Below are 72,089 nucleotides of genomic sequence, written 5' to 3'. Positions count from 1 at the left end.
ACTTAAGCTTTAGGACTTTCATAGGGGACACTGGGGCTAACATGCATGTAGTAGGGCTGGAGAAGAGCATTTTGAATTTACTGCCTGCAGCAAGCCCCTCTTATGGGGATTATCATGGGTGTACCGGGACTCCCTAAGTGTGGATTTGAATCAACTATTTCACTGATGAATAAAACGATCCATTGGATCAACACCAACCTGATTGGACCGAGCATTGACCCAAGCCTTATATTAATGGCAAGAAGGGTAGTCCAAAAACCCAAATGTATGTGGTTTCCTTCTCGGTTGCAACAATGGTTTGTTATTTGGTCAACTCTAATCTATCCAGAGGCCTAAAACCAAACAGCTACAGTCTCCATAGTAGGCTGGTCTCTCGGGATTTGTTTTACGGTTGTCCAGGGAGGGTGGCTGATTCAGGGAACCACTTGAGTAAATTTGCTAGGAGGAGGGAAGCACAGTTACCCCACGCACAGGGGCCTTTGTATCCACCTCTTCGCCACAGATTACCCTTGGGTTGGAGGTCCAACCCTAATTTAGAAAGATTGACCCCACAGAAGGGAGAGGCGCATACTATTGGGGTTGAGCTAGCTAATCGGTATGAGGCCCTAACCTCCTGTGAAGATCTGGACTGACTTACGGCTGACCAGCCCAGCCCAGTCGACTGGGAGCTTTGTGAGGGGGGGCGGGTCCTGAGATTGGGGGAGAGGGACACATGTTATCTAAAGCAGCCCCTTTGGTAGCTAGCTTGTTATCCTGGAATATAGCCAGGCCAGGCGAAAATTCAAAGGGGAAGCCACTGTGGAGATTTAGAAAACCCACAATTAGAAGACCCAAGAGTGGAACAGGGTACCCCGCGGGCTCCATCGTGGCCCAGAGGCGTTCCGCTGACCTTCGGAGGCGTACATAGCCCAGTGCCTGGAGGAGAAGTAAACCCCGAGAGCGGGACCCGACCACAGGAGAAAGAGAGTTCCCCCTGAACAGAGGCGAAGGTGCCCCCCATGCTTCGTTGGTGAGAGAGGCCTTCCCGGGGGACCACTTGGAGCCGTGGGGCAGAGAGAGGGCTTGGAACCAGCTTGTCACGGAGTGGGGAGACAGACGATGGGCGGTGGCCGGGGGGCCTCAAAGCACACGGGGGGCCTCGCAGCACACGGCCCAATGCTGCCTCGCCTGGGAAGGATCCAGAAGAAGAGGTGAGGAGGTTGCGGGGGGATGAGGAGGTCCAGAGGAAGCCAAATCACGAGACATGCCCCCCCACACCTGGCATATATAAATGCTCCGAGACACGCGGGTGGGAGCGGGGGCCCGAGAACTCTCCCAGACCCTCTTTTTCGGTGTGCACGGGCCCCAACTTTGGAGGGGAGGGCAGCTCGTGGATTCTGGGGGAATGGAGGGGGATAAAACAGCGGGCCTTGGGGGATTCCACATCGAACCCTGGGGTGCCAACAAACAGGACCCCAACCTGTTCCAGCGCAGAGCATGGGAACCCCTCTGGAGACTGAAGCAGGCTCAGAAAATAAGCAGGCAGCAGGTGCCCCGCCATCCCAGTCCTCGGTGGAGCTCCGAGCCACGCAATCCAGCCCACCCACGCCAGGGAGAGACAGAGAACACAGAGGAAGCCTAAGGCCAGAAGCAGAAGGCTCAACACGGGAGGCCCCACCAGAAACTGGGCCCCAGACCTCATCTGAGGAATCTCTAAAGAACTCTGGGCTTGCAGTGGGGCCCCTCCAGGGCAAAACCATATCTGGGCTCAAGACATACAACACAAAGGAGTCTGGAACGAGGTCCCAGGGGTACAGACAGGGAAGCCTGGAAGTCTGCACCAAACTATTGGAACCCAGGGGACCAGAAATCTGGAGCAATCATTGATAGGCACCCCTGAGCAACAAGCACTTACCCACGCAATCCTATCCCTCCAGCGTTTCCGTAGGCCTCAACCAACACTAGGAGCTGTGCCTGGTGACACGCACTACAATATGGCCACAGGAAGTGCCCCCCCGCACCACTTACCAGGGATGACCTCAAAGACATTCTGCAGGAAATCAAGGCCATAAGGACAGATACACAGGCCTCAATAGTGGCTCTTAAAGGGAGAGTTGACACTCTTGAAGAGAAAATGGAAGGTATGGAGAATAATCACCTCCAGACTGATCTGCTGGACATGAAATATGAAGCGAGGCTGACAAACCTGTAAATGAGAGAAGAGGACATGCTTTTGAAGATGGACAACCTTGAAAACAGGGAACTCAGATATAACCTGCGTATTCTAGGGGTGACGCAACAAAAGGGGGAGACAGTGGCAGAAGTTAGGAGGATAGTCCTAGGCTTAATAAAGCAACTCTTCACCCTGGAGTTGGGCAAGGAAGTCCAGCTGGAAAGAGCTCATAGGGGTGGTGGAGGTAGAGGGAAAGGCCCAAGATCCATCGTGGTGCGTTTCCTCCGCTACAGAGAAAAGATGGAGGTCCTAGAAAAGGCGAAGAGACTGGGGAGCTTCTCCTTTGAGGGAGACACAATCAGGATTTATCAAGATCTCTCCGCCCCCATACTTACCTGCAGAAGAGAATGCCGTCCCCTCACACAATGGCTCACTAACAGGATATACGATATAGATGGTACTACCCATTTGCCCTCGCATTTGAATGGAATGGAGTGGATTATCAAGTCAGGAGGCTTTATGAAGGGACCCTGATGCCCCAAGAGCATAGACGAGAACCACAGGGCCCCTGGGCCAAAAAGAAGAAGATGAAGGGCAAGAAAATAAATAAATAAATTAAAAAAAACAACACCCCGACACATGATCTAGAGGAGGATTAAAAGATTGGGCTGCATCAGAGGTGCAGGAGTCGGGAAAAGTTAAAGGACCCCAGCCGGGGGTGGCGAGGAGATAAGAAGGACAGCGAGGGACGGACGGACCTCTTCCCCGAGTGGCTTGCCAACTGGCAAGCATTGCAGACAAGGATGGGGGGGGGTCGAGGGTAGGAAAAGTGTTGGGAATGTATGGGGTCAGGCACAACATAGATCGGACTCGAGAAGTGAGCTGAGCAGCTTCCATATGGCCGGAAGAAAATGTCATTCGATGACAGACAATGGGAAAAGGGGCCGGGTCCAAACTTTAAGGCTAGGATCGCTTAATGTAAAGGGCCTTAACTCACCAACAAAGCGCTCACTCCTGTGGAGGGAAATGAAGAATGCCGGTCTGGGTGTACTCCTAGTACAAGAAACTAGAACAGTGAAAGGGGAAGAAAGGCGCATTCCAGGTTCACATGTGGGCTAGATAATCTGGGCATCGGGCCCACCAAAAAGGGAGGTGTTGGGATCCTACTCTGCAGAAACCTTAGGCTCACAGAGTCGTCAGTTTGGGGCAGAGCAGATGGAAGAGCGGTGGTGGTCTCGGGAAACCTGGTAAACTCCAGAATTACCATAGCAGCCATTTATGGCCCAAATATGGGTCAGATGCAATTCATCAAGGAGGTACTGAGGGAGGTATTGGATAGGGCAGAGGGGCTCATCATCTTGGCAGGCGATTTTAACATGTGGGCGGAACGGGGATTGGATCATAGTGGGAAGCCGATCCCCACAGGTAGTAGGGGGGCAGCCATACAGAGGGTTCTTGGACTTAATGTGGAACCACAGGTTGGTAGATCTTTGGAGGGAGACTCACCCAATTATGAAAGGCTATACATTTTTCTCCGCAGTCCATGGCTCCAGAACCAAGATTGATTATATATTTCTGGAACACCAGCATATGAGCAGAACTGATGCTTGTAACCATCTCCGGGTGAGCTGGTCAGATCATGACCTGGTTTGGGCAGACATTATTATATCGGGTTTAAAATTGAGGGAATCATTGTGGAGGTGCAACAACCTCCTATTGAGGGATGCGGTTTTTAGAGAGATGTTTTCAGGGTTCCATGTAATAATGTCCCCTCAAAAATATCAGCAATCAAAAATGTCGCCGAAAAATGCCCATTTTTTGTGGGGACATTATTGCATGGAACATGCGGGTGACACCCCCGCAACCCCCAAACACTTTTTAAAAAAACATTTTTTTTTTTTTGCTGCCCCTGTCCCTATATATATATATATATATATATATATATATATATATATATATATATATATATATATATATATATATATATATATATATATATATATATATATATGTATATATATATATATATATATGGTCACCCATATAATATCGCCACAACCTTTTCCCGGCGATATTATATACGGTGACCATATATATGGGGATAATATTACCTGATACCGTTTTCAGCCATTAGAGAGTATTTTGAGTTAAACAACACTGGTGAGGTTCACTTGGAGACAGTATGGGAGGCAGCTAAAGCTACATGGCAGGGTAGATTGATTAGGGAAGGGGCGGCCAAGAAGAGAACTAGAACGCTCTTGGCCCACAAACTAATATCTGAGATACGCCTATTGGAGAGAGTCGAGGGGAAGGAAGAGGAAGAGAAGTAGAGAGACCTGGGGATCACCAAAACCAAGAGACAGGAACTTAGAGAAATGGAGATGGGTAAAATTGTAGCAGGCCTCCAACACCTGAGACAGAAATATTACGAAAAACGGGATAAGGCGGGTGCCAGGCTGGTGGCGAAGCTCCGCGCCCAGCGGCCAGATGGATGGGTGGCAAAGATCAAGAATGGGAAAGAGGGGGAAAGATTGGACCCAGAGGCAATAGCGGGATAATTCGCCAGTTTCTATGAGATATTGTACGAGAAGAAAGGAGTTATAGGAGGGGAAACATTTTAATCCTATTTGCAGGGAGTGACCCTCCTGACTCTTAGACCTGGAGAAGTCTCCATCCTAGAGGCCCCAATAACAGATGAGGAAGTCCTCCGGGCAATATCAGGATTGAAGCTGGGGAAGGCCCCGGGAGAGGACAGATTCACGGTAGGCTTCTATAAGGCATTTGCAGGCCAACTGGCGATTCCTGGCGGATCTGTGCACAAATATTATGTCCACAGAGAGGGCCCCTCCGTCATTTGGGAAAGCATTAATCAAGGTCATCCCCAAAGAAGGAAAAGACCCTGCAGACTGCCAATCTTATAGACCAATCTCCCTCCTGAACGTGGATGCAAAGTTGTTCACCTGAATAATTGCAACAAGACTAGAGGGCCTTCTTCCGAGGCTCATCCATTCTGATCAGGTGGGCTTCATACAGGGGAGGCAGTGAGCAGACACCCTCAGGAAGACTCTCCGTTTTATGAGGGAGGCAGCACCCAGGGGGGGCAACCCAGTCTTGATGGCCATAGATGCCGAAAAGGCCTTTGACCGAGTCAACTGGGAGTTGCTACATGGGGTACTAGAGAAATTTGGTTTCGGTGAGTGTGCCCAACGAGCGATCAAAGCTCTGTACACAGAACCGTCAGCCAGAGTTACGGTAAATGGGTGGCTATCACATAGATTTAATCTTCAGCGAGGGACCAGACAGGGCTGCCCCCTCTTGCCCCTATTGTTTGCAATAACCATGGAGATTTTGGCAGAATATCTGAGGGGGTCCCCTGATGTGATGGGTATATCTGTGGGAGACAGAACCTTTAAACTTGGTCTTTATGCAGATGATATAATGCTCCACATGAGGCAGCCAGCCCAATCTGTCCCAGCCGCCTTGCGGGTGATAGAGGAGTTCGGGCATCTTCAGGATTGAAGGTGGGCACATTTGGTCCCCACCGGTGAGGGACGCGATCCCTGGCCACGAACATTATCAGTCCTGGTTTGATGTGGGGCTTTGCAGGGTGTGTCAGTTGGTGAAAGAAAATACATTTGTAAGCATCCAGGAACTGGAGGAAGCATTGGGCATTGGCAGGCTGTCCCCACTCCTCTATCTAAGATTGAAGGGGGTATTCATGGCAGGGAAGTGGAAGCAGCATATACAGAGGCCACGCACCCCAGTACAGAAGGTCTTGGACACGCATGTAGATATGAAAGGTCTCATCTCCCTCCTGTATACAGCGCTTTTGTCCCGCCGTGAAGGACCAATCAGGGTCTAAGAACGAGATGGGAGAGGGACTTGGGCTTGAAATTGGAGAAGGTTTATGGGTGAGACTCTGTAGTAGGGCATTTAAGACCTCTATTTCGTATCAATATAAGATGCACGCCATAAAACTGCTTCACAGGTGGAAATATGACCGGGTAGTACTCTCCAAGATGTTTCCAGTGGTGATTCCCTGTTGCTGGCATGGATGCGGGGAAAAAGCCAATTATTGGCATATGTGGTGGACATGTCACAAAGTGCGCACATATTGGACAGAAGTGTTGAGCTGGATCAAAGAGGCGGACGGAGGATCCCACCCACTAGACCCAATCTTAGTATAATTTGACTTGAAAGAAGGGATGAGCGGTTGGACAAGCTTCCACACCTGTCACATTCTTTACTTTTAGCGGTCAGAGCATGTCGAGCTAGAACTTGGAAAAGGACCTGCCTCCCCATGAAGAAAGAATGGGTGGCAGTGGCCAGGGATATGTATTTTATGGAAAAGATCACAGAAGCTATACAGGGATCCAGCGGTCTGATAGAGACTGAATGACTCTGGTTCTTTAGTGCTTTTAGTAACATGGAAAGTACTGGTTGAAATTCCCAGAGAACAGTGACTCGGCCCCACCAAATAGTTAACTTGGAAAACACAGACTTTAATTCAGAGGAATCGGCCCATTTCCGACGACCTAGTGCCCGGTCGGGACTGCAGACAATGGATTGAACAGTATAAGTGAAAGCAGCGATCAGAGACTGTGGCTTGAAAGGAGCTGGGGGGAGGTGGAAGGGGAGGGTGTATACGCCATGGAATTATCTAATTTTTGTTTTGTATAAGGTTAATAGGGACACAAGTCCTTTTTATGTTTGCTCCGAAGGTTCTCTGTTGTTTCATAAAACCAATAAAAATAAATAAAATTAAAAAAAAAAACACAATGTCATTCTCCTGCAAGAGACTTGGGCCTTGGAGACCACACTGTTAGATGGCTACACATCGTAGGGGATCTCAGCGAAAAAAATGCTAGAGTAAGATGTTATGGGGGTCTGGCGATTTTGATTAAAGCCTCCCTAACCTGTAGGTTTAGGGTAGTGGAGACTAACATGGACTACCTACAGGTGCTCCGTATTTTACCCTCTAGGTGGGACCCGTTAATCATTTTGAACCTCTATAACAGCCCCCATAAGGCTGAGGCAGTCAGGTTAGCCAAAGTCAAGGCGTTTATTGATGAGTTATTTCTAAACAGGAGGAATCGTAATGAGCAATGCTTATGGGAAGGAGATTTTAACCTCAAAATGGGTGTATGTTGGAGGGTGGTGTGGCCAGCAAGTGGGCCCTTCTGCAACGGGTCGCTGCACTATGGACCTGAACCGACGTGTGGTTCCCAGAGATACACGCTGTGAAATCCAGAAGCGGCTGACTGTGTATGCCAGACAAGGTGGCCGCTGGGACTGCGAGCTAAGAGGAAGGTGCCCATACGTTAAAGGCTCCACTGAACCAAGCACCCCGCGACAGCAACTTCCATCACATCGCTGAGGCCGAAATCAGGAAGACTAAACACTGATCCCGACCCCAAGCGCGCACATGAAAGCAGGCAGGCACTGGCATCCCCTGCTCCGATACGGGGTGGAGCAACCGTGCTTGAGGACGACATAGAGCACCAGCCAACTTTACGATCCTGATCACTGCAGCGACAAGGTGAGCCGCGCTATGGGTCCTCCCCCTGATGGGATCTCCAAGTGCCAGCGAGGCTAGGCTCCTACCTGCTGCCCCAGCGGTCGATGGGGCGGTCCCATCTGAGGCTGCTAGAAGCTGCTGTGGGCCCCTGGGAATGACGCGACCAGAGCTAGCAGGCGAACCGAGGAAGGCTGTCTGAAGGTCCTCCGGTTGCAGGAGAGCCAGGCCGACAGCGAAGCGAGTAGCGCCTGCGATAAGGAGTGAACGGGGGCAACCAAATCAAACATGTCTCCTATCCAGAGACGGTGCGAAAAAGCTAAACTGCCTACCAACAACGATATGCAGCAGAATCATCCCTGGACCCCAACCGCTCACAGTGGGACCCTGAAAGTGGAACGTGACACGTGGATTGTAACACACGTTCCACAAAGCAACCGAGAATGGAAGGTAAGCTGCCTACGCTGAGGGCATGGCTGTTATAAGGTGAATGAGAACTGCGCACTGAATCTACAACGCTCCGAGCTCCCAATGAAGTAGTGATGTGGCTGAGCGCTGAGTGTCCAAGGTGAACCCAATAAGACTAATATCCTGTGAATACATCACCTAGACGCCATAACGCGCAGCAATAAACGTGGTTTACACACTTAAAATCCCTTGTGAGCCCAGACCGTTATCAAAAGCGACCACCTGCTGGGAGGCGAGCTTTTACACAACCGGTGCGCCGCCCTGAGTGGTAGCACGCACTACAGAAGCTGAGAGAGCAAAACAACATTCTGATTTCACCGGCCCCGATCAAAGACTACTACTGAGGACAACTGAAATGAGCATGTCTCTGAGGAAAGGAGGCAACTGGAGTACTGGCCTGCTTGTCTGTGCCGTGAAGCGCAACAGGGCCCCTAATCCCACTGTATGAGTCTAAGACACACGTTTGACTGAGACTAATAGAAACACCTTCTTCCCGAAAGATAGGGTGCCAACCAAGCCAATCCTCAGGCCAACTAAACAAAGGAGGGAGAGGGCATAGGTGATAACCAGCAGACTTCTGGGAAGAAAACCACGAAGTGGACAGTGCATATAAACCGTAAGAGAAACCAAAAGGAGGGAAGAGGTGTTAGAGATTACAATGGCACCTCCCTAGCGAGATAGAAGCCAAGGCTAGTGGCTCTGCTGTCTCCAGAGTACCGCAGCCGGGTAGTCACGGACAGCACCATTTGGTAATAAACGCTGGACAGTGCACCTGCGAAGGCGGAACAAGTGTCTCTGGTGAACCACTTGACCAGTATCCACAAGATCCTGAACCAACAGCAACAACTGGATGGAGCCTTGCCGAATTGTTGCGCCCGAAGCGAGCACCCCACTGACCTAAACAGCTGCACAAATTTTGGCTGAGAGGGAAGGGAGCAACTGCAAATCAACACTGGCTTGACCACCATGGGGAAAGACAGGGCAAAGAACACAGCAACGCAGAGCAAAATGGAGCAGTACACAATCGCTACCCAAGTTCCCCCGCAGGAACAGGGCAACTCTGGCGATGCATTGGGACCGAAGGATGAAAATATATCCCTTAAAGACATCATGAATGCTATCACCAACTCAAGGACCTCCATGGGAAAAAAGATGGATAGCATAAGTACTGGGGTGTCGCTATTGCGCCATGACTGCAAAAATTCATGGCTCGTACCGGGGAAGCAGAGGACCGCATGTCAGAAACAGAGGACAGGCTGAGGACTGTAAATCACCAAATGACCGGAGCATTGGCACGCCTCAGGGCACTGGAAGAATGAGTGGAAGGGGGTGAGGGCAGAGCAAGACGGAACAACATCTGGATACTTGGATTGCCTGAAAACTACGAAGGCCCGAGCATGGAGCTATTCCTAGAGCAATGGCTTGCGGATCTATTCGCTCCCAAGACCCTATCAAAATTCTTCTCAGTTGAACGTGCTCACCAACGGGCAAACCAATACCCGGAGCTCCCCTGCGCACGGTAATAGCATATCTCCTGAACTATAGCATACTGCAGATGGCCAGAACTAAGGGCTCCGTAACATTTAATGGCTCCAGAATCGCCTTTTTCCCCAGACTTCACCAGGGAGGTTCAGAGGGCGAGGCAGTCCTTCGACCCACTCAAGAAACACCTTCAAGCTCTTCACATAAAATATGGACTTCTGTTCCCAGCACAACTGAAAATATACCACAACGGTACGACAGTACATTTCACGGATCCCAGAGACGCGTGGAGCTGGGCGGAAAGAAACCTAGAGGGCGACTGGAGGCTGAATCGGAGGCAAGACATCGACAGGAGTCACACACAACCAGAGAGAGCACCACCTGAGCTCCCACAACAGGAGATGGAAGCACTGCCAAATGAAGGCACTGACTTCTGGAAGCAATCTCATCCTTTTTTTTAAGGGGATACCAAATATTACAGCTAATATAGTGTTGTAATATTTGGTATCCCCTTGATTTTGAGGAGTAACATTTAACAACGCACTGCATTGGGGAGGGGAGTACATCATAGGCCTTCACCGTGACAGCTTCTGGAAGCCATCGCATCCTTTTTTTGAAGGGGATACCAAATATAATGGCTAATATAGGGTTGTAATATTTGATATCCCCTTGATGTTGAGGGGTAACATTAAACAAAGCACTGCTTCAACTATTGCTTGCATTGGGGAGGGGAGCACATCATAGGCCTTCAATGTGACAGCGTCTGGAAGCAAATCCCATCCTTTTTTTGAAGGGGATACCAAATATAATGGCTAATATAGGGTTGTAATATTTGGTATCCCCTTGATTTTGAGGGATAACATTTAACAACGCACTGCTTGAACTATCCCTTGCATTGGGGAGGGGAGCACATCATAAGCCTTCACTGTGACAGCTTCTGGAAGCCATCCCATCCTTTTTTTGAAGGGGATGTTAAGGTGTGAGTCACGTGAATGTTGCGTACCTGTATGTTTGGTTGATCTCGACGGGGCAGCCAGACTGACAAGAAGGATTGGTGACACGAGAAACTAGCCTCTCCTCCACCCAGAATGGATACTGGGTAAAAGATGGACCGATTCCCAACGTCACAAGATGCTCTCTCCTGATTTCCGTGACGTCGGGACTGTGCAAGCACAGGCAGGAGAGGTTGAAGGAACAAGTCTTTGAAGTGATGAAGCTCCAGAGTCCAAGGATGACACAGGCGATACCAAGAGAAGACGCTGATGCAGTGGTGCTCAAGAGTCCAAGAAAGACAAAGGCGTACTCCAGGAGAAGACACTGGATGCTGTGGTGCTCAAGAGTCCAAAGAAGACAAAGGCGTGCTCCAGGAGAAGACACTGGATACAGTGGTGCTCAAGAGTCCAAAAAATGGCCGGATATTCACCAGGGAGATGCTGAATACTGAGGAGCTCAAGAGTCCAAGATGGCTGAGGCGAATACCAGGAGAAGGCACTGGGAGAATGACCACAGAGCTCAGGCTGGCACAAAGTAGGAGAAAAGGGAAAATCAAGGCAGGGATCCCTAGCCAGACTAAAGGTGGGGGAACCTGGGAAGATGGGAGAACTGACGAGGACAAGGCTGGGAGAGGAGACCAGGAAGGCAGGGAACCCCAGCAAAGTAAATGGGAAACAAAGGGAAAATCCAGGGGAACCCGGGGAGAAGCAGGAAGCTGGCAAGGAGAGGACAAGGGAAGGAGATCCCAGAAGGGCTGAGCAGAGCAAGGCAGGTGCAGGAACAAAGGGCGAGCGAGTAACACGATCAGGAACAGAACGCGTTGAGACGCGATCTGCTCCCGGTCCTCACTCTCCCTTTATGGGCCGCCGGCGCCCGTGAGGCCTGGAACGCAAGCTGATTGTCTCTGGGCGCCGGCGGACCCAGAGCGAGGCTTGGACAGCAAGCCCCTCCAATCCCGGGTGACCAATCCACGGCGCATGCGCGGAACCGTGATCGCGGTTTCCCGCGCATGGGCCGAGGAGCCGCAGCCCTGGTCCCCGAAGCTCTCCCTCCGGCGCCTCCCCAAGCACGGAAGCGCGAATAGAGGTGCCAGGAAGGGAAAGAGCGTGTGACGAACCCCGGTCTCCCGGTAAGCGTGACACTATGCCCCCTCCCAGGAAGGCCCGGAGCCCCAGGTTTCCAAGGAAACCGACGATAGAACTCACGCACAAGACGTCGGGCGTGCACATGCCGGTAAGGTTCCCAAGTGCAATCACAGGCTGGGTACCCCTTCCAATCCACCAAAAAATGGAGCACCCCCCTGCGATAGCGGGCATCACATATCTCCTGAACCTCAAATTCGGGGACTCCCTGTACTAGAACAGGAGCCGGGCGAGGACTGGCACGACCATAGGGGTCAACAACATAGGGCTTCAAAAGGGAGACATGAAAAACAGGATGAATATGCCAGGAACGGGGCAGCTGAAGACGAAAAGCCACAGAGTACAGGCGCTTGGTGATCCTAAATGGGCCAAAATATTGGGGAGCCAACTTAACCGGTAAGTTGCGAGTGGCAGATTTCTAGAGGACAACCAAACCCTATCCCCAACCCGAAAATCAGGTTCCACTCTCCTCCTCCGGTCAGCCTGAGACTTCATATGGTCTTGGGCAGCCTCCAATGACTTGCGTGCCAACTCGTGCTGCTGTTGGATAGCCGAAATCAGGGCATCAGCGGAAGGAACCGTGCTGGACGGCACAGGATGGAAAGATATCAATTTCGGATGCTGACCCGTCGAACAATAGAAAGGACTGGTTCCGATGGAAGAATGGGTGGAATTGTTGTAGGACACCTCGGCCAGGTCCAGATATGCCATCCAATTGGTCTGCGTGGCATTTGCAAAACAACAGAGGTATGCTTCCAGCGTCTGATTTGTTCTCTCTGTGAGACCATTGGACTGTGGATGATAACCAGAGCTCAGGGCTCTGCGGATACCAAGATGGCCACACACCTTGCTCCAGAAAGAAGAGAGGAATTGAGCACCACGATCAGAAATGATCTTCTCAGGAAGGCCATGTAACCGATAAACTTCATGCAAAAAGGCCGTAGCCATCTGGGCAGCAGTAGGTAGCTTCTTGAAAGGAATGAAATGGGCGTACTTTGTAAAACTGTCCACAACGAACATTATACAAGTGTGCCCATCCGAGGGAGGCAGATCAACAATGAAGTCAGTGGCGATGGTGTGCCAAGGATATGGTGGCAACTCTGTAGGTAAAAGTAATCCCAAAGGTCGTTGTCTGGGAACCTTGGATTGAGCACAAACCGGACAGGTTTCCACATACTTTCGGACCTCACCAGCCCAGCCAGGCCACCAAAATTGTCGAGACAGCAGTTCTTGTGTTGCCCGAATCCCTCGGTGACCCCCAATGGGGGAATCATGGAAGCCATGCAATATGCCATCTCGAATCTCCCCCTCGGGAATGTACAGTCTTCTCCGGAAGAATAGAAGGCTATGATGTTCGGATATTGAAGGCTGTTGAAGTAGAGTAGACCTCCTAGAATCCATCCGGGTGGCATCTGATATCGACTGCAAGAGTGGTGATAAAGTCGATAAAAAATGATGAGAAGAGATCAGTGGTTGAGCCAGACTGGAGTGACCTTCTTCCTTCTCCATCTCCAAGGACCGAGACAAGGCATCAGCCCTTAGGTTCGAAGATCCGGGGATGTAAGTGACATGAAACACAAACAGAGAAAAGAAGAAGGCCCACCGGGCCTGTCGTGGTGTTCGACATTGCAAGGAGCGCAAGTACTGCAGATTGCGGTGATCAGTACGGACCTCAATAGAGAAGCGGGCTCCCAGCAGGTGATGTCTCCACTCCTCAAACACAGTCTTAATTGCCAATAGTTCCTTTTCAATGACAGCATAGTTGTTCTCACTAGGACTCAGTTTACGAGAGAAGTAGGCCCCTGGATGTTCAACCGAAGTAGCGGGATCCTTCTGCAAAAGAACAGCCCCTACAGCAAAATCCGAAGCATCCGCCTCGACAATGAATGGTAGTTCGTCCTGGGGATGACGTAGGATCGGAGCGGCCATAAAGGCTGACTTCAAGGTGTCAAATGCTCGCGTGGCAAGAGAGTCCCACAAGTAAGCAATCTTACTGCTAGTCAGTCTAGTGAGAGGTGCCGTGATCTGAGAGAAATGAGGAATAAATTGCCTGTAAAAGTTGGCGAATCCCAAAAAGCGTTGTAAGGACCTTACATCATGAGGCTGTTTCCACTCTTGAATAGCCTGGACCTTCTTGGGATCCATCTCGATACCAGCTTGACTAATCACAAATCCCAGGAACTCTATTCTCGATTGATGAAAGGATCACTTCTCTGACTTGGCGAACAGATGATTGAGAGATAAACGATGGAGGACCTCTCGTACATGGCTTATGTGTTCCTCCCTAGATCTGGAAAAGACTAGTATATCATCCAGATAAATCCAGACTGAAATTCCAATCAGGTCTCCGAAGATGTGATCCATGAGCCGTTGGAAAACCGCAGGGGCATTGCACAGACCAAAAGGCATCACCCTGTATTCAAAGTGCCCAAAAGGTGTCTTGAATGCGGTCTTCCATTCATCGCCACTCTTGATGCGAACCAGATGATAGGCCCCTCGTAAGTCAAGCTTTGTAAAGATCCGGGCCCAGTGCAGGGTTTCTAGAATACTACGAATCAAAGGTAGTGGGTACCGGTCCTTAGTAGTAATATCGTTCAACTGCCGGTAATCAACACAAGGTCTCAAAGTGCCTTCCTTCTTCTTTACGAAAAATAGGGGAAATCCTGCGGGTGATTTGAGTGGAGTGATGTATCCCTTACTCAAACAGTCCGACAAGTAATCCTGTAGCACTCGTTTCTCTTCCTGAGTTAAAGCATACAGTCTACCATGGGGAATCTCAACACCATTTGACAATTCTATGGCACAATCGAACGACCGATGAGGTGGCAGGGGTATGTTTCCTGGTTCAGCAAAGACCTGTTCAAAGTCGACATATTCTGGAGGAATCTGGAAAGTAGAACAAAGACTGACCCCCTTGCCACGAAATTCCAGGGCCGTCGAAGAAACCTGAGTCTGGAATGGCAGGCTGCATTTCTGGGTGCAAGAGGTGGAAGTGAAGGTCAAGGTATGAGTCCTCCAATTGATGACTGGATTGTGATGCTGGAGCCAAGGTAACCCCAAGACCAACTTGTAGGTGGGAGACTTGATAACATCTAGAGCAAGCTCTTCCACATGGTCGGCAATCCGAAGAGTTAACCCTACAGTGTGCAGACGAACCGGTCCTGAAGATAAAGGAGTACCATCGATAACTTCCACAGGTAGGGCAGAGTGTCTGGGTAGAAGGTGAATTTTATTGATGTTTGCGAATGTTTCATCGATGTAATTGCCAGACGCCCCACTATCCAACAGCCCAAAAACCTCTAGAGTCCGACCAGGCAATTGGATATGGACCTTCAGGGTTAGTAAGATAGCTGGTTGCATGGGATGAAGAATTGAACAAGAAGTGGAAAGGTCTGAAAAAGGGGTGAGACCTGCCGTTGCCTCTCCTCTACACGACAGGTCCTCTAGTTTCCCGTCTTCCTCTTCTGAGGTCGTAAAGGACACGTTCCCAGGTAGTGCCCAGCAGTGCCGCAGTAAAGACATAGGCGTAAAGTTCTTCTTCGCCTCCTTTCTTCATCAGATAAAGGCCCCCTCACAGCTCCCAACTGCATAGGTTCGGGTCCAGACTCCGCCGAACCAAAAGCTCCGGCGGGAAGACTGGCTGTTCTAGAACTGACTCTCTCAAACCGACGTCTCTCAGCCTTTCGTTCAGCTAATCTCTGATCAATTCGGAGCACCTGATTGATAAAGAGTTGGAGGGTCTCAGGTTCGGGGATGTGGAGCAACTCATCCTTGTATTCCTCCCTCAACCCCCGGCGGAACAGGGTCTTCTGCGTGATTTCAGGCCATTGAGAGTCAGTAGCCAGTAGGCGGAAGCGACTGATGTATGTTATTATGTCGGCACTTCCCTGCTTGATGTCCATCAACTGATTATGCGCAACGGCGGCCAGATTGGGCGTCTGAAAAACCTCCAGGAAAGTCTTCTCAAAAGCAGCAAAATCATTCAATATGGGACTGTTAGTAGCCACAAAAAGTGTTGCCCAGGCGAGAGCGTTCCCAGTTAAATTTCCCAAAATGTATCCGATCTTGGCTTTATCGTTATTGAAATGGGTCGACCTGAAGAGAAAATGGATACGACAGTGATTGCAAAATTCCGCTACTCGACGTGAGTCTCCATCAAACTTGATTGGGGTAGTATGAGCCAAAGAACTCTCAGCCTGCGGAGCACTCCCTGCCCCTTGAGTTACCATTTGACTTAAGACTTGGTTTTCCTGGTGTAAGGCAGTCATCTCTGCTCTGAGGGCTTGTAACTCATTCCGCAGGTCCTGTGTGTCTTCCATCTCCAAATCGGAAGGTAGGCGTCTCAATCTGTTAAGGTGTGAGTCACGAAAATGTTGCGTACCTGTATGTTTGGTTGATCTCAAGGGGGCAGCCAGACTGACAAGAAGGATTGGTGACACGGGAAACCAGCCTCTCCTCCACCCAGAATGGGTACTGGGTAAAAGATGGACCGATTCCCAACGTCACAAGCTGCTCTCTCCTGATTTCCGTGACATCGGGACTGTGCAAGCACAGGCAGGAGAGGTTGAAGGAACAAGTCTTTGAAGTGATTAAGCTCCAGAGTCCAAGGATGACAGAGGCGATACCAAGAGAAGACGCTGATCTAGTGGTGCTCAAGAATCCAAGGAAGAAAAAGGCGTACTCCAGGAGAAGACACTGGATGCTGTGGTGCTCAAGAGTCCAAAGAAGACAAAGGCATGCTCCAGGAGAAGACACTGGATGCTGTGGTGCTCAAGAGTCCAAAAAATGACCGGATATTCACCAGGGAGATGCTGAATACTGAGGAGCTCAAGAGTCCAAGGATGGCTGAGGCAAATACCAGGAGAAGGCACTGGGAGAATGACCACAGAGCTCAGGCTGGCACAAAGTAGGAGAAAAGGGAAAATCAAGGCAGGGATCCCTAGCCAGACTAAAGGTGGGGGAACCTGGGAAGATGGGAGAACTGACGAGGACCAGGCTGGGAGAGGAGACCAGGAAGGCAGAAAACCCCAGCAAAGTAAATGGGAAACAAAGGGAAAATCCAGGGGAATCCGGGGAGAAGCAGGAAGCTGGCAAGGGGAGGACAAGGGAAGGAGATCCCCAGAAGGGCTGAGCAGAGCAAGGCAGGCGCAGGAACAAAGGGCGAGCGAGTAAAACGATCAGGAACAGAACGTGTTGAGACGCGATCTGCTCCCGATCCTCACTCTCCCTTTAGGGGCCGCCGGCGCCCGCGAGGCCTGGAACGCAAGCTGATTGTCGCAGGGCGCCGGCGGACCCAGAGCGAGGCTTGGACAGCAAGCCTCTCCAATCCCGGGTGACCAATCCACAGCGCATGCGCGGAACCGTGATCGCGGTCTCCCGCGCATGCGCCGAGGAGCCGCAGCCCTGGTCCCCGAAGCTCTCCCTCCGGCGCCTCCCCAAGCGCGGAAGCGCGAATAGAGGCGCCAGGAAGGGAAAGAGCGTGTGACGAACCCCGGTCTCCCGGTAAGCGTGACAGGGGATACCACTTATTATAGCTAATATAGTGTTGTAATATTTGGTATCCCTTGATTTTGAGGGGTAACATTTAACAACGCACTGCTTGAACTATCCCTTGCATTGGGGAGGGGAGTTCACCATAAGCCTTCACTGTGACAGCTTCTGGAAGCCATCCATCCCTTTTTTTGAAGGGGATACCACTTATTACAGCTAATATAGGGTTGTAATATTTGGTATCCCTTGATTTTGAGGTGTAACATTTAACAACGCACTGCTTGACCTATCCATTGCATTGGGGAGGGAAGTACATCATACGCCTACACTGTGACAGCTTCTGGAAGCCATCTCATCGGTTTTTTGGAGGGGATACCAAATATTACAGTTAATATAGTGTTGTAATATTTGGTATCCCCTTGATTTTGAGGGGTAACATTTAACAACGCACTGCTTGAACTATCCCTTGCATTGGGGAGGGGAGTACATCATAAACCTACACTGTGACAGCTTCTGGAAGCCATCTCATTCTTTTTTTGAAGGGGATACCAAATATTACAGCTAATATTGTGTTGTAATATTTGGTATCCCCTTGATTTTGAGGGGTAACATTTAACAACGCACTGCTTGAACTATCCCTTGCATTGGAGAGGGGAGTACATAATTTCTGTGCACTGTGACTCTGGGCCAGCCCAACAGGTGCTCGGGGCCCCAACACAAAATTAATGTGGCAGGGATCACTCTGATTGTCGTGGTCACACAACAAGACCGCAGCTGCTGTGGGCTCCTGGACAAGCAGCTGCTCTGCGATCACACAGAGGGCCAGTGGCCTGGGGCACCCTGTTACACATGCTGGTCTGGGGCACCCAGACCACAACCAGACTAGCAGGGCCGTAGGCCTGTGACAACAAGGGGTAGGCCTGCAGGCCCTACACAGTGAGACACAGAGACAGAGTGCCACTACATTTAGTCTACCACCGTGGTAGTGCACGTGCATGCGGAGGCTCCTTCTTCCAGTCAGGTATGAGGCTGTCATGACACATCCTTAGAGGGTGTGAGAAAAATGGGGCGAGACCCTCTTTTTTGTGAGGGGGCCTGACTCTAGAGGGTGTAGAGAGGAATGTCAAGAGAGGATTAGAGTCAAAGGCCTAGAACAAGGGTAGACTTTGACTCTAATCGTCTCTTGACATCCTTAGAGGGGCAATACGTGTCCTTAAAAGGGAAACACCACAAATACTAGCACTATGCTATGAGATGTGTAATATATATATTGTCATGCTCATTTATTGTGTGATTTATCTGCGTTTCATATCAACCCTGTAAAATGAAATATTATTTGTATGTGTTTTACGTGCCTGCCATGATGACTGCACCGCTACACAACACCCTCTACAGTGAACCCATCTATTAGGTCAATTTCCCTAAGGAGGTAGTATTCCGGAGTATTTTTTCAATTTCCAAGCGTAGTTTGTGTACCTATTTCCATCACTGTTGGCAGCTGTGATTTATTCAGCTACTAATAACCAAATAACCCACCAAGTGTTGGCAGCTGTGATTTCTTAAAGCTACAAATAACCATATAACCAACTAAGTTTCATTTAACTCAATGCAGTTCAGCTGACTGATCAAGTAACAGTGGTGTACCGAGCCAGGGGTTGGGGGGTGGCACGCTGCCACCCCACAGGCTCTTTTTAGAGCCTAACCGGGACTTTCGTCAGTGGGCCACCCTTCCCGTTTGGCACCTCAATGAGGGTGCCCAACGAGAAAGGTGTCCCGCTGGAAGGACAATGTGTGCTAAGTAATTCCTTCTCAACACAGTAATTGTCCTGGCAGTAGGACACCTTACCCTTTCCGAAACCTCTGGCAGGACAATGTTCCAAGGAGCTCAGGGCAGCAGCAGAGGGGCTCGCAAGTTGCTCTGTGTCAACAGAGCATTTCAATGTGAGCCATTAGGCACTATCGAGAGGGAGGGGGTACTATTAGCAGGGACTTTTGTCCCTTTAGAAATGTGCATGGCAGGGAGTGATCAGGTGTTAGTAGGTTGCATAATGCTGCAGGCTTTATGAAATAATGACTATGGCTTTACCCAAGGGGGGTTTGTTAGGCTCACATTAATCTGCATGATGCTATTGTGACTTTGCATGCAGGGAGGGGAGAATAAAACCAAATCCATCCTCTTATTGCTCAACATATTTCTATAATGATGTATAGTGTAAAGTTAATAATGAAAGGGAAGTTTGTTATGTAATGTGCTTTGCTTACAAGGCATTGATATAAATTATTATTTCCGCACATGAAATGCAAAGGGAAACATTAATAAATATCTAAACAAACTAAAACTGTGAAGATGTGCTCAGTTGCTTAAAATGTCTCCATCCCGGTTTCACTATTAACCAAAGTGTGTGATCCTGGGCAGATCATGAAATCAGACTATGTCTTATCTGCAGCTCTGTAAGTGATTCACTTCAAAGCTTATGTGTTAATATATGATGATGTTATTTTTTTTTAAAAGCCTGACTTGCTCCATATATAACATTGCAATTTAGGTATTTTGCACCACAGAATTATTTGCCACTTGACTTACTTATGACAATGTATTCTAAAGTCACTTGCATTCAAGTATGAAAGACTGATGATGCTCCTTGTGATGTGCTTTCTGTGAAGTAATGTCTGTTGATGCAATCCATATGCAAATTAGTTGATGTGCATGTATTTTGCCCCAGAGTGCCTGGACAGATCTCTAATAGATGAGTTCCCTGCATTTGTAATGATTCTGCCGTTTTTTTTTGTGTTAAAATGCGAGATGCCACTAGTAATGTTTCTAAAAAAAATAGATTGGGGCAGGGGTGGGTGGTTTGTGGGCACGAATGAGACAACCTGGAATTGCGTGCACTGCATTTGAGGGGAAAGTAGCGGAGTATCACCGTGGTTGTCCCCCGAGGCTCTCTGGCAATGCTGAATACTCCCGACTGGAAAATATGGAACGCGTGCGTTATGACGGTGTTGTGCAACATTTGGTACCCCATACCGAGGCTTGGAACTCTCCTACTTTGGTCTGCAATCTACGAAGACAGCCGAGACAGGGGATACCGGATCGGTATGGGATACCAAATATTACAGAACAGCAGCCCTCTACAAAGATACGGAAAAAGACACAACACTTTAATGACAAGTTACGGTTACTCTCACGCTCTTTACAATCTGGCACGGATACGTAAGAAAGAAGCATAAGATCAAATCATCAATTTAAGAACAAATTAAGTGTGAAGATAGACATATATGATCCTCATAAACGGAAGTAAAAAGGTATATCACACGTTAACTTGAATGCGACTAATTCATTCTCGATTACATAAACGTGTCCGCACCTCCGTAAATGAGAAACATTTAAAAATGGCCGCCTCACATAACCTGATGTTGCCTTATCCATGTATGAGAAGGTCGGAGAGGCGGCTAGATCATGCCTACTTTAATTTCATTTTACATCCACATGCTGCCCTTTGTAAAGCCCGATCCTTGCCACTAAGATGTAACCTGCGTATCCTGGTCACCTATTCCGTGGCTAGCGAGTTGTGCTCGTTTTTATTATTTATTTTAAAAGCTGAAGTCAGGCAGATTGAAGGACAGCCTCGGGCTCAGTCATTGTAAGACGGGCGGGGTCCTCCAGAGTTCTCTTTCCGCCGGGCCTGCCATCTTCCAGGTAACGCGGCAGCATGGGGCCTGTCTAAAAGATTTGAATGTTTAAAGAATTGGTACCCCGCTCGAGTTCGGAATGTGGGTCTTGCAAAGATGAATGTTTTCTGAGGCTGCAGGGTTCTTTTTTTGGGAGTTGGGGTGTCAATCATCTCGGTAGACGATCTAGCGGGCTGGGTCCCGGTGATCTCCGTGTTGTTGACCGTCCAGCCGTTTCCCTGCTAATTATTGCACACAGGCCCCAGACAAGGGTGAAGTTTTCTGTTTTGCCCCATTTCATCTGACTTCGGTGATGAGTCATTTCTTTTTTTTGTTTTGGTGTGTGGCTGTTGTTGATCCAAAATACATGTTTATCTCCGTAATTTTCACCCGGTTACCAACCTGGCTCATACGCTGAATACGGATCGCTAACTTCGCTTTAGTGTGTAGCGTTTCGTAAGCCTTAGTGATTAGTTCGAAGTCGTGCCTCCGCGCCCCTTCCGTTGCGAAACCACCTGTTCCAATGTTGAGGGTTTATTTTTTGTATTCTGCGACACGAAAAAGACTTCCCAGAGCGCTGATATATTTGTAGATTTAAAGAACCGTGATGTCAAATTTTATAATGGCACGTTTACTGTAATGTATCTGTACAGGAGCACACAAAAGAAAACAAGAATTGAGTTTCGGGCGCGGGGGTGGGCAGGAAGGGGTAAGAAGGGGGTTAATAAAAACCGCCTGGCGTCAAGTGCTTGAAAGTAAAGTACTGAACAGATACGCAAAGCTAGATTATGAGGGAGTGATGGTGTGAGAGGCGTTGCCTGGGGATACCGCTTTGGGAAATAAGTGAAACTTAAGCAGAGCTTTGTAGAGTTCCACAGTTGGCTGGCTTTGATTGTCATGGGCAGCGGGTTCCAATGGCGTGGGGTGAGTAGCGATTAAGCTCGGTGAGTCAGGAGAAAGCGGAAGCAAAGGGTGTCAGTAGGGGAAATTGGACAATTAGGATGGGTGCAGACGAAAAACGGTGGGTATATGATGAAGAGACGACAGTCACATGGGTAATGAGGAGCTAAGACCACTGAGCCTTGTTAAAGGTATTTGTACTGCGCACTGTCACTCTGGCGGATCTGTAAATTATAAGGGGGGGATTGGTTAGTAGGGTGAAGAGGGAGTAAAATGGTGCGAGGAGTGGTGTTCTGTTGGCAGCTTCAACTCGGTGTACACCGGGTGCTGTGCTTTGATGCGGGTATTGGATCAGTGTCAGTCCGCGTGTGCTGTTGCTCCGGCTTATGTGTTGTTGCAGTGTTGTGAAGTGCTTGTGGCTTGTGCGAGGGATGGTTGAGTTTTTTGAGTGAGATAAGTATGCAGAGTTTGAGCTTATATTGGTTAGTGGGTTACATGACCTTTAGCATGTTAACATTGACAGTTTTGTTTAAGTGTGGCACTTGTTGGCCTTCACATGTGGGCATGCCTACATTCAGAGTCTTTCCTAGGTCTGGCGCAGGTTAGTGTTTAAAAGGTGTGGGCATGCTAACATTCCTAACTTAATGTGGATGCGGCGCAGGCTGGTGTTCACAGTTCTGAGTGTGGCACCTGCTATCATTCAAGTTTCATCTAGGCCTATGCATGTTATCCGTTAATCCTATCTAGATGCGACACAGGCCAATTGTCCACAATTCCAAGTGTGGCCTGTGCTAGTCTTCACGTTTAGCGTAGGTGCGGGCATACTAATATTTAGAGTCCCATCTAGATCCGTCGCAGGCCAACATTCACGAATCTAAGTGTGGGCATGTTCCCAATTCTCATGTAACATTCTGTTACACTAACTTGAATGGCTGGTGGCAGTGATTTCTTTTTTACTACGTTTTGTGCCATGTATCTGCAGGCTAATTTCTCAGCTGCAGTACAGCACAAAAGGGTGACCTTTTCGCCAACCCCTCCGCCCCCCAACCATCTTGTTTGCCATTTCTTGTCAATTAGTTCCTTCGGGGCTTTTACTCTGTTCGAATCCTTTGTATGTTTTGTCTTTGGCGGGCTTCAACCCTGAAGCCCGCCCAGGGTCCAGTGTGCCTGGAAAGACAGGAAGTGTAGAGAAAGGGGGTTGTGGCCTGAGTGAAGGAAGGAGGGTGGATGGTGTCTAAACCTGCAGGTTTAGTAAATTTCACATTTAAAAAAATCTGCTTGGATTTATATTATTCATTTTGGACATTAAAAAAAAGTGAAGGGACGGAGATCTACTGGTTTGGTGTCAACAAAGATTTTGTTTCAGCCACAGGGAAAGCCTTTCCTAAGCATAAGGTTCTTCTGAATTTAAGGTGGTTGGGTTATGGTTTTCATTCCTATTCAGCAGATTTCCAGAGAGCGGGACCTTAGTGATGGCATCTTCCTGACTTTTTCAGGTGTGAGGATAGTTCATGAGTTTGCTGAACTCTATTGCAGGGTTGTCAATGTAGAATATTACTTGATGAGGCTTGTAAGGCAGACAAGTTTCAGTTTCATACAGTTTTCCTAGTAATGCGTAGAGGTTGTCGCTGCTCATGTTCCTGAAGGCGTTTTTAGTGCTCTCATCACAAATTCTGATGCTAATGTTCATTTGTAAACGTGACTTTTTTTAAATTTTCAGTGAGACGTCAAAATGACAAACACAAGGGGAAAAAGGCGAGGAACCCGTTACATGTTCGCTAGACCATTCCGTAAACATGGTGAGTATTTGTTTATTTTCCATTTTCCTTAGTTTGTAATTGGTAGCCTGGTTTTTAATATTTACTAAAGTATGGTCTTTAGCTATTGTGGCATAGTATGAGGCACACTTAAGAAAAACAAAGATTAAAAGTTTGGTGAATTTGATAGGAAAAAGTGGTGATGGCTGCAGATAAATGGATGGCCTTCCAGTGTGTAGCCCACTGGTTAGTTTTGGTTAAGGGTCTCTCTAGCAGGAATTGCTGGGCTGACAAAATGCGTCTTTTTTTTTATTTTATTTTTTTTTTGGGATTCCCCTGAGATCTGAGTGCTTGAGTAATGGTCCTCTCTAGATCTACCTAAACCTCCCCTGCCCCCGATTTATATAAAAAATGGGTAACTGAGATTTTGGAAGCCCTGCCCAACACTCCATAAATATATTTGATGTGCATCCATTAATTTTGATGAACTAAAATATTAATGGTTTATGTACATATTTTACTTCCAATTTCTATTTTGATCACAAAAAATCGATCAAATGGTACTGGCAGAAATCGGTCAAATTGGTAATTCGAAGTACAATATGTACCCAATATGCCTAAAATACCTAACATGTGGAGCAAGGGGTCGGCAGAAGGCTTTTTGAGGGAGTGCCCAAGGGGGTGCTTGAGAAGGGAAAGATCCAGTGGTGAAAAGGTGATTGCAGAAATCAGCCAAGGGTGTCTGTGGATCTGGAGGAGCAGGGGAGCACCTGTTTGGATGACTTTCATTGATCAGGCTTGTCTAGAAGCATCGTCAAAGTGTTGACTGAAAAAGAGGAGAGGGAGAGGTCGTCCCGGGGGGGGAGGGGGGGGCAGAGAGAGGAGATGAAGGACAGGATGTTTCTGAGTTTTAGTGGTGAAGTGAGGGGACACAGCCATACAGAGAGCCTGGGAGGGAACTGGAGAGGTGGAGACTGCAGAAGGATTGGCCAGCTCCTTGACTATTTTAGAGTTCAGCCATGTTGTTGGAGGCCGCAGAGATGCAGTGTTCGATGTGGACTCGCTTCTTGGACAGGACAGTCTGTATTGCCTTTGGAGCAGGCGGCAGGCTAGTTTGTCAGAGGATGTGCCCATAGCCCTCCACTTCCTCTGTCACCCTGCACTTGTGTTTCAGGGCGGCGAGGTCGGAGTCATACCAAGAGTTTCACTTGGAGGTAGGCTTCAGACTGAGTCTCATGACCGGGGCGAGGATGTTCAGAGTGTTGGAGCTAGAAAGCTGCAGGTTGGAGAGGGCTGTGTTGTGTCAGCCGCAGTAGGAGCAGAGAACGTAGAGGTGAAGACATCCACTGAAACACGCTTCATGGGTCAAATGATCGAGAAGGTAGGGGGCAGGGCCGGGACTGCTTTGCCTGTGGGACAGTTTCAGGTCAGAGGAAAGCAGAAAGTGGTCAGTCCGAGAGGAGTGGTGAGGGGGATGTCTGAGGATATAATATCCAAGGTGTCTGGCAGAGTACGTTGAAGCGGAGGGTAGAATCGAGAGGGTGTCGCAGAGGTTGTAGAATGGGCCAGAGGAGGGATTAGAAGCATCCAGGTGGATGTTGAGGTCTCCAAGGAGGGGTAGAGGCAAGGAATGAAGGCGAGAGCTCAGCCCACTCAGAGAGGAAGAGGGCGGGGTGGCCTGTAGATGGTGCCCACAGTCGGAGGCCAGGAGAGAGAACCTGCAAATCGGACATTAAAAGGAGGAGTAGACATGTGTGGGAATGACCGAAGTAGGGGCCCACTCGGGAAAGATCAGAGGTACTCCACCTCCAGGACGGTTGGTTCTGGGCTTGGTGAGGATCTTGTAGCCATCGGGGAGGAGAGTTTCAATACTCATAACAGAGCTGGCTGAACCATGTCTTGGTGAGATGGAGGATATCCAGGTGGGCTTCCGAGAAGGTGGCAGATGTCAGAGTGTTTGACAGCGAGAGTTGAGAGTAGTGACGTGGAGCAGGTTGCCACATTTGAAAGAGTTCTGTGGTGTAGTAAATGTTTCGCCCTGCGGAAGTGGTAGAGGTGGTAGGAGGAGTTGGCATGGTAGCCCGAGGTGGCGGAGGAGCCAAAGAGGTGCTAAAGGGAGTAGCGGGAGAAGGAAGTTGATGAGACGCCTGTTTTGTTTGTAATGCGCACCAGACCCAAAGGTAACCGGGCGCAACAGTTAAAGAATATGCAAAGTTTACAATGTTAAAGACTGTAGTATACAAAGTTACAATGGTGCATAAATGTACACTTTATATATTTACACTGATACAGTGTGGGCAGATGGTTGAAAGCATATGCAGTTAATATACAGGATGCCATCTATGTTGAAGTTGTATACAAATATAGGACGATTTCTAATACATATATACAGTCCCTTTGGCTAAGGAATCGGCGGGATCAAGAGTGGTAACTACAGATTGTTAGAGTTGATGTGTTTGGTAACGTTTCTTCTGAAGTGAGAAAATGGTTGGGCAACTCTCAGGTTGTGAGGCAAAGCATTCCACCGTTTGGCCGCTATCACAGGGAAGCTGATACCGCCAATTTTGGCAAGTTTAAATTTTGGTACCACCAGACAGTTGGAATTGACACTTCTTGTCGGTCTGCTAGATACTTTTCTCTTTATTTTGTCTGACGGGTAGCTAGGAGCTGCATTGTTTAGAGCCTTGTGGGTCAAGGAGATCATTTTTAGATGGATTTTGTCGTCAGTAGAAAGTCATTTATAATGGCGTCTGGTGGAGGAGATTATTATTTTGTAGGGTTTGAAGCCTTTGGCTAATGGCTGTTAGTCCCACTGTACAGGGCATTACAGTAGTCGAGTCGGGAGAGTATTAAGGCTCTTGCCTAGATCATACAACTGTCATTAGATAGAAAAGGTTTACCTGCTCTCATTAATTTACAGGTATACGCTGTGGTTGATGCTAAGGAGTTTACCTGTTTAGTAAATGACATGGTAGAATCAAGGTAAAAACCAAGATTTTTAACTTCCCTAGAGACCTTGATGGCGTTGCCGTCTATATTGAACGCCGCATAGTCGGGCTTAATTTATTGCTATTGGTCTGTGATCCCAAAATGATTAGCTCTGTCTTATCATTTAGGCATAAACCATGAGATGCCATCCATGCCCGAATGATGAGATGCACTCTATTCACCAACTACATGTCCGTACCGTGATCCCCAGAAAGTGGGGGGAGAATCTGCATAGTTAGTGTAGGTGTTACCTAGATGGTCCAAATCATCGAAAAGGGGTTTGGTGAATATTGTATAGAGTCGGGGAGAGACAGGAGCCCTGGGGGATGCCACATGTGTAGGGTCTGCTGCTGCCGAAGGTGAAAAACTCACTTAGTTCTCTCACTCTTCCTCACTATCCCTCTTTCTGATGGGGCTGCCGGAGCGGCTTCAGCTTTCCCCTCCACCTGACCTTCTCTTCACTCTGTGCACTATGATCCTGGACACCCTGGAAGGTAAGCCCTCTACCATTGGGCCACTCCAAGATGCGCGCGAGGACGCTCGAAAATGAACATTTATGCAAATAATATTTTATGCACAGGCTTGTGCTACATCTGTAAATTGCAGACTCTGTGAGCCAGAAATCGCTCCGTTTCGTTTTACTCTGCTGCCCTTTGTGCTCCGTTTTGATGTGGAGCTGCCATTCCAAGATGGCCACTCGTTTTTACCCTGCACTGGAGTGCTGGGCTTGGTGCTGCTGGGGGGCATTGATTGGCTGGAGCATGTAACATCAGGGCCAATGGGAAGGCCGGCAGGCTTGGCCGGCCCTCCTCACAAGGCCCACTCCTAAGGCCCTGTCTACCGCTGTCCACCGCGGTACGCCGGATTGCCGGCCCCATATGAGTATCTGTGTGCCCCCCTGCCCCCGTGAGTATCTGTGTGCCCCCCTGCCCCCGTGAGTATCTGTGTGCCCCCCCCTGAGATTCTGTTTTCCCCCCGTGAGTATCTGTGCCCTCACCCTGCTTGCCCCCTCTTGCTCTGCGCTCCACCCCCTCCTCATTTCCATCCTCTTCTACTTCCCTCCTACTCCCCCCTCCTTTTCTCCCCCCTCTTAGACTTCCGCCTCCTAGCACTTACTCCTATCATCTGTTCCGTGACTCTTGATCGCAGCTTGTCTGTCCCCCCTTTTGTTCTCCCCCTCCCCTACTTTTCAATTTGTCACTGACTTTTTGCTCAGTAGCGTGTCTTGTTCTCCTTCCCCCCCCCCCTCCGTCCACTTGCCCCCCCTCCCACCCCGCCTCTTGTTACCACCTGCACTGCGTAAATTGTCGTCGGACTTAGTAATGTTACTGCTTGCTCTGTTTTCCTTCCTTTCCATCACCTCTTGCCTTACTTGTTCTATGCACTTGCACTATCAGAAATGTCGACAGGCCTATTATGATAGTTATTTTCACATTCTGTATTGTTTCAAGGACTTTTGCTGAATGTAACTGTATTTTTCCTATGTCCCCTCCCTCCTTGAAGCGCTTTGAAACACATAGGCGCTATATAAATAAACTATCATATCATTCAGAAGGTATCGGGTAATAATATCCCCATATATATGGTCGCCATCAATAATATTGCTGGGAAAATGTCGTGGTGATATTATTTGGGTGACCATCTATATGGGGACAGGGGCAAAAAAAATATTTAAAAAAGAAAAAAAGTTTGGGGGTTGCGGGGGTGTCCCCCGCATGTTCCATGCAATAATGTCGCCACAAAAAACTGCCATTTTTCGGCAATATTTTTGCATGGCGAGATTTTTCTGGCGACATTATTACATGGAACCATTCAGAAAGGATTCTATCCATCTGATAGCCTGTGTGGAAAAGTGGGCAGCAGAATCCAGATGTCTACAGAGGACCTTGTGGTCCACAAGATCAAAAGCGGCTGAGAGATCAAGAGGAGGAGTGCTGTCTTTCCTTGATCTCTCTATTTGGGTCTTTAAGTCAATGAGGGCTGTTTTGGTTGCATGTAGTGGACGGGAGCCATATTGTCTAGCTCCCAGTAGCTTATGTAGTTCAAGATGTTTTTGAATTTGTGTGTGTGCCACTTTGTCCAGAATCTTTAATAGAAATGGTACTGTAGTAATTGGATGGTAATTAGTGGGGATAGAAGGGTCTAATGTCTGTTTCTTGAGAAGCTGCAGCACCCAAGATTGCTTTAAGTTAGCAGGGATGTTACCTGTAGAGAATGAAGCATTAATACGTTTGGAGATGAAGGGTGATGGATTTCTTCGTATCTTTTATTATCTGTGCAGGTCGAATATCACATTTACAATTAGAGGGTTTAAGGGAGAGGATAATTTTCTCTACCTCTAATGTATTCGTTTTGGTGAAGGAGAATTTGTTAGTTTGGTCGTTGAGGATAGCATTAGGTGGTGAGTGATTGGGAAGGTTTAGTGAGTCTTTTTTTTAATTGGATTTTGTTTTGGAGGGTGTTTATTTTATTCGCTAAAGCATATTGGATGTCTGCACAGAGTCTGGTCCTTGGTGCAAGTGTCTGGTGTGGCAATGGGTGATTGAAGTTCTTTCAAAATGGAGAAGAGTTCCTTCATGTTAGAGTTGGCAATGCGATCATTGTATGAGTTATGCTTTGCCAAGCAGACTTCCTGTTCATAGTGGCGAGAGATGGCCGTTAAGTTGGCCTTATTCTCATCAGTTGGGCATAATTTCCATATTGCTTCACTTTTTCTTTGTAAGGCGTAGGGCCTTAAAATGGGCCTTTGGTTTGCTTGTTCGCAATTTAAGTGGGGCAATTTTGTCCATAGTGTCGAGCATGATTTTGTTATATTCGTGCTATCTTCTATTGAAAAGGAGGTGGTGGGGCTGAGGGCCCTGGACCAAGACTGCCATTCAGATAGACATAAATGATGGTCTTGGAGTGGAAAGACGCCAGGAGGACTTCCACTGGGTGCCACCATTAATGGGAGAGGAGAAAGGAGAGAGAACTATGTATAGGTCTGCCGAGTGAACATCAAAGTCTGCTTGTCTGTCTGGAGGAAGCACTGATGTAGGTATCAGCGACAGGGCGGCCTAAGTTGGAGACTGCGATGTCCCTCTTGAACTTCTTCCTTCCAGACTTAGTGAGAGGGATGGGCTAGGATATGGACAGCACCATATAGGGGGAAGTAGGAGGGACGCACGCACAGGCCAGCCACTGCACATGATGCGCAAGGGGGTGAACAGCTTGGAACACACAAGGGGCAGGTGGGTACACTCAACAATACAAAGGTACTACCAGTGGCAAAGGGTCTAGGTAGTGTGAAGAGCCTAAGGAGACAGTTAACAGTACCACAGTTATCCCCAAGCAAACCAGATTCGACTTTAACAAGGCCACGTTTTTAAACGCAGCAGCAGGTTATTACAATAAGAATCAACAGTGGCGGGTGTATCTTCCTGTTGCTGGGATGCACAGATTACCCTTTCCCCAAGCGTTGCCTACTGCAGCAGCAGGAACGCACTACTGTTTCTTAGCATTGGTGGCAATGTCTTAAAAGGTCAAAGGAGTCCTTTTGCATAGACTACTCATTCCAGTTTCTGGGTGAGAGGAAACCTAGTAGGGTTCGATATGATGGGAACTAGCGATCTTTAAGGGCGCACTGGAGAACGTAGTCTTTATGGGGATTGTCAGGCCTATCTGAATATTTTAGGGTAATTACCATTCGCGCCCCTCACTGTGGACATTGAGCTGTAGGTGAGGAAGGATCTGCTTAGCTTGCGTCAGCTAATTTTCCTGACCTTGATTACAGCCAGGCCAGTCATGTGATCAGAATACAGTCCTTTCTTTGCTGGCCCTTCATCAATTCACGAGTGTTCCATTGAGTAGCTGCCAAGTTTGGCATTCCTTGTTCAAATCTTTTTAGCTCGGCTGATGATTCTCTTCCCTGACCTGAATGGTTCCCAAAGTAAAGCTGTAGCCACAATAATTTGTAACTGCCCTTCATTGGACAATAAGGGTATTGTTTCTGCAGTTTGAGTACGTCTTCCCAACAGCTGTGTCTGCGTTCACTGCAGTGATTCCCCTGATTTTGATGTCTAAATCTACAACTTTATCTCCTTTGACAATATAGGACATCAGTAAGCCATCCCGTTTGTGCCTAATTAGCTAAGCATTGGCAGATATTTGAAGAGATTGGTTACTTGTTTTTGACCGTCCCTTGTTTTTGAAAGCCTGCTGCAGGACATGATTTGGGCCCTCCACATGTATGCATCATTACAAAGTGGTGCTGGAGGTGATCAGTTTAGAATTAAAACCATCCTTTTTTAATGGGTTGTTTGCATTTACTTGTGTCCAACTTTTTTAATGTGGAAGTTTGGTTCTGGATGCAATTTTACGAAATTATAGACATTGGTTTAATGCGAAATGGTTGCACTTCATAATGATGAATCTTGGCTTTTTCCATTATTAATGGAGGGTACCCAATATCTCTTTTCCTGTCACTTAACCCTCTGTTTCTACCTTACACATTTTATTCCTACAGGCGTCCGAATTACTCCGTAAAATGGTTGCTTTCCCCCACCCCCAACTCAAAATGACTGAAATTAGGGTTGGCATATTTACCTGGTAACAGTTGCACCCAGATCAGTACATTCTTTGCTCCATCTTGCCTTCCTCTCGCCCCTTCAACTGTCTCCTGCTGGCTGTCGGTCTTTGGCGAATTAACTGGACTGCGTGCATTAGAGATTACCAGGTAAATAATTGGACATGCTTACTTTGGGCAGCCTCGCAGTTGCAAATCTAGAGCCAGACCGATTGTGGGCAGGTTATGATACTCTTGGGTGGCTTGTCTTTTGAGGCCCTCTGTCTAGTTTGGATGTGTGCAGGTGATGAGTTTGAGTAAACGGGTGCTATTGCAGTTCCAGGATCACTGGCCAGCTCAAAGAACACGCTGCTTTGAGGGCACCGAAGTCACTGTTCCTAGTTAATTGACAGAGAATGGATGCACATGTTTGCACATTGCTGCAGTGTCGCCTGGGCCCTCTGTTAGTGCGTTTCATGATTTGATGGTGAAAGGCACCTACAATGAAGTTACCTTCAAGAGCATGGTTATTCGTTTATGCCCCTTCAGGAGTTATGCACTCCAAATACCAACACGCCTATCCAGCTTAGTCTGTGGTAAGGGAACAAGGTAATTGTAGTCTAAAACATAATCTGAAACCCTGAGAGTGCGATACTTTATACTTGTTGAGGCGACTATGGACACTGATTTAGATAAATTAAATTTGCTCTGACTCGTAATATTCATTTTTGTTTTGCAGGAGTTGTGCCTCTTTCAACCTACATGCGCATCTACAAGAAGGGTGATATTGTAGACATCAAGGTATAGCATGAACTAAGCAAAATTGTTCTGTTGATTGATGTATTACCGAGTACCATGTTCACTTTAACTTCGTGACATTCACTTCAAAAGATTCTGTTGCTTCACTGCACGGATTCCAATTTGGGGCCACACCTAATTTTGACTGCCCATGCGAAGTGCTGCCATCAGGTCGCTTTTATAATCCATTGAGAACACTGTAGTCATTTTGCCGCAGCCTTTGGAAAAAATGTGGGGGAGGGTTAGTACATTAAAGCCGGTTGGTTAGTCTAGTTTCCCTATATTGCTTTGTTTTCAGTGCTCCAGATAATGTTTTGAACTCCAGGATTTTAGTTGAAGGGGTCGTTCCTGCAACTTTATTAAACTAACCACAAAATGACTCAAAACCTTCCCGTTTAATGGAATAAAGGAAATTTAGTTATTTAGGTGTTGTCCTATTGTTACTCTATACCAATCTTTCCATAGCAGAATCAAAAGTCCATAACATTTTATTATATACATTCTTAAATACCTATATAAAAATATACAGTATCTCTTCAGCTTACAAAAAACTTGACAAAAGTGACTTGTGCAACAATTCTATTTCATGCTATCAAATTGTTTAAAAAGGGTTAAATGAGTATTGCTACCCACATTTCAATGTTGTACTCGCACAGCCCCAGTTTTAATCTTGGTCTGTGTACCAGTATGTCACGGAAAATGCCAATCAATGGTTTATGAAACTTATCGATGCAGTTGATATTGGCCCTACATGTTTAGTTCGCCCTCGTATAATTATACAATGAATGGAACTTCAGGTGTATTTGTAAAGGGCACGTTCACCCCCGAAGGGGCATCTTGGCACTAATGTTTTTTTACCCAACTTAATGGTACTCATTTTATTGACATGGGAAGGTTGAAAGGCTGAGTGGACCTGCTGGGATTCGAATCTGTGACCATGAGGTCAAACGCAGGCCTCTGTAGTGGGTGCATTAGTCCACTGAGCCACAGACCCGGCTTAAATTGTTTGTAAGGCGCTTATACAATAAGAATATACTGTTCAAAGCACCCACAGGGGGGCAGAATGGGAGTACATTACAACAATGAACATTATTTAAGAGCAGAGGGGGGGGAAGAGGGAGTGGGCGAACCTACTATGCCTTGTGAGTATTCAGAATGTGCAGAAGGAAGAGGAAAGGGCGGTAAGTGCTGGGGAGTCTGAATATGTGGGGGGGCCATGGACGAAGTGCTAGAATGCTACACGGCCTGGGCCAACAAGAGGAGTAAGTGCGAGTGTCAAGTGGAGGGAGTGCAGATGAAAAGTGCTGTGGAGAGACGGGAGCTCTGAAGAATTGAGTGTGGGATGACGAGGCCCTGAAGATGCAGTAGGGTCAAGCACACCGATACAGCAACTGTGAGATTAGCAGTGGAGGGCAAGGAAGAGGAAAGTCTTAAGGAGCTTCCGGAATTTGAGGATAACCTGCCCCAGGGGGAGGCTATTCCAAAGGAGGGAGTCTGCAGAGAAAAATGAGCGTTGTTCCCCCCCCCCCCCCCCGCCCTCTGTTTGGCAAAACGCTTAAGAGTTGGTGCCAGAGTAACAACGTGGTCTAAAGGGGAGAGTATTTGGTGAGCTAGTTGAAGATATTTGGGTGCCCGGGCCCAGACAGCCTTGTGGATGATGCAGGGATTTGAATTTAATTCGTGCAGGAGCCAGTGAATTTAGTGCAGGAGAGATGCAGCCTCTGGGCTTAAGGCCACAGATAAGTCTTGCTGCCCTAATCTGGATAAGCTGGAGGGGTCGCGAGTGGAAGAAGGAAGGTTCAGGAGGAGGCTGTTGCAGTAGTCCAGTCTAGAGGGAACAAGAGCGATTTTGAGTCACATTGAGCCTCTCAGGGCAACCGAGAAATGGTAGAATTCCTTTGAGAAGGAAGAGCTGATAGTTGGACTTTCTGGCAATGTCCTGAGTGTGGAGGAAGGAGAAAGGGGCGTTGAAAAGATGACGTCAAGGTTTCTGGGTTCAGTTGAAGGTGCAGGGGGAGAACCCAAGGAGGAAGGCCAGGGAAGTATCTCAGTTTAGCAGGCCTTGAGGCAGAGATCATTGGCGGTGCACCAGGACTAGATGGCAGATGGGCAGTCAGGGATGATGGAGGCTGCAAGAGGGTCAGCAGGGAGTCTGAAGAAGAGCTGTGTGTTGTCTGTGTAACACTAGAAGTTGGGGGGTGAAAGAGGAGAGGAGGCGAGCAATGTAGATGTTAAAGAGCCAGGGGGAGAGTTTAGTGCCCTGGGGGACACCACCGGAGAAGGGACCCATGATGACTTGGGGAGAGCGGTTGGGGAGGAAGGAGCACAGCCAATCCAGTGCGGTTCCGAGATACCAAGGGTATCGTGGAGCCTTTGAATGAGGATGGAATAATAACTGTGTCGAATGCAGAAGAGAGATCGAGAAGGACAGCTGGGGAGTAGTCGGAGATGAAAGCAGATCCTCACTGGTGTTCAGAAGAGCAGTTTCCGTGCCTCTGGATCTGAATCCAGATTGGTGGTCGCGGAGGCCTCCAAGTTTAATGTGAGAGTTTAAGTTGGTGCAAGCCCAGCTTCTCGGGTAGCTTCCCCAGAAATCAAACCCAGAAGAAAGGTGGGTTAGCGTTTATAGTCCAACTCTGAAATTTGGAATATCTTCACTGGTCATGGATATTCCACAATAGCGCTTTATTTAGTCGTCACCACTTGTCAAGTATTCAATTTAGGTGGTTCAAGCCCCTTTCAAATGGGTGATTACTTCAGAATTGGTCTGTTAACTAGCTTTGCTTTCATGCTGTGCTAAACCATGCAGTTCTTTAATGCCGGAGTTCTGTGTATCCTCTCGTTATTGAGTGTCTCACATAATTCTGCCGAAAATGTAATTCGAGTGGATAGCTCCAGCTAGTTAAGAAGCAGATCACGTACAGGACATCACTGTGACGTGGCTCTAAACGGCACCTGTAAATGTAAGGAGCGCGCCAAAAAAATGCGGTTGCTCAATCTCGTATAAGAAATACTTTACGCTACCATGTAGCTGTACATTCACAAGACTTTTAAGAAGGCATAACACATTGACCTCAACCGTTGTGCAATACCTGACTTGTGAAACTGCTAAGAAATGATGAGCTGCATTTGTCTGGAAATTTTTGCTGGACTTCTGCAGATGGTGCACGGGTTGTTTTTCTTTTTTCCACTTGTGTCAATCCTTTTTGATATTGCCTGGGAGTATGTCATAACGCAGTTGTACTAACCCAGCCTTGCCCTTACCCTGGAGCTCTTCCTAACATTCTGTAGGGCGCTTTTGCACAGTATGACTCTTGAAGGTTCTTTGACCTGTTCCTGATGCATGAACTTTGACTTGGCTTGTGGAGGAAAAATTGGCCACAGCGACACCTACACTTGTAGTGGGTCAGAAAAAACTTAGCTTAACTAAACACTTTGTTACCAGATGCTGGTATAAGACACTGAAATCACAAAAGTACACCCAATTCTGTCCAACACAGATCTTCAAAGAGATCACAAAGCAAACAAATTGCGAACTCGGTATTCGTGTATTTCAGGTGGGGGGTGGTAGGCAGTTAAAGCCTGGCTGACTGTCACGTTTGCATGTCCATAATGGATGCCTACATATTCTTTAAAAAAATCTAAACTGCAATTAAAAAAAACTTGGAGGTAGCGTAAATGTGGTGATTTAATTGTACTGGGAAATGGCAGTGTTCTGGTTACGGGATACATTTAGCACCTTATGTAAACTAGTTAAAATGAATAGTTGGTCCTATTATCACATGATGGAAATGTTGTAATGTTAAGTTAACCCATTGTTTACCAGCCTCGCACCTGAGGTTTTACTTTGTGTTGTCCTCCCGGTTCCCCCTTACGCAAGTATAGGTCCTGGCTATGCAGCAAAGCTACAGCTTTCCGTGTCTGTTGTGGTGAACTATTCCCCCAGGAACTCTCGGCTTGATGGCTAGTTGTGGTTCACATTCTTAACCAATCCAGTCTGTCTGCAAGTTCACAGCAGATAGTCTTGGGGTTTGCTCTGATGGCCTTAGTCTTGGGGTTTGCTCTGATGGCTCTCGTCTGTTAATTTCTTTATGGCATACGTGCATTACTTTTCATAACGCAGTAGCAATAACCCAGTGTGTGCTGGATTTAGTACTGAAGCAGTGACGGCGTTTGCTGTCGATGAAAGGGCTGCACGCGGCTGAACTTTACGCTGGTGTTAAATCGTTATTTGCATGGCTAAAGATATTTGCACAATGGAAACATTTTCAGTTGAACAAACCCAGTGGGGTCATTGTGCCACCTGTGACATTGCTAAAATGGGTGTACATCTGGTAATTGCGTTGCCTCTTCAGTGAAAAAGTATATCTACCTCAACATTTCCGACAACCGCAGTTCCTTTTTGAATGCCAGTTAAGGTAATTTCACAGCTCGGTTTGTTCACTTCAATTCCTTATACTCCCTACTGACTTTGCTCCCATCTACCGCTACTTAATGTTCAATCCTGTCCGGCTTCAACGTCATGAACTATGCAGGATTACATTAATATTAGACTTTCCCAGTTCAACACAACTATACTCTAATTTAAATACTGATCCTGCTTACCTGAAGTAATCTATGCTAGCTCCATAATAAAGGGTAGAGGAAATGGTTGTTGGGTTGATGTCTTTTTAGTTAGGAGCTAGAATTTTGCAGATGCCCATGCTTTTCCTGTTTGACATTGTAGGTGCTGTTAGCAAGTGTTTGCATTCAGAGTACAAATTAGTCTTTTAGCTTACACACTTGCTTGTTTCTTTCCACAGGGCATGGGTACAATCCAAAAGGGTATGCCGCACAAATGTTACCATGGCAAGACTGGAAGAATATTTAATGTTACCCAGCACGCAGTGGGCATTATTGTTAACAAACAAGTCAAGTAAGTATTTTCAACTTATTTTCTGTCCTGTTTTGTGCTTAGAAAGCCCCCTTCTCACTTTACTAGTTGGACTTCTTGATGTCTGTACTGGTCATTCAAGTGGGGCAGAGCAAATCTCCTTTTAAAACACAGGCAGATATGTATTTGACTTGTATCCTGTCTGAGGAAACAATTGATATCTGAAAATGTGCCTCTAACAAACAATATTTGTGGCAATATTCATTGTGATCTGAAGAGTTCTTTATTTATGTAATCCCTTTTACCCAACATTTGTAGCTAAAACGGTGAGCTCCATAATGGCATATTTAGTTGCACTTTTGGGTTTTATCCGTTACTGCATGTTGCACTATTTTAATTGCATCAGCCATGGAAAATGTAGTTTGAGCCTTCCTCTCACCTGAGGCATTTTGTTTAACTCGCCAGTTCGAAATGTTAGAATTCAAAATGTTTGGCACGCCATAGTCATTGTAATGTAACTCGTATTTAAAGCGCAAACGTTCGCCCGAGCTCCTGCAGGGTAGGAGAGAACTCATTTAGAACAGATGGGTCATTAGTCTACGGAAAGCGGAGTGTGGAACCATTGCCCAAGCGGCGGCGGGAGAGTGTTCAGAGAACGGCAACCGCCGCTGAGAATGACCAGCCCCCAATGCGGCAGTATTTCACCGCAGGCACTAGCCAAGCGCAACGCTAGAGTGGGAATATACGGCCTGAATGTAGCCTGGAGATCTGCACCCTGGTGGTAAAAGGCACGATGAACTAAACCAATGGACTTGAACTGAATCTGCTTGGCAACGGGGAGCAAGTTGAGATCCTTAAGAATGGGAGAGATGTGAGCATGACTGGGAGTGGATGTAGCCAGGCATGCTGCATAATTCGGGGGGGGGACCTGGAGACTCTGGATAATGTAAGCAGGCTGAGCCAGAAACTGTTACAATAGTCGATCGCCGAAGTCACCAAGGCGGAAAACACATGCGCCCTGGTGAAGAATAGGTATAGGGTAACACCCGACGCAGAAGTTTGAGTTGTACATCACCCCGTCCTCTATCCTCCCCCACCCTCTGACCCCCCTACGGTAAATCCTACCTGCAGCGTCCCACTAACCTGCTGTTCCTCTCACAGCTCTTTCCCTGCAATGCAAGTTCTGCCTCCCCATTGAGGGGCGGTACTTGTACTGCATGTTTATTTTAACTCCTGTCCCCCAATTTCCATGGAAGCGGGGGGCACCCCTTTTTTTGAAGCTATTTAATGCTCTTTAGGTATCAGATTTCTATGTATATTTCACTGCACTTAACTGTAAGGGCAGATGGTATAGCTGTTGCTTGGTTACCACCGTTTTAATGGTAGTTATGTTATTTTGCATTTATATAGCGCCTTATATACCATTGGTATGGTCTGAAGGCGCTGGTAGGTTGAACGCCCTTGGGAACCGAAGTTCATATCAGAGAGTCAAAGGGTGCGTGTGAGCACCGGGTATGTGTACAGCTCGTGCGGTATCAGTGTAATAGCTGCATTCTAGCAATAGGTGTGGTGGTTGAGAGGTCAGGAGTATGTGTTCGTTCTGGCAGGATTTATCCAGAACGGATGTGGCTGCGTTAGGCCTGAGGAGAACGCCTCGCTGGGGGGGTGTGTAACCAGCAGTGATTACTTTAGAGTGATGTGGAGTGAGCGACGCATGTTGCTATGAGAACAGTTATACCGAATGGTGTCATAGTATCTCTGTGTTCTAGTTGAGTGGTGATGTAAGGAGAGAGTAAGCGTGTTGGTGAGATATGATGGGATTACATGCCCTTTGAGACATTGCTAAATTCAGAGAGGCTATTCGCAGGGAGGCTATCGGGCACAATTCTGAATTCAGAGGTTATTGGGCACACTTCTAAGTTCAACTTTTCACATAGGTTTATTGGGGACACTTCTAAATTCACTTTTCACAGAGAGGCTATTGGGCATACTTCTAAATTCAACTTTTCAGAGGTTTATTGGACACTTCTAAATTCAACTTTCACAGAGAGGCTATTGGGCACACTTCTAAATTCAACTTTCACATGAGGCTATTCGAGATTCCATCTAGGTGTGGCATATGCTAGCATCACATTTCTGCCTAGATTTGGGCAGGCTAGTCTGTGTGGTTTCTCGGGCTATGGTACTGGTTTACATTAGACTGCAGGCCATTGAAAGGTAGGTTAGAGTAGCAGGAGCTTTCTGGGGTGGAGTAATTGCTCTACCCCCTACTCATGCCAGCACTTAGTTTTGTTGGTGTCTGGTGGCTTCCTTGGCTTCCCCTGCTGACACCTGCAGACACATCTCGGAGCCGCCAATGTAGGAGCCGCCTTGGGCAGAGGGCTGCCGGGCAGAGGGCTGCCCTGGGAGGACCAGTGATGAAGTGTAGGTGGCCCAATGAGAGCGGGCCTGGGCGGGTCGGGAGAAGGGAGAAAAGGAGGGTGTGCGGTGGAATGGGCTGCAGGGGAGCCTCCAAGATTTCACATTCAAGCCGCCAATGGAGGGTGCTTGCTACTGACCAGGTCCTCTGCAAAAGGGCCGCAAGTGGGCTGGGTAAACCAGGAAGCGGCGGGGAAGGGGACGCAAGGGCCTGCTCCTGGGCACGGGCCCACCAACACGTGGACAAAATTAAACAAAAAGGGGCTTTCTGGCCCACACAATCTCCTCGGATGGGGGGTGGCATCCTTCCCCGACATGGTGCACATGGAATAGGCCTGAAGAATCTTCTGGAAGCCTCCACGAAGAATCTTTACTAAATCTGCCCTTGAGGGGCGCTGAAGTATCCGAAAAACGGGTCCCCGTTAATCAGAAGGGTGATCGATGGAGCACAAGGCTCGATTGACTGAAAGATTAAGTCTTCCAAAAAGCGAAAAACACAAAAGCTTGAGAGCCAAGCTCAAGAACTCCCCAACACTTGAATATGCGGATGCTAGAGGGGCTTAGGTAGAGGGCAGTCATTGGCTAAGGGCAGTATGACCCCTGAGCTCAGTGATTAGGGGAAAGACAGTTCAGAAATTAAACCGATTCGCTCTTTACTGAGGATTCCCAGCCTGACGGGGAATATTCATGGGCATGTGAAAAAGTATGCCAGACCATGCAGGAGAAACATTCCTTTTTGGTCTCTTCTGGCGCCGGCTGAAAGGAAGAGCTCAGACGCTTGGGCGACCATTGAGTGAACGACCAACGCCACTTCATCCGGGAAGACTACCTCTGCGGTGATGAAACAGTTGTCCGTAATCGCCGTCTGTCCCTGTATCCCCGAGTGAGGGGATAAAGATGTGCAGCGGTTGATGCGGCGGCGTAGAGTGCAGTTCTCTTCTTCGCTGGTGGCCGGTCTGGTGCCACCGGGGTTGCAGTCGGCATCCTTCTGGATCTTCGATACAGTGTGTGGAGAGGTAAAGGGATATTCAGCGATACATCCCTGGGAGGTGGTCGGGGCAGTGATAGGCTCGCTGGACCCAGCACCCATGTCATCATTCACATTATCGTCTCCCTTGGCGTTTCTGCCGTCACCAGGTCAGAGGGGAAAAAAATATCTGCCCTGGAGCATGGTTGAGGCCTCCCCCTTTCAGCCTCCCAAGAAGTCTCGGGTTTAGGGATGGCATCCTCTTCTAGTAATTGAGCGTAGTGTATTATATCATGGCTAAAACTGAGAGGATGTGGATTGTAGGGCAAGAATCTCGCAATGGGGTGGGGGTTAGACTAAATTCTGAGTTTAATTATTTAGATGTGACCGTATATCCAGTTTAATGTGTTCTCTGCTCTGGATTGGAATATAATCGGATTTTTGTGATTCTTTCAATAACTGGTTATGCATTCAGACTTTGGAGTTATACTTTTTCGAACTCGCTAGATCTACAACCTGCTTCTTTTTCCCCCCCAACAGGGGCAAAATTCTAGCCAAAAGAATTAATGTGCGTATTGAGCATATTAAACACTCAAAGAGCAGAGACAGCTTCCTACAGCGTGTGAAAGAGAATGAAAGGAGGAAAACTGAGGCCAAGGCGAAAGGCTCGTGGGTGGAACTGAAACGCCAGGTAAACATATATTCAGTTAATTAATTGTGGTGGTCCATTGAATATTGTGGTGTTACTGCTCGGTTGCAAGTGACCTAGACTAATGCGAAACCAGTGCTCCATGATGACTTTCTCCTACTATTACTTCAAGGAAGTACAAATGAGTAAACTATTTCACCGGTACTGAGAGCATATATACATACTGTGCAGTAACTGTCTGATTTGGCAGTGTGCAAAGCTAACTTCAGCGTGTTGAACCTAAAACTAAGTTGTGGCTGTTTTTAAAGATATAGTGAACCAATCTTTCTTTTCTTTCTCTAGCCTGCTGCACCCAGAGGAGCACACTTTGTCAGTACCCAAGGCAAAGAACCTGAACTGTTGGAGCCAATACCTTACGAGTTCATGGCATAATTTGTATCAAAAATAAAGTCCGTTGTTTGGGGCAATGTGTGCGGTTTCACTGGTTTCTTTTTGGTCAAGGTTTTTCGCTGAATGTTCATGGACTTCCTGGACATGTTCATGTAATGTTTCATGGACGAGTTTTTTATTTTAATTTGGGTAATGGATTCTGTGCATGCCTACAAGCAGTTATTTGCTGCTCAGTGATGATCATCGTCCTTATATTGCTAATTAAAGCAAAATGACAATGCCATTTCATCGGCGGACTGAGGGCATCCAATGGAATTGATGCCTTTATTCTCGTGATTTCTACAGTTGGGATTTTCAGTGTTGAATAATGGACACTAGTTAAAGCTCTTGGTTGCCTCTGTATTTCATTGAACTAAAGTATTGCCATATTTGTTTGCCAGCACTGGCCCTCATCACGAGTTGGGCTGTATTCCCGGCTGTAATACCGCCGACTCTAATAGCCCTAGCACCGACCGGTCAGGCTGTATTACTGCCGGATCACGAGTTGGGTGTTAACGGTAAATCCCCATTCCCAATTGGGTCAATTGGATTCAATGGGGTATTTTCAGCGCTAATTATGCGGGCTAACACAGCCGGCAGTAATACAGCCGAAAACGGGGGATTTTCACCTCCAGAGAAAGGCTGGAGGTAAAACAGCCCATTTAGCGCCCAACTCGTGATGGGGCCAGCCCTTAAATGCGGCTGTAATACCGTTACCACTGCATTTAAGGGCTACAGCCCAACTCGTGATGCGGCCCAGTTTGTAACTCTTGCTTAATCAGTATTTAAAGCATCGGAAATGGTTCCATGGGAGCAAGCCAACCGGGAGAGGAAATTATGGCTTTTTTCCTATACTATATAGGTTTTCTACTGGGTAGGGGGTTGTGGAGTAGTGCTGGGATTCCGATTTTTGGCGAGATTGGGGCACATTTCTGTTGGCCTCGGCTGCTTTGACTGCACTCTTCTGCCACAAACACTACCCCTGCTTGTTTATCACTGTATCACAATTTCTGCGTAGTTGGTCCAGTGGGAAGCTGAAAACGTAGGCATTGATGTGTTTCGACTGGACTTGCCAGCAGTTATCTGTTTGAGACATGCTAGGTCGAAATTAAGAGGTGGGAGAGGTTACCAGGTAGCAACCCAAGGCCTTGAGTTGGTCAGTTATGTTACTAGGTTTTATACAATTTCCCCCTCTCACTCTAGAGCATCTGGAGGGCGGGGGTTGGGGAGGTTGGGTTTGGTCAATGGGGAACGAGGGGAACTGCAAGATAGCTTTGTTTTGTATGCAGTTAGGAAGTACCTGGGTACTGTGGTCTTTTGTGGTGAGTACTTGCAGAATATTTGTAAAGTGGCGCTTGTGGTGTTGCAGGGGGTTTGATGTATGGAGAGGTGCAGTGGTCTGATGTCTTTTGGGCGGGGTTGTTAATTTCGTGTGGTGTGGCATAGTTGGTGTACATATTACAGCATAGAATTGAGCCTGTTAATACATGGAGCAAGCCATCCATGGTGGCCAGGCCAATGGCCTCTTTGTGTGCACCCCAGGGGGAGTGGAGTTTGGGGGCGTCAGGTTAATGAGTTTCAATGGGTCCCTGGTATCAGTTGGCGTCCTAGCAGTAGACCATGTGAAATGCCAGCAAACTATCCCGGTTTACTGTCTTTTGGTGCAGACCTGAAAGGAGGCTTGTATCGCCTTTTAGTAGTGGGGATTGAGGATCGAGTTAATCTGCTGCAAGCCAACATCAAGCAGTTTACTGGTAAAGTATTTTGTGATGCCAAACGGAAAGAGGGTGCTGGGAGCGTCAGAGTTTGCATTGTTAATCATCCTATGTCTTGGGTGACATGAGTAAGCTCTGTTCTTCTCATTGGCCTGAATCCTATCTGCATCTGTCATGTTGGCTTCAGTGTCATCCAGTAGTTGTTGGCAACAATATTTGTAGTGTGTGGATCAGTAAGGAATTTTGGAGATTGGGTTGTGGGGGGCAGTGGTAAAGAACGGTTGCTTTTTTTGAGGGGTGTGGTTAAGTGTTAATGCAATGATTTCTTGATCAATGGTGCGTTCGAGTTAAAGTAGCTGGGTGAAATCTTTAGGATTCTTTGGTTGGTGTGGTGCCTGATAGATGGTGTTGGGTACTTTTAGGCAGGGGATCTGTTAACTTTATCTCCAGGTGTTTTGGACTACATATCCCGTCATCGCTAGCCAGTATAGTTGATGGTGGGATATGGTCTAAAACTGGAGAGCCACAGGTGTTGGGTCCCAATAAAGCGCCTGGTGTTTGGAATGTGGGTCCTGAGTATCAATGAACCAACCTACTGCACTCCCGTGGTGAGCAAGCAGTTCAGCTGGAGTCTGTGGTCTGCTACCGTCTTTGTGCAGTAAAATCTGTCGCTGTGATTACCTTGCAGAGGTGCAGTTTAATGCATGCCATTGTATGATTTAGGTTTCCTTAGTGCATATTTTGCATGCTGAATTCCGATTTATGTTTAGTGGGCTTGGTTTCTACAGATCCGGAGCCGCTTGCATTATGAAAGCTTATTGAAGTCGTTCTCCACTTTTGCAACCTTCTGTTTTGGCTTTGTTAGAGTAACATCTTGTGCCGTTTTTTTTCTCGGGTATTTGAAAGGGTTTCTTTGGGGCAAGCTTGTCTACGGTTTTAACCTTTTTGTGGAGCCTTTCTAAATTCATTGGTGCCATGTGGCTCTCTGCGTCCATACCGGAGACTAAACCTTGGCCTCTTAAATGAGGATCATGATTGGTATTGTAAGCTGAGCTTCCCATGAGGTCAGCTACTGGATTTTTCTTTTTCCTTTTTTTTTTTTGGGTATCCAGTGATAAGTTGCCTGCAAAATGTCCGCCAGGGGGGTGTCATTTCTCCATATATGCACTCCAAAGAAAGTCGAGCACTTACCGCAAACATTCTTTGACTGGAGTATATAATAGAAAATGATAGCTTCCCCCCCCCCCCCCCCCTCCCCATATTCTAGGAGTGCAGGAAAAGGTTGCCTACCTGGTCACTTGTTCCAAGTGACAGTATCACGTGCAACACTTTCTTTGGAAGTTGGTGGGGCAGGGGGGTTAGTTGCAGTAGTTGCAGTGGCACGTTCTTTCCAAGTGTCTGTGTGCTTTCCCATCGGTAGTTCTTATAGTATAAGGCTTCAGAGTTTGCTCATAGGCTATGGGTGCTGATTTGATTTGTTTGAAAATTGTCCTGCTGGTGCATTGATTTGGCTTTATAATGGGCTGCTTTTGGCTGGTTTCACCCTAGTTTGTGTAGGTCTTGCTTATGTCTGGTTTTTGGTTGACAATATGCTCTGGTTTTTCCATTACTGGTCCATTTTTGATTTTCCTGCAAATCAAATGCAGAATTTTGGGAGAGCTAAATGCTGCCTTGGAAAGGCCAGGACAGTGAGGAAGTGTGCTTTCACTTTTTTTAAAGTAAGTAGGATTGCACTGCCTTTGCTTGTGGAGCTAAGGATTTAGGAAGAAGCCAAGTATACGGGTAGTGGGGTCCTTTTTGATGCTTTGCTGAACTTGAGCACTAATTAAGGAGCTAGAGCAGAAATGGCCAGGTTTTTAACATATCTTGGCACATATCGATGGGTTCATTCTTAATGATCATGCTGGCAGCGACTTGTTCTCAGAACATGCAGACAATTAGTGGAAAAAATGTCTTTTGAACACACCTCATTACTGCACCACAGTATAAAATAAATTGCCAAATGCCGATTTGTGAGCTAATTTGCTTTATTGGTGGCCCTCTCTGATAACACATGTTTCGGCATTATAAATCCTGTCTGATTCTTTTCTCGTGTCATTTTCAGACGGGATTTAGCCCGGTATTGGTCAAAACTTCCGGTTATTATGCTTTTATGACAAACGGCGAAGGACACAGAGATGTGCCCTGATTTGAAAAAGGCATTTATAATGCCGAAACACATGTTAACAGAGGGCCACCAATAAAGCAAATTAGCTCACAAATGAACAGCAGTTTGGAATTTATCTTATACTGTGGCGCTGTAATAAGGTGTGTTCAAAACACATTTTTTCCACTTAGGCGGAGTAGGGGAACTCTTCGTCTCAGTTTTTTTGACACACTAATGCAACATTTTGAATTGCAATAAAAACTGGTCGCGGGGGGTCACAGTGATATTCCCGAAAAGCTCTTACAGTTCTTTTTTAGAGACAATTCGTGGCCCTACCTAGCACTGTTGAAGTTTAATTGGTCTGATTGGCTGAGCAATTTGGGTGAGCAGGGTGAAGATGGGAGTTTATCGTATTGTTTATTACCTTGACCGTGGTGTTATTAAGCTAAATATAATGCTCCTTTCATGCTCTGAAAAATACAGGTTTTAAGTCAATATGCTGGCTTCTCATCTGCGAGAGTTGCTGTACTAATACTGACAGGGAGGAGAGTGAATCGGTGCTGGCGTTAAACCAGGTTATGTTGCAACCAAAGCTTTGCCATAGGACAATTGGTTGGCTAAGACATAGGTAGGGGTAGACGACTTGGCCTTGTCAACACTTGCGTAAACCCATGTAACATATATGCATTTATATAGCGCCTTATGTACCATTGGTATGACCTCAAGGCGCTGGTTGGTTGAACGCCCTTGGGAATCGCAGTTCAAGTCAGTTTGTATGGTGCGTGGGCGCACCGGATGTGTGCAGCTGGTGTGGTTGTTGCATAACTGCTTTTTAGCAGTAGGTGTGGTGCTGAGGAAATCAGTTGGATTTGTTCAGTCTGGAGGGTGGACACCCAGACTGAGTTTTGGCTGCGTTAGGACGGAGGAGACGCCTAAGCTAGCCGGTATGTACTCAGCTAGCTGTGTTTTATTAGGATGATGAGGTGTTTGTGGGCTCTTGTTAGTATGAGAACAGATAGGCCGAATGTGTCAGCATAGCGGTGATCTAGTTGAATGATGGTGTATAGGAGAGAGTATTGTAGTAGTGTGATATGGTGGTTATCAGTAGAGCGCCTGTGCCCAAGCACAAGAGCAGGACGGGGTGTACATAGCGGCATACATATATAAGGCGCCAGGATGGATAGGGTGGATGGATAGAAATGTGATACAGAGAACATGGGGAATGCAGGTACATAGCATATATATAATCGTACTTATGGATAGGGATCAGTATATACATGAGGCCAATGGACAACTGAATGACAGAACCTGTTATGAGAAATTAACAGAGAATCTGATGCCCAAGTTGGAATTAACAGTGCAGGAATTCCTTAATGAATGGTCAAACAAAGGAATGTTGGAAGGTCTATATGTGAGGTTCCTTTACAAATCCCATGCGATTACACCCATGATCTACTTCCTTCCCAAAATCCACAAATGTGCCTCAAAACCGCCAGGTAGACCCATTGTCACGCTAACACTCGTTGTTAGAGAATATGTCCAAATACATCGACAAATGTCTCTTTCCCTTCGTGTTAACATTACCATCTTATTTGAGGGATACGGGGGACTTTCTGAGAGTAAATGAGCTACCATGTGACCCAGATTTTTTGTTAGTCACTATGGATGTGGTTTCCCTGTATACATCTATTACACATGTACAAGTAATGAAGGCTTGTGAGTATTTTTTTGAACACCAGATCCTTAAATTACACTCGGCATTCCGTAATGATCATGGCTATGATCCACATGTGTCTAACCAACAATGTCTTTCTATTCAATCAAAAATACTATAGACAAAAATGGGGAACTGCAATGGGCACAACTTTTGCCTCGTCCTATGCCAAGCTAACTACTAACTGGGTTACTGGGGGGAAAAACATGAGGCGTGGAAAGAACATGGCAATTTCACAAGCAAGGTGATCACGTGGCAGCGATACATTGACAACCTCTTATCTGGAAGGGCACTTCTGAAGAATGGGTAGACTGTGAAATTGTTGAATATCAACAGCTACAATTTACGGAAACATAGTCCTTAAGAGGTGGTCTTTTTGGATGTGACAGTCTACATAGAAGATGGGAAAATTGAGACCAAATTGTTTCGGAAACCGACCGGGGTGAATGCTCCACTGCATGCAGAAAGTGCACACAGTCAAAATCTTTGGAGCGTACCTTACGGCAAGTTTATCCGATTACGGAGAATCTGCTGAGATGAGCAGCTACGATGAGGAAAGCAAAGTGACAGCATGGGGCTTTAAGAAACAGCACTATCCGAAACAAATTATTCAACGTGCCTACCTCAAAGCAAGGCAGGGCGATAGGTCATTGCTGTTACTAGATAATGCTAAGAAAATTCCCAGCTCGGATAAAGAGGAAACAACTCGCCTCATATTAACATATGGTCACTCAGCCAAAACGATTAAAACAATCATTCGGAAACATTGGATGACATTAGTGGTAGACGCAGATCTTGGACAATTACTGGAGAGCTACCCTAACTTTGCATTCCGAAAGTGTCAATCCATTAAAGACGGATTTGTCAGCAGCTGAATGACACCTGAAGCAACTCCCAGTCGATCGACATGGCTAAATTGCAGGAACAAGGGTTTCTACAAATGCACAAGATGCAAGAAATGCACATTTGCAGATGAGTGTTCAAGTTATCTACACCCTGTACTTAATAAAATCACTATCACTGAAAGAATCACATGTGCATCAGAGTACATAGTGTATGCATTTGCAAGAAATGGCACATTGGAAGCACAAAGTGCAAATTGAAAATACGTATCCAACAGCATATCGGAGCGATTATAAATCGTTACTTCGCATACGCTATAGCCAAACATTTTTGGGAGAAGCATGAAGGGAAGCTTTGTGATTTTTCATTTATGGGACTACAGCAAATTAACATCGGGCTGAGGGGAGGAGATGAAGAGAAACAATTGAAACAACGTGAAACACGTTATATTGACTTCGAGAGCAAGATTCCTCTAGGACATATTGATGAGGAGCTGTATACATTTTTGGATGATTGATCCTTGGAACCAAGTCATGTACCGGTGATATATACTTAACCAGAGAAATTTCGCACAATTGTGCGCTGTCTTGTGAAGTTGGTATTAATTACTGCAGTTTGGTAATGCTGGATAGCCTATTCTCTCACACTGTGTTGATTATCATTGTGTTTGTAACATTTTTAATACTCCTGCCCATACGAAATTGATTGTTCGGTTGGCAGAGAGCCTTTTAGTAGTAAAATTAGACACCCTGTAGGTTTCCGGATATTTTTTCCCCTGCCCCCTTTTGTTGGGTATATTATGAACTATTAAGGGTTCTTAGGATATGGGCATTGGGCCCCATAGTGGGCAACAAACTTAACAGTTGTGAATGAATCTGGGGACTCCAGTTCAGAGTGGGCATTAGAGAGAGCAAATGCACTATATATTAGACATGGAGAATAATTAGTCTAGTGATATGATAACCTTGAATATTTTTAGACTCATTGGAGTCCTGAACTAGTTCTAACTTGCATGAAGAACGTTTAACTTGTCACATGAATGAGACAAGCAGGTACACGGGATATGCCACGTTATTGAATGGTCCCTGTATGTTAGCTATTGGTGACCCAGTACACAACTGTAATTAGATGGATCAGGGAGGACCATAGGGTATAGGTAAATACATTCTAGGACTAACACACTCTCTCCTGTCCATGACCACTACAGATATTGCTGGACTTACTATGTTAGATTATTGTGACAACAGAGAGAACCACATTTTCCATAGACACAAGGCAGCACTATTTTCCTCTGCAAACAGCATAATGCAGGCTGGGATATTTGGTATCGTTCTTAAACGCAAAAGAGCATGACTGATGCGTATAAGACGCTAATCTGCATTACACATTAATTTTTTCATAATGTATGCAGTTGTATTTGGCATCCAATAATGAAGATGAACATCATATGAGGAGAAATAATGCTGCCCACATAACTATAATATAGTTGAAAATACCTGAAAGCAAGACTTGGGTAGAACGGTGTGGTCTCGAATTAGTCCATGGTTTGTTTCTATGCTCACCACGTGGTACAAGGGGGAATCGAATAAAGGTGTGTCTAGAATGTGAACAAGATCATGTGACCAAGCTACAAGGTGTAGCGAAACGCGTCATCTGGGGAGCGCCCTTGCTAGGCTGGCCGAGGGTTGCAAAGTTTTTCGAATGAAATTGTTTTTAAACCTATTTTTGATAAATAAAGCTAAAACTTTTTACTCCATTTGGATTATGGTGGTTTGTGGTTTTGAGCTGGGAGTCTGGATTGGGAATTCCACTCCGTGAGTGCGGCTCAACATCGCTCCGTGCAGTTGGAGTGAAAGTATTGGATATATATATTATAGCGCATACAGAGATATATCCACTCAGCTTTAGCACAGTGATATTAGGTACACTTTCTAGATTCAACCTCAGCACAGTGACACTATTGGGCACACTGTCCAGATTCAGCTATACCACCATTACACTATTAGGCATACTGTCTAATTTCAAACTTTGGCACAGTGACACTATTAGGCACACTTTATAAATTCAACTATACTACAGTGATATCGGGCACACTTTCTAAGTTCAAACTTTATGCAGGAACCCAGCCAATCAAACAGCCTTGCAACATTTAAACCTGGGGGGGTTGGCAGTGCTTTCGGGACAGCCATCCTCCCATTTTGAACTGGAATCTCGCAGTCAGGTGGAAGATAAAGGGCTGCAGAGTTTTGGACTCCTCCCTCGCTTCCTGCCTTCAGACACTCTGGAGCCTGGGTGTGGAGTGCACAGGACTCCTGCTGAAGATAAAAAATCACACTAAGTAATTTCCTGCCCTGGATGTCAGGGGGGAAGGAACACGAAAGGACAAGGAATGGTGAAACGGCTAAAAAAGATGGGGACCATTTTGGTAAAGTGAGCACCAATGGTTTCCTTTACCAGGGCTGTGTAAACGGCGCCCGGTAAAGGTGCACCGTATTAATAAAAAGGTTCACTGCCACCAGCCAAGTTAAGTTTGTCCTTGTAACATAAATGTTACATTTAAAATGTGAAGGGGAATACTCAGTATCTCCCCAGCAAGCCACATAAGGTGTGTGTGGGGTGGGGCGAGGGGGGCCTGGTCTCGACTAATAAAATGTAAACGGATCCAAAGATCCCTTCTACCCCCTGGACAGTAGTTCTCGCAAGATCAGCCAGAGAAAGTTAAAAACGGAGCCCCTAGGGCAACCCAGCAACAATAGGCACTTATTTCCAAAAAGTTGTCAAAGGGGATACTATGGAGAGACTTCAAAATGACTGAGTAAAATACTAGTGTGGAAAAAGGTTCCCACTGACAGAGGTATAAGGAAAAAATAATGTACCAGTCTGGAAAAATGTTCTGGGGTTGACACAGGTCAGGAAGATTGATCATTGATATGAAAATCTTACCTAACAAAGCCAGGGGGTGAAAAGTAGTTTCTGCTATGTATAGCATATAAATGGGTACATTCCCACTGTGTGGAGTGGGTTCTCTGGGGCAGTGTTGCTAATGAGTGGGCTGTCAACCCTATTGAGAGAGAGGTTTTGCACCCACTTTCCATATTCGTTTTGCACATGGTGTACTGTGTCTGCGGGGAGAACAGGTTTGACTCCTACTAAAGCGGTATGGGTGTGCTCTCCAGAAGCTAGTGCTATTGGTCTCGTGTGGGCTAGCCACCATGTGAGTTAGAAAAATGCCCTTAAATGATTGATGCTGTATGAATAAGGATTAATATGATTTGCAAGATCCGAAAATGTGTTCCTCAATATCTTGCGAAGTACAGTAAAGAGGAATGGCACTGTATAATGTGTGATTTGCATAGACGTGAAGTAATGTAAAATTGCAGAATGTGAATGTGTGAAACTTGGAGGTTAATATGTAGTTGCTTGGCAAATGAATGATGCAATAAGGGTGAATTGGGAAAGTTTGAAATGTGCATAATTAAGTAGGTGGAATTCAATTTAAAAAGATCAACCTACTTAAATGGGAAAGGCTACTTAAATGGGAAAGGCAAACCAAATTAATAAGTTTGATGGCAAGCCTTAAACTGCAAACCATATTCACCTCGTTTCGGGTTAGAGATGAGTTGCATATGATATGATAGGTTATTTATAATGCGCTTAATACCCAGAGGTTTCTAAGCGCGGACCCGGGGATCTCACCTGTCGCTCCGTGTCGTCTTGCTTCCAAGGTGAACACGTTGCCGCTGAGCTATCCTCCCGGGACTGTGTTGCAGTTGTCTGATAAATGAGGGTAAGGGATCAAAAATGTTAATTGAAGGCCCACATTTGACCTGTAACACACTTTGCATTGTCATGTCACTGGCACCCGTGCACTGCTGCCACTTTTTTGGTCTCCAGGTTCTCTGGCAGCTCTGTAAAGGAAGGAGGGCGTAGTGGGATTGGGAGGGAAAGGGAAAAGTGTAAGGGAGGTTGATGTGTGGGTTGGTAGCTTCTGTTTGGAGAAACCATGGCCACTGTGCTGGTTTGTTTTTAGTTGGTGGTTTCGTGGTGTAAGTGTTACGATTTGTGTGGCTGGCTTTATTTCTTGTTTTTATCTTTCGCTGCAGTAGAGGTATGGTGTGTTTAGGGTGAGTAAGCAGGATATTGCAGCGTTAGTGGACAGTTGCATCACGTTCAGCTAAGTTTGGTACCTTGGCGTGCAACATTGGTTTTCTTAATAAATCGTTTAAGTGCCACACAGTCTACTTTTACCGTTCATCTAGGTTCATTACAATGTCTACCCTCCACATTTTACTATACATTGGCTAGCTTCACAACTCATCCAGTTGTGATGCATTGACTAGCTTTGGTGCAGCAAGAATAGTGGTTGTGCTCTAAATGCGCGCTCATTTCAATCAATGGCTAACAGACTGGATGGGCGCCTTAAAACAAGGCGATGGCCTGGAGGTTGAGAATGAATCTCGCCCTCTGGCATTGCTCTGGGCAACATCCCACTCCATAGTTCTTGGCTTGCCAAGCCATTACAAAAGGGGAAAGCCTATGCAAATCAGGCTTGGTCCCACCCCAAAAGGGGCAGTCTAGCCCCAACTGCTTGGTCACAACCCTTCTGCCGGAGACCAGCCGCTTACTGAGGAATTTCAATACTCCTTTAAAGAGTATCCAGTGGCAAGGTTTCCTGAGGAAAAGGTTGCCAGGGGGTTACATTTCCCCAAATTTGCAGTCCCAACAAAATCACTTTCACCCAAATTTTCTAAGACGGCGAGTTGGAATAGTAAGTAATACCTGTCCTAGAGTATGTGGGGAATGCGTTTAGTGGTGCAGGGAAACTGGCCTACCCTTTTCCCAGGTGGGGGGGTGGGGGGGTGTCATGGAATCCTTTTTAAAGTAACAGTCTTATATGCTTGTTACATGCATTAGTGCTTTTCCTTATTAATGGTATACTGTCATAGTTTGAATGGGTGTAGTGGCAGTGGAAAGAGTTCTGTCATTTCATCGATGGATTTGTTTCGATGGGTTTTTAATGAATATTTCTAAGCCCCGTTCCCCTGTTGTCTTTTCTCTATTCCCGCTCCCCCACCCCTTACACGCACTTTCCCTCCCATACATTTTTCCAGTGAACATTTTTCATTAAAAAACCTATCACTGTCGATTGAAAGGACGTTGTACCGTGCAAAGTAATCCTATCTTCATTCCTACATTTTACCTGTATACATTGTTTGATTTACCTGCCGCCTCGGCATCAATCTGCTCCTCTTTTGCTTTTTTCCGTTGCTCTGTAGGCTATGGTCATTCTACCCCTGGTGGGGCTCAGTATGCCATCTTCCAAGCAAGCCTTGCTGCCGTTATACCACTACAGTGATCAGTGGCACAGTCCAACAAAAATCTATAACGTAAGTTGGGGACAGTTATTGTGCTCGGCTTGAAGGAAGGAGTGTGAGCTTTGCTAAATAGGCACCCTTTTTATTACTGTGCCAGCTCAACAGTCTCAAATAGTGTAAACCATGTCTAAGTTACCGTGCATTGAGTCCCGCCCACGGAAAGCAGGACCTTAACCTGCTTAAGACGAAATGACTGGAAAATAATGTGATGTAGAAGAAGAAAAAATGTTTCAAGTAAAATATGGTGCAGACAATAAGGGTGTGATTGGGAGATGCAGCGGAGATTGCTGTATTACAAAACATCAATCTAAAAGTCTGGGGGTGTGAGTGGATCGAGATGTGCGTTTGTGGGCATGGTTGACCAGTTTCATCCCAATGGACGGACCGTACCTTTTTAAGAGGTCTATATAGGTAAGCTGCCAAAAGGCTGATAATAAAGGTCCTCTATATAAAAATTGCCTTAAGTGCTAAATAATTGAAGCATGTATAAAGGGTAAGCAGGGAAGGAAGATGATGGATAATTGATTCTGGCGTTGTGCAACTATTCAAGAGGATATATGGGTAACGCAAGGTGCAGCACCAATCCAGAAAACGAGGACCACCCCACCTTCAGAGGAACCACATAGTAAATATGATGAAGAATGTTCCAATGCATTGCTCCATTAATATACCTGGGAGAGCCAATAAATTCATGGGTAGGACCGAGCCTGGGGGTTCGGCCTGGCTTTGGGGCCAAACATGAGCTGAGCCTGGGAAATAACGTGCAACATGGGGGATGGGCACATGTCTGGGATTTGGGGCTGAAAGCAATGTTAAAGTGGGATAAAGGACTAAACGTTACTGGGGGCAACATGAGGATCTAAAGGGGGCCATGGGGCAAGGAAAGGGGCCAAAGCAGACTGGGAGCGCAAGAAAAGGGCTTAAGTGGACTGGTGCAATAAATGGGGCTCAATTGAGCTTAAACTAAAGGGGCTGAGGGCGAAAGGGAACATTGGTACTTTGGGTGCCAGGGGCGGTTGCTGGTATTTAGGGAAGAGGGCAAAAGGGGACTGGCTGCACACAGCAAGAAATTGTGGCTGGTACTGCAGAGTAAAAACTGGTCCGACAGCACTTGGGGCTCTGGATAAGGACTGCACCAGTGTTTGTTTTGGATGGGTGTGTGGTCTATGTAAAGAGGATGCAGGAGTTGGCACTCAGGACAATGCTGGTTTTGGGAACGGGGAGGGGTTGGGGGAAGCACTTGTTTTTCGATGGAGCGGAGGGCTGGGACAGGGACAACACCAGTGGCTTTTGAATGGTGAGGAGAGGGGTGGTTTGAAGGATGTCAAGGGTAGTGAGCAGTGCACATATCTTTAAATTCGCTCCCGTCATGGTCGAGCCAATCAATGAGTGGCTGTGGTGGTACAGGCAGACACGCTCCCGTAAGTGCTGCTGGCACTTCAGGAACATGGTGTTTTTTTTTGTCTCTTCTTTACACTTTATTTTACCATTTTGGGGGCAGCAGGTTCGGCTAGTCGATAGTCCCTGCTTTGGGCAGGCACTGATCCAAGGGGATGGTCCGACCAGAGCCCCAGCTTTGACTGGGCTGGCCCAAGTCCTGCCAGGCTCACACAGCTCGAACTATAAGAGAAATCCAGAATTGGATCCGAATAGGAATTGAAGTCAGACTTATCATTGCAGTGCCTAAATCTTTCCCCAGTTATGAGCCAGTTCACTTGCTTTAATCTTTTCGGAGAATAAGTGTATACATCGTTTTAATGCTCAGGTATTGGCTATCTAGATCAGCTACTGATAGTTCCCAACGAGACAGTTTATGTTGCAACTGGTGAATTGCATAGTGTTTTCAGCTTACTATGCATCTTAACAATAATTCAGCCATTCTGAAACACAGGGTTCACTTTAGACAAGTGGGCTTCAAACTTTTAAAGCCTGGCAACACCCAATTACCCCCTCCCTCACCCCTGAGAAATTTGTGCAGGCTGCCCCCCCACCCCCCCCAAAATGCCAAGTGGACAGTAAGTCCAAACAGCTGTGAACTATCGAGCACCGTCCTGGCAGCCTACTCCCAGTATAGTCCCTGGTCCACCTGCTCCCATCACTCTGGACTCCCTCATCCCACTCCTAGCCCAGTCCCTGTGCTCTCCAAACCCTGCTTCCACCACTATCCCATGGCTCCCGCCCATCCTGCTCCCACCGCAGTCCCTAGGCTTCCCCACCCCGCTCCCAGTACAATCCCAGGGACAGTGGTGGCTGGTTAACAAGGGACATACATATTTCCACCAAATAGGCCATAGCGACCAAGATCGGCATTCCCCCACCCCCGTGAATGTTTGAATAGGTTAAAATGTTGCAATTTAGCGCATACTTAAAAAAATTAAAATGAGTAAAAAGCCAAACAGTTTGCAATTGGCACTGGGGGCTCAAGGGGGCGGGCTTATTTGTTACTGGACATCTATACAGATGTCCAGTAAAAATAAGATACAATTCCTGTCCCTTGGGCCCCACAGTGCCTAACACAATCAACATGATTGTATATGCAAAGCTCTGGGGGGCCAAGGGGGAAAGAATGGTATTTTTGACAGGGCATCTGATTGAAATCCAGTTATAAAAAAAATGACAACCTTGTCCCCGGGGCTCCACAGCGGCTCAGACCTGATTTTGGCATGTGGGTAAGGGGGATTGTGCAAAATGCCTTTGTTGCACAACCCTCCTTCCCACTTTACCCCTCCAACTCGCCAAAGTCGGCACAACGGACCAAAAAAAACACACACAGCTATCATTTACACAAGCACACATCACCACAAGCTCAATCATAAACCTAAGCATAAACGCAGGAGAAGCAAGAAGCTGACAATAAGTAAGTGTGGCAAGGGCGGGGACAGAAGCAATTGCTTCTCGCCATTCTACCCTACCACTCAACCCTAGAAACTAAACCATTGTAAAATCTTCATACTATGTTTGCATTACGTTTAGAAGTCCACATTTACAAACATGTCTGTGGTATAGTTGCATTCATAAAGTGTGAAATTAACCATTGAATTTAGAAGGTGCCTAGTAGCGTCACCTGGTTGCCTTTTGAAGTGCGCATAATATCCTCTGTGCAAAGTTGAATATAGAAGTGCGCATAATATTCTCTGTACAAAGTTGAAGTTAGAAGTGTGCCTAATAGCGTGCCCTAGTTGAACTGACTAGTGTCCCTAATAGTCTCTCTATGCATAGTTTAATTTAGAAGTGTGCCTAATAGCGTGCCCTGGTGAATTTAGAATTGTGCCTAATATCCTCTCTAGGCAAAGTTGAAATTAGAAGTGGGCCTAATAACGTGCCCTAGTTGAACTGAGTGTCCCTAATAGCCTCTCTGTGCAAAGTTTAATTTAGAAGCGTACCTAATCGCGTGCCCTAGTTCAACCGACTTGTATTCCCTAATAGCCTAAATATCCCCTCTGTCCAAAGTTGAATTTGGAAGTGTCCCTAATATTCTCTCTGTGCAAAGCTAAATTTAGAAGTAGACCTAATAGCGCACCTTTCCCGAATTTAGAAGTGTGCGTAAGAACGTGCCCTAGTTGAATTCAGAAGTGTTCCTAATGCCCTCTGTGCAAAGTGAACTTGGAAGTGTACCTAATATCCTCTGTGTACATAATATCCCTCTCTGTGCAAAAGTGTGCCCAATAGCGTTGAATTATTAGTTGAACATAGAAGCATCCCTAATATCCTATCTGTACAAAACTCAAATTTAGAAGTGGGCCAAATAGCGCCCATTGCTTGAATCTAGAAGTGTGCCTAATAGCGTGCCCCAATTAAATTTAGAACTACAATTAGAATGTCCTCCTAAATTGCACTTAAAAGTCCACCTAAAAGCATACCTGTGGCGTTGCTACATTCAATTTCTCCCTAATAGCTTACCTGTATTCCAGCTTGCTAGAAGGAAAGTCTACCCAACAGCATAACTGTGCTGTAGTTGCAACTAAATAAGCCACCTAACAGCATATCCTAAGCTGTAGCTACACTTCAAAACAGCCTTATATCTGCAGCCTAGTTACAATTAGTACACTAAAACCTAGAATAAGTGAATAATATCACCCTGCTAAGTGGAACCCAGAAACCAAGACTAATATCATCCAGTGATATAGCCAAACTTATAAGTCCAACATAAAGTGTAAGTTGCACCTGAAACTACACAGAATAGCACATACTAACCATGAGTGCACTCAATCCACCAAGGTCGGCTGGAAACGACCACAGTGGACCACCTCCACTCTCCGGTCAGCCCTGCCTCCCGTCCCCCCTTCCCAAAATCCTCCCACCCTCCTTCATATCCCCTACCTATCCCCTTTCCAAACACCAAGCCAGAGGGGCACGATGGCGAGCCAACCACCCTAAGACCACTGCTCCCCTGAACCCCAACACTGACCAGCCTACATTGATCATGCCCACTCCCCTCACTATCATCCCGGGCACACCCTGCCCTGCAATCATGCACCCCCCGCTTTTCCCACTAACCACCACCATCATCCCCCTGACCACACCCCTTCCGCTCCCTAAAAACCGCATGCCTAGCCCTAGCAAGAACAGAAACCTCATCCCTCTCCGATTTTCCCCCCCCCTGCCCTCTCGCACACACCAATCGCAACAAAGACACTAAAGAGGAAACATACCTGGTCCCCCTTAATCTCTCAGCACTCATTGCCTCCCCTGTCTCGACCCACCACTTCATTCTCCCAATCACCACCATCCCCACTTGCTTCACCCTTCCTGAAACCCCTCTCCCTTGATTTTTCACTGACCGCCACTGAAACTCCTAACCGCCCACACCCCACCTTTAAAATCCCCCGTGCCAAACCCAATCACCCTAACACACGCATCCACATCCACCGAAACCCGCCAACTTTTCTGCTCGCCCACTTTCCCATCGATCATCAACCACCCTCCGCTGCAGCTCCGACACCAACCTCACCTACCAAAGTGAATTGCATCCTATTTAATGCCCGTTCAGTAGCAAAAAACAGACACAGCATCTTTGACCTCCTCGCCTCTGACAAACCAGACCTGGCTTTCATCACTGAAACTTGGTTCTCTGACGACTTCACCCCAATCGCCAATGAAGCCCCTCCACCCCCACCCCCCCCCCCCCACCCGGCTACTCCCTCATCCCACTGAACCGTCCCTCTAGAGGAGGGGGAATAGCATTCGTCTTCAAATCTCACTTCCATGCCTCAATTATCAACCTTCCATTCCTTCCTGCGAATCGCTCCTCGTTAAACTATCCCTCTCCCCGTTGTTCTCACACAGCTTCCTAATAATCTACAGACCCCCTGGCTATGATAGACCATTCTCAAACAACCTCTCCGACTCTATTGCCACCCTTCAACTAAACCATCCCAACCTCACCCTTCTGGGAGATTTCAACATATGGCTTGACATCCCCACCAACCCTATGACACACTCTCTAGACGCGATTAACCTCCAACCCCACATAAACGGCCCGACTCATTATAAAGGAACACTCTTGATGCCATCTTTAGCTCCCACAACCCCTATCATCTGGTCCGATCACTTCATTGTCTTTTGCCATTCGCTCACCCGACCCGCTTGCCGTACTTGAACCTGAACCTCCAAATCTACGCAAATGCTGGAAAAAGCTAATAATCGTTCCTGACCTAGCCGACGCACTCCTCCACCTACCTGCCAACTCAATAAACTAACCCCAACGCCTTTGACTCATGGCTCAACACCTCACTAATACGGCTCACACCCTCTTGCAAACCATCAGCCCGCCGTGGCCTGTTCCATAGATGGTTCACTCCTGAATTGAAGACCACTAAACTATATAAATACCTAGAACGCAAATGGCAGAAAGATGAAACCCAAGAGAGCAGAGCCACCTTGGCCCGACACCTTCATCAGTACAAGGCTGAAATCTGGAAAGCAAAAAAAGCCCACTACAACTCCTGAATCCTAAACTGCAAAAACCCCAGCAAAGAACTTCACAAAATCATCACCGAATTCACCAAACCGGCATGCACTACCACCGTCTCGACCCCCTCACAATCACTGTGCGACTCACTCTCTCTCCACTTTTACGCCACGGCTCTCGAAAGAACAATTGCGCTAACCACCAAACTGGCTCTCTTGCATCCACCAGGCCACCCTCCGCCCATACCGGCCAACCCACCGCCTGCGACCACTGCACAACCAACATTCGACTCCTTTAGTCCAATATTACCCGACCAATTTCTCAAACTTCTCTCTGCCTGCAAACCATCCGGCTCCCTGCTAACCATTGCCCGACCACAACCCTGAAAGAAATGTTCGCTTCTACCTACGCAAGAGAACACGCAAGATCCATCATAAATTACTCCCTTTCCTCGGATATTTTTCCCGACGTGTTCAAAACGGTTCATGTCAAACCTCTAATGAAAGGTCCAAAAACTACCACCCCATCTCAAACACCAGGTTCCTTGCCAAACTCATTGACTGAACAGCCTACTCCCAACTAAATGCCTTGTCTCCTAGACCCCGCACAATCTGGTTTCAGAGCCCGACATGGAACTGAAACCACCCTAACCTTAATCTGGGATGACCTTAAAATCACAGCAGACTCCGTGGGATGCGCTGCATTAATCCTTCTTGACCTATCCGCCGCCTTCGACACAATCAATCACACAATCCTCCTCGACTGCCTCCACTCCCTAGGAATCCGTGGAACCGCTCTCAAATGGATAGCTTCATTCCTCAAAGACAGGTAACAAATAACACTACTCTCCACCTATTCCTCCCAAGCCTGACCAGTCGACACAGGAGTTCCACAAGGAGCATGCCTATCTGCCCTCCTGTTCAATCTCTACTTAATCACCCTCCCACCAATAATTCGTTCACACAACATCCTGTGTTACAACTACACTGATGACACTCAACTAATTCTAAAACTCCTGAACTCAAAACCCAACTGCCGACCTGACCCTACCTCCTCGACATAGAGCTCTGGATGACCCAAAGCCGCCTCTTGTTAAACCCCTCCAAAACTGAAATCATGGTATGTGGCAACTCTGAACTACTTCCACACCCACTACCCTGGCCATCTGCCATGGGCAACTCACTGACTCCCTCTAACTCAGTAAAAAACCTTGGATGCACCCTTGACTCTGACCTAACACACTCGCGCCAAGTCAACAACGTCTCAAAGTCCTGCCACTACCACCTTAAAACTCTTAGGCGCATATTTCCATATCTCTCCTTTCCCAACAGACTCTCTGCAGTCCAATCAATTGTTATATCAAGACTATACTACGCTAACCACCTCTACCTCGGAGTCCACGCTTACCAACTGAATAAACTTCAAAGAGCACAAAACGCCACAGCCAAACTGCTACTAGTGCTCGGCCCGAGAGACCACATCTCCCCAGCCCTTAAAACTCTGCACTGGCTTCCAGTGGCCCGAAGGGTGACTTTCAAAACCTTATGCATTTCTCATCGAGCATTGCATAAAACCAGACCTTTAAGATCAAGCTCAGCTGGCCTCCTAGTCATACCTGAAACAAACTCAGTCAGGTTAGGCAGATCATCACTCTCAGCCTTGGCCCCCCACGCTGTGGAACGCACTCCCACCCCACATGCGCCTAACTGAAGATTTAATGTTTTTCCGCAAACTACTGAAAACTTGGCTCTTCCCCTAAAACCAACCCGTACGCAAACTAACCCAAACTGAATAACACCATCTCAATGACACCAACCCAACAAACTACTAGATCTTGAATAACAATAAGACAAATAACAATACAATATCAAGATCCATGCGAGAAATCAACAACTAATAACTGCTAATGTAAACTAAAAAGACAAACCGAATAGAATGAGTAAAGTAGATCAAAGCAATGAAGTGGATAAAAAGAATAAATCGTACGAAAACAGTAATGAGGTTTAAATTAATGAAATGGATGTAATGAGTGCAATGGGCGAAATGAATAAAGAGAAGAGGATGGAAAGATGAATACAAGAGACTGAAGAGTACACAGATGACACCGACTGTAGGAGTGCATGGCATAAATGGAAAGTACAGAATAGACGATTCAAGTACATGAGACGGGTGTAGTGCATAAAACAGATGGAGAGCACAGAACGGATTCAGTGCGTATGACAATTTACATGGCCTGAATCGATAATGCATGATGAATGGAGCGGATGAAATCGTTAGAACGGATGAGTGCATTGAGCAGATGTGTGTAGATCGGATGAGTATGTTGAGCGGATGAGTGCGTAGAGTGGACGAGTGCATAGAGCGGAGGAGTGTATAGAGCAGATGAGTGCGTATGATCGAACGACTTTTTAGAGCAGATGAGGGCAGATAGCAGATTAGTGCGTGGAAAGAACAAGCGCATAGAGCGGATGAGTACAGGGAATGGATGAGCGCGTGGAGCGGATGGGTGCGCAGAGCAGATGGATGTGCAGAACGGATGGGTGCGCGGAGCGGAAGTGTGTATAGAGTGGATGAATGCGTAGAACAGACTAGTGGGTAGAGCGGATGAGTGTATGGAGCAGACGAGTGTAAGAGCGGAGGGGTGCGTAAGAGTGGGTGACTGCGTAGAGAAGGTGAATGCGTAGACGTGAGAGGGCATAGAGAAGACAAGTGCGTAGGGCGGATGAGTACGTATAGCCGTTGAGTGCGTAGAGCGGATAGAACGGTTGACGTATGTGGATGGAACGGATGAAGTATGTGGAAGGTACGGGTGTAATATGTGAAAGGTACGGGGAAGTATGTGGATGGTACGGGTGAAATACATGGATGGAGTGCATAAAACAACTTAGAAATTCATGGAACGGATCGGAGTGCGTGGAGCAGGGCTAGAGTGCGTGGAGCGGACTGGAGTGCATAGAATTACGCGACTTTCATGGAATGGTTTGGAATGCATGGAACGTTTGAAAGAGCATGTAACCCATCATATCACATCACCATGCTTACTCTCTTCTTTACACCAATATTCAACTAGAACTCAGAGCTACTATGACACCATTCGGTATAGCTGTTCTCATACCAGCATCTGCCGCATACTCCCTGTCACTCTAAACACTGCTGGTTGCACCCCCTCTCTCACCCCCCCAAGCCAGGCGTTCTCAGGCCTAACGCAGCCACAATCTGTCTGGATAAATCCTGCCAGAACGAACACATACTCTTGATCCCTCAACCACCACACCTACCGCTAAGAAGCAGCTATTACATGAATGCCACACCAGCTGCCCACATCCGGTGCTCTCACGCGGATTTGACTCTACTGACCTGAACTTCGGTTCCCAAGGGCGTTCTACCTACCAGCGCCTCCGGGCCATACCAATGGTACATAAGGTGCTATATAAATGCAAAGTAACATAACATACACATATTGAAATAATAAATGAACCTTTTGCAGGGGCCTGCACGTGGGTGCTGTAACGCCCCGCTCCAGGCTGCTCTGTCCGTATGTGCAAGGAGGAGCTCCTCCTCGCACATACATATCCTCCTTTCTCTGCTGTTTCAAATATTTCAGGAGGCTGCGGCTAAGGTAGCCCCGCTGAGCCTTGTACAACCACGAAGATTACCGTCTCAGCCCTGGTTCTCCGACCTTCTTAAAGCAGAGAGGCTGAAACTGAGATGCTGAGCGCAAATGGCGCAAAACCTATGATCCTCCTCTCAAAACACTATTTAAGTTACGTCTAGCAGCTTACTCTGCAGCTGTTAAAGCAGCTAAAATATGGCATGTATCTGAAAAAATTGAAGCAGCCTTATGCCAACCCAAAGCTCTGTTTTCAGCAGTCAAGTCTCTTCTTCAGATAGATCTAACACTTGAGGTGAGTTTATCTAAAAAAAAGTATCGCTTAAATCGCCGACATTCATCAAAACATCTTGAAGGTTGTCAACATCCCTCCTAGTAATGACTGTTCAAACCATACGGTAGGCTATCCAAAAGATCACATCATGTTCTTCTGACGCCATCATGAAAAAGATCTTTTAGGGGAAATTACAGATGCTATCAACAATTCATGTCAGTCTGGGGCAATTCTGCCCAAGTTGAAATGGTGTGAGAGTGATCCCACTTTTAAAGAAGCCATCACTTGACCCTACTGTTCTTGCTAATTTCCGTCCTATTTCGCATCGCCCATTTCTCACTAAACTATTAAGAGTCCCTGTAGTCCCCTTTACTCTCTTCGTCCTTGGAATCTTCTCACCCCCTTGACCCTGCACAGTCCGGCTTTAAACTGGGCAGAGGCACAGTGTGTTCTGGTCTCTGTCCAGGACGATATGGCCAGGCTGGTGGACTCGGGTGGGTTCTCTGATTTTGTTAAATCTCAGCAGCTTTCGACACGGTCGACCACCCCATCCTGTTGTCCCGTCTTGCCTAGATGGGTATATCTGGTCAGGTACTAGCCTGGTTCACCCCGTTCCTGGCGGATCGCACTCCCACTGTCAATGCCACCTTTTCTATCTGCCCGTACCATCTTAGCTGGCGAGTTCCGCAGGGCTCCTCCTTGTCTCTGAATCTGTTCAACATTTACATCTGGGCACTTGTGTGTCCCTCCTGCTCCCTGGTGTTGGGTGTTACTCCTATGCCGACGACACTCAGATCCTGATACGTTTAGATCTTGATCAGGCTGAGATGTCGTTGTGGCTGAGAAGATGCTTGACTTCTGTTGGTAAGTGGATGAACCACAAATGGCTCAAGTTGAACGGAGACAAGACTGAGGTCTTGGTGGTGGTGGCGTCCCCCCTGATCCCTCACTCTGGGTTTGCTCTTTCTGGCCTGCTTCTCTTGGTCCCCTCCCCCTTCCCTATGGGGAAGGTGAAAAACGTGGGTGTACTCTATCGGCTTCTTTATCTATGGACAGCCAAGTTGCAGCCGTCTGTCAAGCAAGACCCTTTCAGCTGAAAGTTTTGAAAAAAGTGCTCCCTCTGATTCCCAAGCCTCTTCGCCTGCCGGTGGTAGCAGCTCTCATACTATCCCGCTTGGACTATTGCAATTCGCTATACTTGGACCAACCAATGGGGCTTATTCAGAGACTACAGCGTTTGCAAAACTTGGCAGCCAGAGTGGCAGCTGGCACCCCTTATGGAGCCCACATTTCTCTGGTATTATGATCCCTTCACTGGCTACCTGTGACTCAACGCATCAGGTTCAAGGCTTTATGTATTGTACACCGGTCTCTGCATAATCAGGGTGCAGGGTTCCTCCGGGTTAAGTTTGCACGTTACTTTTTTAGCCGCCAGCTGTGCTCTGCAACTGCTGGTCTGCTTATCGTGCCTCAATATCGACGCACACGGATAGGAGGCCGGGCTTTTTCCATAGCAGCTTCCATACGATGGAATGAGCTGCCGCTACCTATAAAGAAACATTCTAATCATCTAGCTTTAGGCTCTGATTTATTCCTTTGTCGTGGATGCTCGCCCTACTCTCCAGTGCCAAGATACCATAGGGTGGCTGTGTGCTCAAGAAATACTCATAACAATCAAACATGCAGTGCCCCAGCCAGCATTTCCAATGAGCTATGCAAGGCTGGCGAAGCAAAACTCCCCCAGCCTTGCATGGCTCAGTGAGCATGTGCAGCTGGGGAACTACACTACACTGAACTGTCAAAGGGAAACTGTTTCCCTTTGACAGATCAGCCAGTGTTTCACTGGGCTGGCTCCTCCATAATGGGTGAGGGGGCCACTGGGACGATGCCCCCCTCACCCATTATGGATGAGCCGCCATGCTCGAACTGGCCTATAAGGCAATGCCCGTACCAAAAATTCAAAATGCTAGTGTGGGCCAGTTAAAATGGGCCACTTTTCTGGCCAATGTGGGCAAGTTTGATGAGTTACTTCACTATGCAGCTAGTAGTTTTGACCATTGTTACTGAATAAATATTCTTTAAATATCACAATTTGCTTACATTTTTTTTTTAAAAGCCCCCATGGGTACTATTCAAACAGTCTGTGACTAAAGGAATAAATATCCATTTGCAACTGTGGGCCACTTTTTCATTGGTGCCCGAGACAGTGTTATTTATGCTCCAGTCCGACAATGTGAGGCGACCCATGCCCATTTCCTCCAATTAATATATTTTTTGTTTTACATTTCATGCTCTGCTCTCGTGCCCCTTCAGGGGTGCGGCCATGCCCCACAGTTTGAAGACCTCTGCTTTAGACTGATTGATATTGGGACATGGTACACAAAGTCCCAATTTTTTAAAAATCTCCACAACCTATCTGTAATTGCGATGATCTATGATGGAGAATCCAGCCTCTGTATGCAAGTTCCCCAGTCATTTTACTTCCCTAATGCAGACTTGAGCCAAAGCCTCTGGTTGTTTTGATCCCAAATACATTTTGGAAAAATTAGTATAAATGAGGCCAGCATAGGCGTTTAGGCATTGCATTCGTTTTTTGCTTTGATCCTCCGAGAAAGAAAATGGCCATGTATTCCACCCGGTTAGGTCCTGCTTAATCTTCTCTATGGCCCGTACAAAGTAGTATCAGATTTTTTTGGGATCCATCTTCCCAAGTATTTTAATTTGTGTTCATAGATAAAGGTTACTGATTATCCACAGATTTATATTTTACGAGGCTGTAGTTGCACCACATCTGAATCAAGATGTATTTCATAATCTACTGCAATCCAATATAGATGAAGAATAGCGAAGTCTGGGAGAGGTTGTTCCAGGTACGAATTGTAGGTTAGCATGTTATCTGCATAGAGGGTAATTCTATGTTCATTGTCTCCCTGCCCCCCCAGGTGTGTGATTCCCTATTAATAATGTAGTTTATCTAATCGTTACTGAATATAGGAGGGAAGAAAGGGGGCATCCATGGCATGTTAAGAAATATGAATGAAAGGGAGATCGAGGTGAAGCCTTTGTCATTGGTTTCAAGTGCTTAGTGTTGACCCATCATGGAAATGACTCCATTAACAAATCTGATCAGACACTTCAAAATGAAAGGCCCAACAAACCTTATTAATGGTGTTGCTCTTTATGTTCTGCAATAATGTAATGCAATTGACACACATCGTCCGTTGAATTATGCCCTGGTCTTAAACTGGTTTGGTCTTTGTGTGGAAGGCAAAGCAGAACTGTTTCAAGTTAGATCGCTTAACATTTACCTAAAATTGATGTGTATGATCTGTATTGCAATTGATCGTAAACAAGACTCTTGTGGCCTTCCAGAATGTCATCGGAGGTATGTTTGTAGTTTGAACTTCTTGGAACATTTGATCCAATTTTATTTTTTTAACCCATGTTTTGTCAGTCAATTGAAAGACTATATGTTCCCCTTGCTTTAACATTCAGTCTAAAAATGGCCAATTCCGCATCCTCTGTAGTGTTTGGGGAATTCAATACTTCTAATTTCAGATGTGTGCTGGAAATGCCCCTTTCATGATAGGTGGTCCCATACAATTGTTATATCTTAATCATCTATCATTATTGTGCCGTATTCGTCACAATTCCTTTAATACTTCTGTTTATTTGCCATTAATGAATATGCCAGTCATTTGCGTTTATCCCCTTATTTGATAATCTGTTGCTTTAAGGCCGCTATATTGTTGGTCGGTCACCATTTCAAGCTGTATGTGAGCCAGGGGCAGCTTGTCCATAATGGGCAGCAGGGCGTCAACCTGCCATTCATTATAAATGAACCAAAGCCAGCCCAGTGAAAACCTGAGGGTTTCCTATGTTCCACTGTGTAGGTGAGGAAACACTCCTGTGCCAGCTGTGTTGTAGGGAAAAAATGGTTTCACTTTAGGTGGGGCACCCAAGCTGAGCATGCCTAATGAGCCATGCAAGTCTGGGGGCGGTTTGCTAACCCAGCGTTTCATGGGCTATTGGCAATGCTGCTAGGATACTGTGCCTCCCAAAAAGACTAAGGACTGCTCCTGCAACTTCGGCAGTTTTGGAGGATGTGGGACGGCAATTTCTTGCTGCTCCTGTCTTGCATCAGGAACCAGGACTCTGGGGAGGTGTTTGACACCTCCCTGTGTATCCTTGCCTGCCGTGTGAGTAGGATGGGCACCCGGAGTATCAGAGGGATTATGGGGCTCAGCAGCCTGATGCGTAAGGTAAGAAAACTATTTGTTTTTTTTATAAAAAATTGTTTGTGTAATGTATGCTGCTTGAATGTCTGTGTGGGTGTATGCCAGTGCAAACGTGGGGGTGTAAGAAGCATGCAGGATGGAGGGGAGTGAGTCAATATGAGTGAGTAGTAGTGCGGATGAATGAGTATAAATGTGAATTGGATATTAGAAGTTATTTCATCCCTTTCACATTCACACACATTCGTCATAGGATCGGTTTTCCATGTGCCTTGACCTTTCACTCGAAAAAGTGTGAACTCTGAGCTGGGAAATCTTTTTAAGCCCTGCTCAGCTTTTTAGTTATGCTGATTCAGACTGTGCACTGCTACTACCCAAGGGCACCTCCAGGTGCTCATGTGGCTATGCAAGAGAAGAGGGTGGGGTATGTTAGTGAGGCTAGGATAGGTTCAGAACGAGGAGGATCTGACATCTGTGAGTGTTGTCTTGCATGTGGGAGTTGTTTCAAGGGGCCCTGCATGTTGTAACTGTATGGGCAGGACTTAATGCCTCTGTGTGCTAGGGTTTGTTTGGCGTGTGCGTCGTATGATAAGGTGGGGTTTGTGGTTGTGCGTGCTGGTTATTTGTAACCATAAGGCGTCCAGAGTTGCAGCTAACTGTTTGGTGATTGTGTTGTACGTTTGTGTAGTGTCTGAGCATTTATGGACACTGTGCGAGAGTAGTCCCTCTAATGTTTCCAGATTCTCAGAGTTGGTTGAGTGTGAGCATTAGATTAGTTCTCGTGTGTAGTGTGGCTAGCCACTAATCATTTATACTGTCATTGGTTATGTTGGAGGAGCAGGAAAGGGGTAAATTGGTTGTCAAACTAACTGATTTTACGAATGCCTCTGACGTGCGTTATTTTTCGGTTGTTGCTCGATGGTACCTTCCAATGTTCTTGGGTGTGGTCCGTCGGCCAATCCCACCTCCACTCCAAGCATGGAGGCAGACTTCCCCTACGGGTTTGAGGGCAAAGGGTTGGTTGTACCTAGTGAGTTCCTGGTTATTTTGCTGGGATTTAGTCATAGCAGTTTGGGTTGGACCTATTGTGCAGTTGGCTGCTGAATGGGTGCAGAGCTGGTATTATAATTGAAAGTAAGTGGTGCTCGACTGGGAGACCCTGGTTATGGGTAGGCAAGTACGAGTCTTTTAGAACTTTCACATTTTCTCATGGCAAACTTGGTTCTTTCAGTTTCCGTGGCAGCCAAGTTTTGTATTAGTATAACAAATGTCATGTCAGTTTGTACTCTCCTCCTTTCCTCTGAGAGTTGAAGTTATTTGTGTGGCTGAAGTGATTCACAAATGCAGAAACTCTGTACGATGTAATGACAATAGTTTAAGTAATTAAGCTGCATTATTTGCTACCTTAAGAATCCTTTACGGAGATCCCATGTGATGGGGATATGTTTTCTTCTTTTGGTTCTTATGTATGAATGGAGTGTTTCCCTGTGTTTTGCTTGGTGTGATGGTTGGTGTTATTCCTTCATTATTTCTGAATCCTGAGTTTTAAATTACAAATTTGATCACTGTGACAACCTCTAGTGCCCAACAGGAGAGGGGCCATACCATGGGTACTACAGCCCTTGTTTAATAGGATTAATAGAACATGACTAAACGGGTATATGAACAGGCATTCCACCACAGTACCTTAATGTATATTCTCAGAGGGGCTAGTAGGTATTTCAATCATTGCCTATAATCTGTACGGCAGACAACAGACTGACCAAATTCAGACTGGTGTAGTTTAATCAATTGGTCAAGTGTAAGAAGTCAGTTATGTATACATGTAAACAAAAGCACAATTTGGATACTTTTTATCGTTCTAAATGTATAGACCTAAATTATCACTAGATTTCAGTAGTAAGGTAGTAAGGAGTGGCTAGGCTAATTTAAACTCTGACAGGCAATCTCAAAGAGTTTAGGTACAAGACCTATTTACTCCCCCCACCCCTACAATCATGCATCCCCCAAAGTCCTGTTACGGGACTCCTAAATTGGGAAAACGGGGCGAACACCATAGACGGCAAAGCAATGAGGCAGATGTCATGGATTGTGAGACTTTAGAACACACAGCCAGCACTCAAGTGAAACTAATCCACAGAGATTTGCAAACCAAAATGGCAAGCAGAAAGGTTCTTCCCACCCCCTTGGGCACTATCGAATGAGACACAAGTGCTAGTTAGCACATTCAGGGAGTAGGGGGTTAACACAAAGGGGTGTGGGGTTGGATGCACAACCACGTTGGCGCATGCATCAGGCGCTATGTAGTAGGTGCGACTGTAAATGCCATTTTAGTTGGTGGCAGACATTTTATAACGTCGGCCCAAGTGCAGCGAACAACACTAAATGTTGTTACCATTCGATCCTCTGCATGAACCCCCACCATAGGAAGGTTTCAGACATTCATTGTCCCAGAAATTGCAGTCCTTCGTGCCATGGGAGGAATGCGCCCTGCAAGGTCATGAGACTGGGGAGCAGTCTGCCTCTTGGCACGAATAGCCAGGCCCTCCTACTCCAGCAACCCACATATGTGAAATACAGCTTTGTATTGCTTTTATCCTAAGACCCCTGCATACCATGGTACCATCCAAACCCAGGCCACCGACCATAAAACTGTTACACTAATTGATCGATCATTAAGATCAGAGATCAAGTCTATCGTACATCCACAATTGGGTCACGTGATTTGTGTAGTGAGGTTTCAAATGATAGCCTAAAATGAAAGTGGAAGACCTTGGAAGTTGCTGACTTGTCTGGGAGCGAGTGAAGTATGCAAGTTATCGTGACCTCAGGTCTCCCCTCCGTGCCCATCTCTGTGCCTGCCAGGTGCACTGTTAAATGATAGAATACCATTGTTTTTGTGAGTTGCTAATTAATTGTTAGGCCAACCTCGCCGCGGATGACGTGCCCAGCAGCACCTACGAGGGTGAAGACGGACAGATGAATATGGACCGATGGCCTGGCATCCCCTATGGAGCAGGCCTTGCATAGTGCCCCACCAATTAGCATTGTAGATTTGTACCATATATCTAATTGCGTCATTAGTGATGTTGGTTATGCTTATAATGTACTGCACATGCCAACAGCCTGCAGAATGTTTGGCAGCAGGAGAGTGCTTTGCTGATGCATTTCTATTTTTTGTGGAAATAAATACTTGTAATCCTTGCAAGTGGTGTCTTGGGCCTCTTTCCCTAGCGGGTTGTATTTTTTTCTGGTGTGAGCGTACAGGGGTATGGCTTCATTTGGCGACCCCTGATGTGATCCCAGCGACCCCCATGCCTGCGGAGGCTTCCAGGCTGCTTCTCTGGAGTGGCTGCACCCACCTACAGTGACCATTCCCGAAAAACGTACTATTCAGTGGTTTGCAGAAGCCATTTTGCAGAATTCTTGTCTTTTCATTGGAGCGGGTTGCAGCTCTGGGGAGGGTGCAGGCCACTTTTGGGACCCCATAACAGAGGAGTTCGGGTGAACACGTGCATGTGAGTATACTCTTGCAAGTGATAACAAGTAGGGGAGTAATATATGGGGGAAAGTGTGGGGTGTGAGCAAATGGAGGACGAGGTTGTGTGTATCTTAGAAGTGTGGTTTTTCATTTTTATTCTTGTTGTTTTTGTAAGGATTACAGAAAGGAAAACCTGAGTGTCCCCGAGTGAGGATATAATGTGGTACCACTTATTTTGTGTAACAGAGGAGGAAGGAAAAAAAGTAGAAGCCCTGCATGATTTGTGGGCTTGGATATAGTAGCAGTGGTTGTTTTGCCTTATTTATTTTTGTGTGCATTTAGTTTAGTTACAAAACTTAAAGTACATATCTTTATAACCATGACAGTGACAATTTAAAATGTACAAACCTTTACCCATAAAAATAAAAGGAATTCAAGAACATGTCTTCAAACATATATCCAAGTTCATTGAAAATTAATAAAATATCATTGTGACAAAGACTCTATTTCCTTTATCGCAAGATTCCATATTGAAAAAGCAGCAGCAGTAATCACTACAGATTGAGCCCCAAACAATGTTGACCAAAATTGATGATCGCATATAGTTGTTTATGCAACCAAACATGACCCCCTCCATAGACCCTCAAATACCAGTCTTCCATAGCTGGACAGGCAGTTAAGAACATGTCAACTCGTTTCGATGTCTGTTTGACAAAACCTACAAAGAAGATCTTGTGATAGGGAGATGTACTATGAGCTTACAAATTCTTTAGTGGGGTGAATGTAAATCGGAGATACATAAGGAAACGCTTCAATTGAACGCTGCAAACTTTAGTTGGGTAGTTACATGGTTTATTAGCCAGGAAGCTCTGATAAGAGTACCGTCTATACCTTTTGCATTTGAGTTCTAGATATAATTATCTTTTAATAATCAGGGTTATCGTCAAAGAATTAGATACCCAAATTTGATCAGTGGTTTTCAGTAAATCTTTTTAATTCCTCTATAGATGGATGTTTACCCTTGTCCAATCTTTCTCCCAGATTGTTACCCTCGCCCAATCTTTCTCCCAAAAGCTGTAACAGTGTGTTTGAACTTTGAGTTTTCGCAATTTAGCATAAAGCAAAACACTTCGGATACACCACAGCGAGTTAAGTGAGGGTAGGCCGTATTCGAGCCGTAATGACTTGACTAGGACAGCCTTGGGGAGATTTATTATGGAACGCAGTAGTTCAGCCTCAAGCTTCCCTAACCAGTCTACTTGCGTGCCTCCTAAATACGTCCAATGCGTACAAAGTCAAAGGAATAATACTCGTTCAGTGTATCTCAATGAACCTCTCAATTTTATGACCCCCAAGGTGCTCTACATAGTTCTTATCACAAGCCATTTTTTCCAAATGTTCTCCATTACGGGAGACTCGTAATAGGAGGAGGATGGACAGGTTTTAAGGGGGAAGCCCAAATACATGAATTCCTGTTTGTCTGTTTTATTCATTAAAATGCACGCCTAACCTGGAGGCAATAGGGCGCAACAGTACAGAATATGCAAAG

At 46.5% G+C, this 72,089-nt stretch overlaps 1 protein-coding gene and 1 non-coding gene across 2 annotated transcripts; both read left to right on the top strand.

The window, feature by feature from the left end:
* Window positions 1-20,660: 20,660 nt before the first annotated feature.
* On the top strand, window positions 20,661-41,274 carry RPL21 (ribosomal protein L21). The gene is made up of 6 exons (XM_069640428.1): window positions 20,661-20,942; window positions 23,535-23,613; window positions 31,842-31,903; window positions 36,703-36,815; window positions 40,699-40,849; window positions 41,150-41,274. Exons 2-6 carry the CDS (start codon window positions 23,547-23,549, stop codon window positions 41,237-41,239), a joined length of 483 nt encoding a protein of 160 aa, XP_069496529.1. The 5' UTR covers window positions 20,661-20,942; window positions 23,535-23,546; the 3' UTR covers window positions 41,240-41,274.
* LOC138529012 (small nucleolar RNA SNORA27) lies at window positions 36,860-36,989 on the top strand. Its single transcript, XR_011284375.1, has one exon. It is a non-coding gene; the product is annotated as a small nucleolar RNA SNORA27 (small nucleolar RNA).
* Window positions 41,275-72,089: the final 30,815 nt, after the last annotated feature.

This window comes from Ambystoma mexicanum, chromosome 7q (assembly GCF_040938575.1).
Source record: "Ambystoma mexicanum isolate Mex_15411 chromosome 7q, UKY_AmexF1_1, whole genome shotgun sequence".
NCBI lineage: Eukaryota > Metazoa > Chordata > Amphibia > Caudata > Ambystomatidae > Ambystoma > Ambystoma mexicanum.
Note: the sequence above shows the minus strand (reverse complement) of the source record. Positions and strands in the feature narration are given on the sequence as shown.

Excerpts from the sequence above, each read along its gene's own strand:
- RPL21 (XM_069640428.1), top strand. The coding sequence starts at position 23,547 with ATGACAAACACAAGGGGAAAAAGGCGAGGAACCCGTTACATGTTCGCT. Across the intron at positions 31,904-36,702 it reads GTGATATTGTAGACATCAAG|GGCATGGGTACAATCCAAAA; the intron begins GTATAGCATGAA and ends TTCTTTCCACAG. Across the intron at positions 36,816-40,698 it reads ATTGTTAACAAACAAGTCAA|GGGCAAAATTCTAGCCAAAA; the intron begins GTAAGTATTTTC and ends CCCCCCCAACAG.